Source organism: Camelina sativa, chromosome 7, assembly GCF_030686135.1.
Source record: "Camelina sativa cultivar CO46 ecotype springtype chromosome 7, ASM3068613v1".
NCBI lineage: Eukaryota > Viridiplantae > Streptophyta > Magnoliopsida > Brassicales > Brassicaceae > Camelina > Camelina sativa.
Genome location: NC_141886.1, coordinates 22,530,272 through 22,587,053, shown reverse-complemented (window position 1 = coordinate 22,587,053; position 56,782 = coordinate 22,530,272). Strand labels below are relative to the sequence as shown.

The 56,782-nt window shown below is 35.8% G+C and overlaps 7 protein-coding genes, 1 non-coding gene and 2 pseudogenes across 13 annotated transcripts; 3 read left to right on the top strand and 7 right to left on the bottom strand.

Moving 5' to 3' along the window:
• Positions 1–8,743: 8,743 nt before the first annotated feature.
• Positions 8,744–10,917, bottom strand: LOC104701658 (metalloendoproteinase 2-MMP pseudogene; annotated as a pseudogene). Its single transcript, XR_015562234.1, has 2 exons — positions 10,847–10,917; positions 8,744–10,708 (listed from the first exon to the last, which is right to left on the bottom strand). The product of XR_015562234.1 is annotated as a metalloendoproteinase 2-MMP pseudogene (transcript).
• An 83-nt stretch (positions 10,918–11,000) lies between these two features.
• Positions 11,001–13,867, bottom strand: LOC104701657 (uncharacterized). The gene is made up of 7 exons (XM_010417391.3): positions 13,048–13,867; positions 12,726–12,866; positions 12,251–12,616; positions 11,929–12,171; positions 11,751–11,843; positions 11,468–11,668; positions 11,001–11,386 (listed from the first exon to the last, which is right to left on the bottom strand). Exons 1-7 carry the CDS (start codon positions 13,384–13,386, stop codon positions 11,174–11,176), a joined length of 1,596 nt encoding a protein of 531 aa, XP_010415693.2. The 5' UTR covers positions 13,387–13,867; the 3' UTR covers positions 11,001–11,173.
• Positions 13,868–13,892: 25 nt separating this feature from the next.
• LOC104701656 (uncharacterized) lies at positions 13,893–16,929 on the bottom strand. Of its 5 annotated transcripts, none has more exons than XR_015562233.1 (11): positions 16,719–16,887; positions 16,379–16,492; positions 16,153–16,271; positions 16,020–16,069; positions 15,828–15,928; positions 15,645–15,732; positions 15,299–15,423; positions 14,907–15,078; positions 14,724–14,798; positions 14,522–14,635; positions 13,893–14,158 (listed from the first exon to the last, which is right to left on the bottom strand). XR_015562233.1 is itself a non-coding variant. In XM_087459143.1 (11 exons), exons 6-11 carry the CDS (start codon positions 15,666–15,668, stop codon positions 14,066–14,068), a joined length of 579 nt encoding a protein of 192 aa, XP_087315269.1. In that variant the 5' UTR covers positions 15,669–15,732; positions 15,828–15,928; positions 16,020–16,069; positions 16,153–16,271; positions 16,379–16,492; positions 16,600–16,929; the 3' UTR covers positions 13,893–14,065. The 5 variants fall into 5 exon arrangements, 4 of the variants coding, with proteins under 4 accessions (XP_087315269.1, XP_010415689.2, XP_010415690.2 ...); XM_087459143.1 differs by having other exon boundaries at positions 15,299–15,399; positions 16,600–16,929; XM_010417387.3 differs by having other exon boundaries at positions 15,299–15,407; positions 16,719–16,901.
• Positions 16,930–26,818: 9,889 nt separating this feature from the next.
• LOC147941588 (uncharacterized) lies at positions 26,819–27,507 on the bottom strand. The gene is made up of 2 exons (XM_087458580.1): positions 27,258–27,507; positions 26,819–27,141 (listed from the first exon to the last, which is right to left on the bottom strand). The coding sequence occupies exons 1-2, from the start codon at positions 27,505–27,507 to the stop codon at positions 26,819–26,821; spliced, it is 573 nt and encodes a 190-aa protein (XP_087314706.1).
• Positions 27,508–28,460: 953 nt separating this feature from the next.
• On the top strand, positions 28,461–31,254 carry LOC104701655 (formin-like protein 8). Its single transcript, XM_010417386.2, has 2 exons — positions 28,461–29,734; positions 29,812–31,254. The coding sequence occupies exons 1-2, from the start codon at positions 28,704–28,706 to the stop codon at positions 31,103–31,105; spliced, it is 2,325 nt and encodes a 774-aa protein (XP_010415688.2). The 5' UTR covers positions 28,461–28,703; the 3' UTR covers positions 31,106–31,254.
• Positions 31,255–33,627: 2,373 nt separating this feature from the next.
• On the bottom strand, positions 33,628–34,673 carry LOC104704794 (uncharacterized). Its single transcript, XM_010420826.1, has 3 exons — positions 34,357–34,673; positions 34,031–34,251; positions 33,628–33,683 (listed from the first exon to the last, which is right to left on the bottom strand). Exons 1-3 carry the CDS (start codon positions 34,671–34,673, stop codon positions 33,628–33,630), a joined length of 594 nt encoding a protein of 197 aa, XP_010419128.1.
• A 2,800-nt stretch (positions 34,674–37,473) lies between these two features.
• On the bottom strand, positions 37,474–38,165 carry LOC104704793 (uncharacterized; annotated as a pseudogene).
• A 2,103-nt stretch (positions 38,166–40,268) lies between these two features.
• Positions 40,269–41,198, top strand: LOC104704792 (uncharacterized). Its single transcript, XM_087457951.1, has 2 exons — positions 40,269–40,700; positions 40,779–41,198. The coding sequence occupies exons 1-2, from the start codon at positions 40,302–40,304 to the stop codon at positions 41,196–41,198; spliced, it is 819 nt and encodes a 272-aa protein (XP_087314077.1). The 5' UTR covers positions 40,269–40,301.
• A 2,696-nt stretch (positions 41,199–43,894) lies between these two features.
• On the top strand, positions 43,895–44,830 carry LOC104704791 (uncharacterized). The gene has a single exon (XM_087458579.1). It carries the CDS (start codon positions 43,895–43,897, stop codon positions 44,828–44,830), a length of 936 nt encoding a protein of 311 aa, XP_087314705.1.
• A 6,858-nt stretch (positions 44,831–51,688) lies between these two features.
• LOC147941587 (small nucleolar RNA R71) lies at positions 51,689–51,795 on the bottom strand. The gene has a single exon (XR_015562949.1). It is a non-coding gene; the product is annotated as a small nucleolar RNA R71 (small nucleolar RNA).
• Between the last annotated feature and the right edge of the window lie 4,987 nt (positions 51,796–56,782).

The following is a 56,782-nucleotide window of genomic DNA, read 5'->3' as shown; positions in this document are numbered from 1 at the left end:
ATATCAAAATCAAAAACAGATAAAATAGCTTGCCATCTTGCAAATATTTGTTTAGAAACTAAGTTTTTAACATCCTTTTGTAAAATCTATTTGGCCGATTTGCAATCGACACGTAGTAAAAACTTTTTGTTTATTAAATCATCTTGAAATTTAGAAATACAGTTTACTATAGCTAAAACTTCCTTTTTAACTATAGAGTAATTCTTTTGTGGTCCAAGCCAAACTCCCGAGTGGAAACGGACTATAGACTCTTGGGTAGACTCTGGCATTTTCTGTTTAAGGATTCCCCCGTAACCTATTTCTGATGCATCTGTCTCTACTATCATGAATGCATTAGGGTGTGGGATGACTAGACATGGTAGTGTTATAACCTTTTTCTTGATATCCTGGACTAGACTAGTATGCAGACTTGACCATGGTATGGGGTTCTTTTGTAATCTTTGAAACAATGGTTGTATAGTTTTTCGTAGATTAGGTAGAAAATCAGATATGTAGTTTAAGCAGCCTAAAAATCTTTGTAATTGTGATTTCTCTTTTATTTCATCTGGAAATTTATTTGCAAATTCTATAGATCTAGATATAGGTGTTATAGTACCTTGATATATGTTATGGCCTAAAAATCGTATTTTTGTTTGAAATATATGCATTTTTTTTGCGGATACTACTAGTCCATGTTTTTTAATAATGTTCAAAAAGGTGTAGACATCATAGAACACTGCTGTTATCAGATATATAATAGCTTTATCAGAGCGCTGACTTTGGACTCAAATATTTCCGCGCTCATCAACCACCTGACGTCTTTCCTTGGTGAAGGTAACATCTAAACCCTCGTCACACAACTAATTGATGCTAATCAGATTGGCTTAGACCATCGACAAGGTAGACAGATTCCATAGTGGGCTGGTCTTTACCCCGAGATGCACCTTTGCCTCTGATTTTACCTACAACTTGAACTACCATAGTTCTTCAATACAACAGTCTGTTGACCATCAACAGTGTGCACAACATAACAGGTCATGTCACGCTTCTTGATGTTTACTCGCCTGTATCTTTGAACATTTTGTGACACTCCTTCAGATGCGTGAGTGGTATAGTACAATCCAGACACTTGAAACAGGCAGCTTTGTGGAGGCTCTGACTTGTATAATAACAGCGACATGTTCTTTTGTTCAGATCTCTGACACTCCACATTCTTGTCTCAACTTCTGATCTTGTCTTTTCTTTCATCGATTTGAGGTGTAAACCATTGTTAATTGTTGTACTTGAAGATCCACTATAACAATACAGATCATTCTTCTTAATGAAGAATTGATTGCCTCTTCTTCCAACATTGTGGAACTTCTTCTGGCTTAATAGTTGACTTACACGATTCTTAAATATGTAGCAATCAACCTTAATATGACCAATCACACCACAATACCAACAACGACGCAATTTCCCTCTCAGGTTGTTCACAACAATCATATGTTTAGTCTTCTGCAGGTTGAACTCAGACGCTCGTTTGACAACACCACCTATGTTTTGCAGCACTATTGACCCATTCACTGCACTTGTGTCACCACTTGAGTTTCTTCCATGGTTCTTCATACCACAATTTGAAATCATAGTACCCTTGTGAGTGACCAGCCGCTTGTCCAGATCTTTTGCTCCTTTACTCAGCCTCTTGTTATTCTTTAGCTGATCCTCAAGACATTGTCTCAACAGAGACGTAATAAATTTCTCTTCAGACAACAATTTCTCAAGAGAGAAGACTCTATAGAGCAGCTCTTTCTTCTCAGACACCAGATCATAATTCTCCTTCTTCTGCACAATCAGATCCTTAGACAGAACGATGACTTGTTTCTCAATGGATAAGCCAGCCACATCATCCTTAGGCTTCAAAACAGACTTCTGATTCTCATCATCTTCTTTGGCTGAATCAATATCACTCCATATCAAACAAGATTTCGTATGAACACATCCTTGACAGTTGTAACACTTCAACACGCTTCTTCTTTCAAGTCTAGAACATTATGATTGAAAGTGTCCATAACCTTGATATTCAGAATTCTGAGATTCTTTGTCTCTATCAGATCTGGATGCTGAAGATTGATGCTGACATTGTACACCCTTCAGACTTCTGAACTGCTTCTTAATCATTACTCCCTTATTACCTTGAACAGACGTCTGAGTTTCTACAGTCTTCAGAGTGAATGATTCTTCAGCCTTCTGATCATTCTTTCTCATCTGCAGTTCGTCTGTCTGAACTAATTTCACACACTGATCAACCTTCTGTTCATCAGAACTTAAAGCACCTTTACCATCAGATTTGTGAGAAATATATCCGCGTGATAAGCTTCAGAGAAATTCCTTGACAAACCTCTTATCCTTATATACATTCTTCAGCACTACAACTTCCTGGCAATGGGAGCTTAGTTGAATGTTGAATGACAGGATGGTAATACATCAGATTTTTTCTTCTTCACCCTTCTGGTTTCCTCAAAGAAGGCTTCCAAAATATCCCAAGCTTCTTTCGCCGACATACACTCTTGTACCATCGCGAACAGATCCATCGGTAAGCAGCTGAAAATTATAGATAACGCTTCAGCGTTCTGTTTTCCCTTTAACTTCTCCTCAGCCGTTCATAGCTTACAGGGTTTTATTACAGTTTCTCCTCTCATGTTCATAAGTGTTGGAAGTGACCATCCATCTTCAACAGCGAACCAGACTTCCATATCACGACTCTGAATCATCTGTCTGATTTGTGCTTTCCAATCATCATAATGCTCAGCATCAAGCATTAGCGGATTGTTCTCATCAACGAACTGTTGTGGATTCTCCATACCTCGTCTCAAGATCTCATCTGTTGAAAAGATAAACAATTCTTTTATCAGGCGTCCGCTCTGCTACCAATTGAAAGGGTATAGAGATGCACAACACATTGATTTACACTTGGAACGCGCCAAGCTAACGCTTTTCTCTCCAATCTTATTAACAAAATTTATCTCTTACAATGATACAATTTTGTCTCGGCTCTTACTCAACCTATTCTACCCAATAGGATTGATCCCGACAAAGAATGAATCTGAGACTCTCTCTTTTCTATCTAACACAACACCTTGTGTAGATCTAAGAGAGTAAAACCAACCATCTCTCTTTTCTATCTAAACTCTCACCAGTATAGATCTAAGAGAAAGAAAAATAATTCTTTGTGCACTTAATCACCTCCCTGATTAACGTCACAGAGAACTGGGAACACACCTTCTAAGCCTTATCTTTGTGGCTTCGAAGTTTACAACTGTATCAATATTCTAGAGTGCTCAAATTGGCTCGTGGCCTACTCCTAGAATATATATAGGCGACTTGAGAAACCATTCAAGGCAAATCTCCAAGTATCAAGGGATAAGGAACCTGTTTGCTGATTGCTTATCCTTTCCTTATTTGTTGCAGAGAATATTCTTCATATCTCCAAGTAAAAGGAAACGGTTTGCTGCTCAAGCTTATCCTTTCCTTATTTGTCGCAGAGAATATTCTTTATATCTCCAAGTAAAATCTCGTCTATATCTTCAATGCCAAGTCAACAACCTTCCTTGACACATCATCACACCCACTCATGTCTTGCCACGTCAGCTCACGCATCCATGTCAACAACTCAGACGTATGTGATCTGATGCAGCTTCTCGATTGGTATAACTCTCTGTTCGGCACAACGACTTGTTCCTCACAGATAGTTGTTCCAGAATCTGCACTTGCAACCCTAACATGGAGTATCAGCATATGTTATGGAGAGCTCACAGAGGAGCTAATGTCCAACGTTTTGGTCAGCTACGCTTCTGGATTGCCAAAGTTGATGGGATCTACTTACAGAAGAAAAGCAATGGACCGCAAATACGCATGTATGATTGGTATAAAGTATAATATGTTTTCTGCAAAACTAACTACATATATGAAAATAAGTTTTTAATATATATTTTTCTTTTATGAGGTAAGTTATCATTTGACTTTGGTGTTGGAATATAAATAATGTAAATAATATATAGTTCGTTTAATATCTATGTATTTTGTGATAATGTAAATAATATATGGTTCTCTTTTGTATACAAGTTTTTTCAAGAATTTTTTAAATTGTTAGTCTTTGATACAAAAAAAAACACAGCGTACTCTGATAAATGTGTCGTTTAATTTTTTTGACGCGTTTCTGACTAACTTTTAACAAATTCTGAGAGACGAAGCCATCGAAAATGTTTAACTGGTCGGATATTTATAAATATTTTATTAAAAATTAATTGGTCGAGTTTTTTGTCAGAAACTGATAAGAAGTTTTCTGGAAAAACCATCGAAAATGTGTTAACTAAACATGTGTCCTACATAGATACATTCTGACTAATTTCCAATGAAGGTGTTGGTTGGCAATTAGTTAGAATTACGTCGATAAAATATAGTTGTTATCCGTGAGATATATTTGGACGAATTACTGACAAAATGGGTAGGATGAATTATTGATCACATTTGATTGCTTTACTGACAAAATGGGTAGGATGAATTATTGAAGTTGATAATTCATTGATTAGTAAAAGGGTTAATGTCATGGAAATGAGTCAGTCTTTGCTTAGCATTCTTTAATTTTTACATTATCGATCGATTGTTAAAATTAATTTTTAATACAGTGAGCTAATTAAAAAGGACAAGAAAGATAATTGCTTCCTTATCATATGACGCAACCCTCATTACTATGCATCCATCTTTCCTGGTTCGTAAAATGGAATTTCACCATATGTTATGGAGAGCATACAAAGGAGCCTCAGTTCGACAATGTGATGAACTGCATTTATGCATTTATGGGTACTGCAACAGTTGATGGGATATACTTAAACAAAATTGACGAACCTCAAAAACGCATGTATGATTGGTTTAAAAAATAATGTGTTTTTCGATATATATTTTTCTCTTACGAGGTAAGTCATCATTCTCCAAAAAAAAAAAATGTAGTAAAATATGGGTTTGTTAGTATAATAGTATCTATATATGTATTATGTGTTGATCTTTTAAATTACATCATATTATCCTTTTATTTTGTATAGAAGTTGTTTCCAATTGTTATTCTTTTAGCCTTTTCTTTTCTTATATCAAGAATTAGTTCATGTAACGTAAAAAGAAATGGTAAACCAATAAAATTTTTGAAATACAATTAAAGTTTAGGAAATGAAAGAAAATAATTTACCAAAGTATGGTGGTAGAGGAAATCATGAAGGTTTATGCGGTGTATGGTTTGGATTTGGAGGATTAATTGATGTGTTAGGGAAGCTTTTATATTGTCGTACTCGGGGGAGAATATTGTGGTGCGACTTGTGGAATATAGGTCGTGGTGTTTGGTGTGGCCATCCATCATCTTTCATTTTTCCATTAGACAAAACAAAACGTTCCAATATTACTTTTTGTTAATTTTTTTTTTGGTCGTAATGCGGGATTTAGAATTAATCACCAAAGTCTATAAATTGTATAGGGAAAAATGTCAATTAAATCATGAACTTACACAAAAACGCCAATTAAACCTTGAACTTTCCCTAAGGCCATTTAAATCATCAAATTGCGTTGCCAAATCTAATTAAACATCACATTTTATTTTAAACGCCGAAATATACATCGCGTAAAATTGGGTGACGGAGTAAATAAACTCCGTTTAACGCCCGTTCACGTCTGTATTAGGATAAATAAAAAACTCGAAAACCCTAAATTATATCGATTACTAACCCTAAATCCCCAAATTAAAATCATTTTCATGAAACCCTGTTTTCGATTCGATGCCGAAAGTAAAAAACAAGGGCGTGATTTCGTTTGTTGGAGAAAGAGTTGAAGATCCACCGCGAGACGAATCAAATAGTGTAATTATGTATGAAGCTGCAGAGGTTGAGGTAATCGGAGGAGTTGGAGCTGTAGAGGTTGAGGTTAGAGAAGGATTTGGTGCTTCGGAGGCTGATGTCGAAGGAGTCGGAGCTGTAGAGGTTGAGGTAATCAAAGGATTTGGAGCTTCGGAGGCTGAGTTCGAAGGAGTTGGAGCTGTAGAGGTTGATGTCGGAGAAGGATTTGGTCTCAAGAAGTTGTATCAGAGGCTGTTGTTGCCGGAGATAATGGTCAAGCTAAAAAACGGCGTCGCAAACGGAAAAATAGAAGCGGTGAAGAGGAGGCTATTGAGCCTGAAGTGGAGCATGAAGTGGAGCACGACAGTGAAGATGATTGTGTGGTGTATGATGATGACGACTTCGATGATGTTGATGATGGAGCTGGTGGTGAAGATAACGAAATGCAAGGTGGTGAAGATGACGAAATGCAGGGTATGGAAGAAGATGTTAACGCAAATATTGCAGACGACTTCCCAGAGGCTGTTAGAGGAATAGAAGATGGTTCTGATTCCGACAGCGGTGATGATATATGGGATGATGACAAAATTCCAGATCCTTTTTCATCTGATGACGAAGACGAGGCCCAAGACAAAGAAGATGGAGGTCGTAGAGATTTTGACGATCCATAGGGTTTGTTAGCAATGGAGAAAACGTACAACTCTCCTGAAGAATTCAAGCTTGCATTGTTGATGTATTCATTGAAGACAAGGTACGATATAAAACTCTATAGGTCTCAAGCTTTGATAGTTGGTGCGAAGTGTTGTTACTAATCCAATTACCTAGAGCAGAGCTTTCTTTAGGATTGGTACTATATGCAATGACAACCTCAACAATCTGAGTGAGTCTTTTAATAGAACTATAAGACAGGCAAGGAAGAAGCCTTTATTGGATATGCTAGAGGACATAAGGAGGCAATGCATGGTCAGAAATGCAAAGCGCTTTGTCATAGCTGACCGGATGAAGACACGGTTCACAAAGAGAGCTCATGCGGAGATTGAAAAAATGATAACTGGGGCATCAGCTTGTCAGAGATATATGGCCAGACACAACATTCATGAGGTATATCAGAATGGTGTTGGCTATAGTGTTGATATGAATGAGAGAACTTGTGGTTGCAGGAAGTGGCAAATGGTTGGAATCCCTTGTGTTCATGTTGCATGTGTGATAATAGGAAAAAGAGAAAAGGTGGAGGACTATGTTAATGCTTGTTACACAAGGATAAGGTGGAGAGAGACATACAGAGATGGTATTAGGCCTGTCCAAGGGATGCAATTGTGGCCTAGATTGAATAGGCTGGCTGTATTGCCACCACCATGGAGAAGAGGGAACCCAGGAAGGCCGTCTAACTATGCAAGGAGGAAAGGAAGAAATGAATCTTCATCTTCGTCAGATAAGATGTCACGGGAAAAGAGAGTCATGACATGCTCTAACTGCTTCCAACAAGGCCACAACAAGCATGGCTGCAAAAATCCTATTGTGGTTGCTAGTGTACCAAGGAGACCAAGAGGTCGACCAAGGAAAAACCAAGAACCACAAGCTCAACAAGGATCCCAAGGACCAGCGGTTGGGTCACAAGCTCAACAAGGATCTCAAGGACCAGCGGTTGGGTCACAAGGACAAGATGAGCAAGGACTTGGTCGATTTTCATCATGGTTTGAGTGTTCCTCCTAGATTACCTTTATGAATGAATCGTTACTTTGTTTGGTTTGAGTGTTCATGAGTGCTTTGTTGTTGTGTGGACCAAATGTTTTTCATTAGGTTTGTTTGTTTTTTGTCTTCTTTAGTTCAGTGTGTTGAACGTGGATGGATGTTATGGTTCAGCTAGTTGTGTGGACCAAATGTTTTTCATTATGAATGATTTTTGTTTTCTACCTCCCTTTTTTTTGGGTTTAACTCATAACGAGTACCAAATTTTTTCATTACCAAAGACACAAACGATGATCCAACACCAAAGACAGAACACAAAGACACTAGTAACCAAGAACAAATGTTCCTTTTGAGGTTTTACACATTAGAATTACAATTACCATGACAATTACAGTAACACAAAGGTATACCAAGCACAATAACATCAATTTCCATTTGTTAAGTTCTCTTTTGCTCCACATTGCATCTTCCTTCAGTTCTTCAATCCGAGTCTTTAACCCATCAATTTCTACAGCAACCTCATATATTGCATTGCTTATCTCATTGTTAATTATGGATATTTTTGGTAATGCTTCTACAACCTCTTCGTACACACCTTCTTCCACCCACTTAAACAAATGCTCCTACAGTCGTAAATTGATAAACTATTATCAACAAATCTAGAAAACACAATTTCATAACAAAATTAGTTACTTACATCTCCTCTGGTTGGACAACGAAAGTAAGGTCTTCCTGGGTTTTGCTTTGTACTTGATGTGTAGATGGCAACATCTAAGCCGCAATGACACTTTGCCGGAAAACCATGGCAACCCCGTCCTCTGTTCTCAGAACTTGATTGTCCAAACTTGCAACTCATATCTCAAAATCGTAAAGAAGAAAAGGTGAAGAGAAGGTGAAGAGAAGATGAAATCGATTTAGGGATTGTCCAATTTGAATTTGGGGGTTTAGGGTTAGAGATCGATATAATTTGGGGTTTTCGAGTTTTTTTTTAATTCTAACGGGTGGCTCTAACAGACGTGAACGGGCGTTAAACGGAGTTTATTTACTCCGTCACCCAATTTTACGCGATGTATATTTCGGCGTTTAAAATAAAATGTGATGTTTAATTAGATTTGGCAACGCAATTTGATGATTTAAATGGCCTTAGGGAAAGTTCAGGGTTTAATTGGCGTTTTTGTGTAAGTTCATGATTTAATTGACATTTTTCCCAAATTATATAACAGGAAGTCAAACATATTGATATATGATATAAAGCAATTTTATATACAAGAAGTATATGTGAAAAGAAAAACTGTAAAAATGAACCAATGACTGAGTATATGTGTATATATCCCCATCCTTAAAAAAAATAATAATAAGATGTGAGACTAATAAAAAAAATCCAAGTAAAAAAATATATATATATATATCTAAGGTAACCACAAGATCAGTCCGATGGTTGATAACAAGATACTGAAAATTGTCGATCTCAATGAACCATTGATTCGCCAAGCAGCACCGAAGAAGGAACCAGTGTCTCGTTGGCGAGTGGTTGTAGACGGTGGTGACGTGCCGTTGAAGTTAGGGTTCGCACCGTATAAGTACTGGATTCCTTCCACGTCATCATTGGTTAAGTCAACCTTACGTCTCCCCGTCGTAATCGTCGGATACATGATGGATTCCTCAACCGAGGAATGTCCTAAACCGAGAAGATGACCGATCTCGTGAACCGCCACGGATTCAAGATCAACCGCGGCCGTGACCGAGAGGAAACTGTCTAGGTCTCCGGAGACCACCCAGTTCTCGTCTGCGTCGAGGTGGAACTTCCCACTTGGAGGAGAGAAAGCGTGAGCTAAGGTTCCTAACACGCCGTCGAAAGGCTCCCCGTCTCCGTGATCTCCGGTGTAGAACCCGATCGTGATGTCGGACGTCGAGAAAGATTCAGAGCGCGTGAAATTCAAAGCTGTCACGTCGGACCAACGGCCAAACGCGCGTGCGAAAACGCCTTTGACCTCTTCGGTCAACGGGTTTCTCGGGTCAAACGCGTAGGTCAAGTCGCGACGGTCTTTCGGCCACCGTGGCTCGCCTGGAAACAACGTGTAGCGTTTAACCGCATGCAAACGCGAGCGGGAGAAATTGACCTCGAAGGTCTTTCTTCTCCCACTATGCATCAACGAGGTACCATTCACCACATCAGGATTACCACAACGCGGGATCACGATGTGTTTGATGGTGAACGCGTCGAGCTCACCTGTAACGTTAAGCCTAAAATTCCTCTGGTACAATTCGACGGCGGCTTTGAGAATATCATCAAAATCATCGGTGAAATTCCCTGAAAACGTTTCAGGGATGTAACCAAAACGCTGGAAGTATTTCTTGATACGGTAGAGACCATCAACGTTTTGGCCGTGGTGACAACCGGTGAAATTGGAGAAAGCGTCCCAAAAAACGCGTGTGGTGTTACGTAGAGACGGTGGTATTGTGGTGGAGTTGTTGGGGAAGAACCAGGCGTTGGCAGGAGAAACGATCAAGAAAAGCGATAAAAACCCGAAAACGCAAAACCTCATGGTGGTTTTCGGATTATAGGTAGCCACCCAAAAAAGAAAAAAAAGAAGCAAAAGAAACAAATGAGAGGGGTAATATTTAGGATTTTAGGAGAGAATTTAGAAAGAGAGAGAGAGAGAGATTGAAAGCTAAAAACAGGTAAAGCCGTTTGAAGATGGTTTTTTAAATATAAGAAGATATATAAATGAGGTCAAGCTTACTGCGTTTGCGTTTTGTGTTGGCGGGTGAGAGGTCGTTGGGAATCGTTTGCGTGTCTGCCAATTTTTTTCTAGATTATATAATTTTTTTAATAAGAATAGAAATGGTGAATGATTCCAATAGAAACATCTATTGGTCTTAGTCACGTTCACACTTGGCATAGGTCATCAAGAGTAGAAGAAGAAGACTCTTGTGCAACAGAAAGACTTCGGCCTGGTTTAATATTTACTTAATCGATGCTAGTAAAACCGGTTTGAGGGAACTGAAGGTGGCGGAGTCAAATAAAGACGTTCAACTAAGTTTAGTTTTTGTTTAGTTTCAAGTGGGAGTTGGTTTGGTCGGAAAAAAGTCATCAGCGAATGTTCGACTTCCACGTTTTTAACGACGTCATATGTTATTAGTTGATAGCTTCCTGGTTTACGTCACCTAAATTTGATGTCCTGTTACAATATTTTACTGTCGTCAAAGTTGCAAACATCTGATTTATCAGGCTTTCGTATCATACCGTTTGTACTAATTATCCATAATATCATAGGTAAAAAGGTAAGGTTGGTCCTTTTTAATACTTTGTTTCTTACTTGTTGATTTGTATTCAAACCTATAGCATCTTGTATTCGTTTCTGCCATATACGACTGTCTTCTTTGATAGCTACTCACAAAACAGAGGTCGACAAATTCAGACAATTTTGCCAGCAAAGAGATAAAAAGAGCATTAAGCAGACAACATTTTGATTTGATAAGAGCATCATCATATTCATATCAGATATTCACAAAACGATTGTAGTACTTAAAACGTGGTTTACTTTCCCTCTAACTAAAAGGGTAAAACTTAGATAATAAACCAAAAGATGACAAACACAAACAGACAGAGAGAGAGAGAGAGACATACATGTCGATTAATTTTGCTAACACTTAGAAGGCCTCTCATAATTAGGAGGTAAAGAAGGGCAATTCTCGTTCATGTTGGGATATGGGTCAATGGTGTTATAACCAGGTAACTCCATTCTGTATTCACCCAGAATCTGACAGAACTCAAGCTTCCCTTCCTCTGTGTTGCACCAACTCGGTAGCCGAGTCTGGTTATTTTCATATAACTTCAGAGTGTACGCATCTCGGATCTGAAAACGAGAGAAGGAAACGCTCTAAGAGTAATGTTAAATGGAATAAAAGGTGAAGACTTGATATTGAAAGAAACTCACGGTGAACTCAGTGACTTGAATGTGATCAGCAAGAGGGTCGAAAACACCAGCAGCTTTGTACATTGCAAGGATGAAAGCTACGCACGTAGTTGATTTCCCGTCGCTATAAACCCACTCATCCTGTTCAGGGATGGTGAGTAACTCATCAAATGACATTCCACGCCTCGCTGTTTCTTCAAGAATCCCATACAAATCCAGATCCTGTACAACAGAAAACTTATTAGCTATCCTGTATGTCCTATTCAGAAGAGTAGTAGAAACATGTTTTTGTATAGATGTATACCTCAGTACCGAGTCGTTTATTCAGTGCCTCGTTCCACATATTTGCAGCATATGCGGGTTGTACACGAGTCCACATAGACATGACAGAAATAACCTGAAAGTCCAAAGTCACTTGTTTATTACCATGATGATGATAATGATGATAGATCTTTTAAGAATATCAGAGATAAAAAAAGTACCAAGTGAGCATCAAGGGGAGGTGGGTAGTTATCGGCCAGAGTATCGATCCAGCTGAATATCATGTTGTGATATCCATACGGTTTGCCTAACATGCTCCGGGCATATTCCCACACAGCAGTATTGTTGAACTTTGCTCGGATATCAGGATGTAGAGGAAGCAAAGCAACTTGAGGATTTGAATTATCCTTCAAAGTCAGTTCCCACCATTCATCCCAAGGAATCACAACAATGATTTCTTCACCCTATCAGAGAAAAAAAGAGAGTAAATATCTCCAAAAACCTCAAAATGTTTAGGAAAAATTTCTCCAAATGTAGTCTAACCTTTTCATTCTCATGTCCGGATTCACCAACCCAAAGATTCCCCAAATCATCCTTCAAACAAACAGCAGTATGACCAGCAAAAGCACCAGTCACCCATTTCTCTAACGTCTCAAAACCACCCCATCTACCTCGAATCTTTGACAGGGCCAAGAAATCGCCAGAATGCACATCTTCAGGATTAATCGTTGACCGCCAAGGTTGAGGCCGTTTCTCAAACGTAGCACCCATATGTTTCGTCAAGAACGCCAAATTAGCATTCTGTCCCCAAGCAGTATTGGAGAAAAGAGGCAACACATCAATCAAAGAAAGCAACGTCCCGAGCATCCCTGATGGCATTAGAAACACTGAAACTCCATGCTCCTTCACCTACTCATTCGAATATACACTTAAATATAAATCACCACAAAACAAACAAACAAACACCACACACAGCTTCTTAAGAGCTATAAAAGAAGTAAACTAAACAAAAACTAACATATTCTAACTCAGCTTTCTCTTCCCATGAATCGAAGTTCAAAGTATGATCTCTAGCAGAGAAATAGTAGTCCCAAGTGATCCTGTATGGCGTTGCAAAGACATATAGGTCCATACATGTCAAGCTATGTGCCTTAGATGTCTGCAACAAAAGAGTTCCCAAATATCATCAAAACAACTAGACAACGTCCTCCCAGTTTTGTTACCAAAAAAGGCAAAAACTTTATGAAATTTGAGGATTGAAGCTAAATCATAGCACTTGGGAGCAAAAACAAGAACAAATTGAATAAGATTCAAAGCCTAAGAAAGTGAAATTAACCAACTTTGAGATGGAGAACGCCACCGCCGAGTCCAGGGACGTCACGATCACTACCGGTGATATCGAGGCGAGCTTCGTTGCCATTAAAGCAAGCACCTTTCCACTCAAGAGACGCGTTATTAGGAGTAACGGACCCGATAAAAACAGGCAACAAATCCACAGCGTTGTGGAAACTGTTCAAAACGGGCCACGAGACTTGACGAGGTAGCATCGGAAGAACATCGTTAACGCTGAAAGGAACCTTCAGGGATTGACCCAGGTCAACGCAAAAACCAAACCCTAGAAGAAGGCATAAGAGAAAGAAGAGGGTACGAGTCTGATGTGATGATGGGTTCTGAGACATCCGATCGTATCTCGCTAAATTTTGAGACTTTTGTTTCCAAGATTTTTGGGGGATTTGGGGGAAGAGGGTTTCTTGTTGTCAAGGTTGAAGATGATCCATTAGGGTGTTTGAGTTTTCTTTTTTTTCTTTTTTCTTTTTCTCTCTCTCTGCTGTGTTTTGGGATTTTTGGAAATTGGACTTTGGGGGAGATAAAAATATTAGCTTGGTTTTTGATGTGGAAGAAATAGACTTTTAACACTGTGGCGAGACTTTTGTTAGAAACAAGTTTTGGTTTGAAGATTCTTTGCTTTGGTTTCATCTTCCACGTAGACACGACTTGGCATCTGAATTGTGAATTCTCCATAACCAGATTTACAAACACTCAATCAGGTTCGGTACTTTGTAAAGTTTGTATAATGACCAATGCTTTTCAACTTTACCTTTTTCATTATTTCAATTGACATGTGACACATCTAGAAAAAATAATTGGGAATTTTTTTTACTAAATATACTATTGGATATTTGGATGGGATAAAAAATGTTCACCTAAGAATTAAAAGACTACAATGATTGTATGCAATGCACTTTGATGGTCCTATCCACATAGATAACTACAACAACCAAAACAAAATGATGTGACATGGTACTACATTTATTGAATAGATAATGTTTGGTCAAATGCATTAATTTTGTAGAGTTTTTACATTGCGAAGATGAAGCAGTTTGAGTAGCAAGGGATCAACAGAGGACTCTCCTCCACTGCCATCGGCTGTCTAAATGGATTCAACTCAATCTGCATTTCAAGGATACATCATTATTCCATACATATCAACATGGTTCTGAAGAATTACACAAGAAATAAGTATATATTTTCTAAGCAGAAAACATCATTTTCCAACAAAGGTTTGATTGGAGAACTCGACATGAGTGTGTGTGTCTATGTGTGTGGCCCCAGAGATGATTTGTCAGATAATGAAAAAGTGATGTTTCTGTCTCCTCCAACTTCATTATATAGTATATGTGTCGACTCTCTATTCTACTTATACAGTTTTGATGAGACATAAGCCTGACCATATGCAGGAGGAAACCACACAACAAAAAAGACATAGATTTGAAAAAAGTTGGATAGGATAATAAACCTATAAGCTAGACTTACAGGTAATGATAGAGGTTGTCCTGTGATTGTTTTAATGCAACAAGCCGCCAAATGACAAGCTTCTTCACAGTAATCAGTGAATACAGCTGGGACTTTTATCTCCTTTATCAGTTCCTGAAATTTACTCACATGAATGAATAACAAATATAAAAAATGACGTTCCTGCGGAAGATTGAAGATCATCAGCTACTGAAAAACGTACAATAGTTGGCAACCAACTTGGATATGCAGCGACACCAGCGTTTGGAGCAATCACTATGTGAGGAGGAGGTGAATCCTGCCCAGACAAGAAGGTCAATCAATCCAAGGTCCAATAAAATGGATATGACATTTGAGAACACTATTGTAGGTTACTGTTTTCCCCTAGACTAGTAGAAATGCATACCTTTGTTATGTCACTGTAACGATCATGGTAAAATCCTCTATGGAGCTGTAACGACACAGCTGAAGACAAGGCAGATTCTTTACCGGGATTGGGAATTTCGCTTGAATACTTACATTCGCATTCTTCTTCCATGCAACGGGAGTATCTGCTAAGCGAGACCATCTCTCCATCCCTGTTCACCAAGAGAGCAAAAAGAAAACGATTCATCATATTTATGCCAATACATACAAAGAAAATCAGCTACAATATTGCCGTTGAACAAGCTTAAAGAACTCTAATGAAAAGTGGTAAAAAGCAAAACATATCTTGTGATGTAATTTACTTTGCCTAAGCTAAAAATATAACGAGTGCTATACAAAACAATTAAACAGATTGTGGACGACAGGACTCACATTCGTTGTGGAACGTCAGGTCCAACAAGCTCTATGCGTATGCGAAAACCAGGGAAGAGAGCTAGCAGCTCAGCGAAGACACCAAGTTGGCCAAGCTCTTTCTGAGGCCCTTCAGAAGCTCAAAACTATCAGCAAACCATGAATCAGAATTTATACCATATTTGCTATAATGCATCTTTTGAAATATGTATATGATTTCCATATGCCAAGAATAAGGTACTAACTACACTAGAATTAAGGAAATGGAGGTGATTAGCAAAAAAACTGCAACAAAGAGACACAAGACGGCAACCTCAAAGAGAATACAGTTCCAAAAAAGGCAGAAGAGTTACAGAGTGAAACATACCAAGATAATGTATACGAAGTTCATAACTTATTTGGGGAGTCAAATTTCCCATCCCAATGGCTTGAAGTGCATGATATATCGTAAGTGGCTGAAGTATAAGCAAGCTCTATTAGTCAATAGTTTGAAAACCTCAAGCATTCTAGTGATACTAGCAATCACATCAATCATTACAAGAAACGTTACCCAGTGGAGAAGTAGAGCTACAGGAGAATCTAGAGGTATCTTTCTCCACTCGAAATAGTCCGTCCAACTACAAAGCTGTTTTGTAACTTGACATAAAGGGCCTGTGTGATCCCAAATCATAATTTTACAATTATATAAATAAAATAAAATCTTTCAGTAAAACCATAAACATAGAATTTAAGTGAAGCATACCACGACATGGACACGAAGAGCTCGGCAGATGCCAACCTTCATTATTAAAACTGTAAGAACAAGATAGTAATCAGCTCAATTTACAAATGGTTTAAAACCAAAAACGTAATGAGAAAACATAAGCAATCAAAACCTATGATAAGACGAAAAAGAAGCAGAGGCTCCACAGTTACACTCATACATCCACATTCCAACATGATGTAAATCCCTTTTGCTGAGAAACGAGCACCTGCTCTCCTGTTTTCGACTAACCTAAGAAAAAATAAACGAAAACAAAAAAACAGAAACTTTGAGCTAAAATGTTCATACCAAAAAGGCATTAGATTCCTCAATATCATCCATAAGTTATCATCATAAACCTGAACCGTAGCTTCTTCTGTAAATGTGAATGGGAAATCATTCAACAGATCAACACGACACATTTGCTCTTCTAATCTCTCACACTCTTCCTTGTGATAGCTCCAATGTGAAGTCTACAACCAAATCAAAGATCCACAAAACTTAACAATGAACCTATTGATCAAAGGATTGAACTTTTATGTAAAAAAATTCGTGCGTTTATTAAGTCTTAACTACAAACCTATTTAACTAGCTTACAAGAGAACGATCAAATCACCACTTCTTTGTTTCTCCAGAACCGATTAGGTCGATGAAGAAGAACAAGGCTTAGAGAGAGAGAGTAAGCAGAAGTTACAAAACCTGATGAGAGACGGAGCAATACGCCACAGCACCACACTGGCCACACCTCCGTGTCGGTGGACCAACGCACCGCGTCGCAAAGCCACGCGCGGCACACTCCATTCGCCGCCGGCGACCAAGACAACCGCCGTTTCTTTCCCAGAACGGAAATATGAAAGAATCTCGAGAACACTTTCGACTTAAGGCCCATTTTGTTCTCATCGTAAGGCCCATTTTGTTCTAAACGTAAGGCCCATTATTTAACAGAATCGCCATTTCAATTGCCGCGTGAAGAGAGTTTTTTTGCTTTAACACCGTGTCCTTTTTAAAGCTTAAAATTGATATTAACTTAGGTGTTAGATTGGTTCTCCCGTTATCTCCTGCAAATGCTGCATTTGCGGATGGTAGCGGTTGCTAGCGATTGATGTCAATCACACAAACTGCTTTTAATCGTTCTCAATCGCTCCCAACCGCTCTCAACCATTGAATTCCTGAGAGTGCTTCTTGCAAGCGTTTGCGGTTGCAGACGATTGCGGTTAGAATTTTTTTTTAATAAAAAACAAATCAAAAATACTAAAATGTTTTTTTCTCATGTCTTCAACCTAACCATTGTACCCATTAAAAATGAGTGAAAATGAAGTACAAATACGATTGAGGAGATTAGAAAATAAACAATTACAATAAAATAAGATTCCAATTAACAAAAAACTGGAAAACATGATGTAAAACTATTGGCACATCGCACATAAATTCAAAAAAATCTAAATAAATATAATATTTCATCATAAGTTTAAGAAAATAAGATTATTTGTGAAAATATTAAAACAAATCACTAATGACTCTTTTTAACTCTTTTATAATTAATTTACCTTGGTCTTGTAATTCAATGTGAGGAATTTATTGAGTGTGTGAGATTTAGCAGAGAACATCTATAATCTAAAGCATATGTTTTGTCATTTATCACATTACTTGATAAATTTTGGCTGAAAATCCAAATCCATAAAGTAATAAGTGTTTCAATATGAAGTTTATTTATTTTTTAAATAATTATTTTAGTATTTTTAATGATTTTTAATTATAAATCAAATTTAATAAAGTTTTTGGTGTTTTAAACATTTATATAATTATATATTACATTTATTATGTTTTAACCGCTAATGCAACCGTTAGTCAACCAGTCGTAAAACTCCCGCAAATGCACCCATTTTAAAACGTTAAACCCGTCATTCAAAACGCTTAATAACGCTTGAAATCGCAGCAATCTCCCGCAGCTGCAACCGCAAATGCTGCGTTTGAACCAGTTAAGCCCTTAATAATAATATAATAATTATGAATATTTAAACATATTAAAAAAAATTAATATTGCATAATAGATAAATAACGGGAAAGTTTTGAATCGATATTACTAAAAAGTTAAAATATCATTAATTTAATACTTTAATACATGTTAAATTTTCATTTTTATTATATTTTAATAACATCAATATAAAACATATCAAATCAAACTAATTTAATTAAGATTATGTTAAACAAAAATTGTTCTGCGATATATCGCCATTATACTGCGGTTCAAATCCTAGTAATTAGTATATAAAGACAGTAATATGCTTAGATTCAAAAGATTGATACAATATATATATATATATATATATATATATATATATATATATATATCATACAAAATCCTATTATTTAATTTTATTGTGGGTTTATTCCTAAAAACCGAAATATATCTTAACATTTTGGAGTACATTTTTGTGTCATCCTCTCTTATCTTTGTATCCAAACAAGTCCCAACTAAATTCTCTACAATCCTTACAACCAAACACAATCATTTCCTAATATGCTAATATTAATTTCCTAAAATCTATTAACCTAATTTAAATCAATATGTTAGATTAAAATATAATTCTCCTTTCACTTTTATTTAATCTTATAATTAATTATTTAAATTACTATTTAATTCATAATGTTAATAAAATTTTAGATTTTTTTTAAGCATATGATGTGATTTGAATTTTTATAAACAAATATATATTTTAAAAATTGTTTAGGATTTTGTAACCAAAAAAATATATTCTAATATAGATTATTTTATATTTGAGTTATTTTAATATATAATGAATATTTACACTTAATTCCTATATTAGTTGAAACGAGAAACTATATTGAAGATATGGTATAATATTCGGGTTATAACAAAAGCCAATAAAATCCATAATAATTATCAATATACAAGCATATTTGTTAACATGGATAAAGACACAGATACGCATTCATAACGATTTCAATCACAAAATCCGATTTTGGTAAGATATTTTTAAATAAAGAAAAGAATTAAGCGGTTTTAGTACTAAACATTAATCATGAAATCCTAATTTAGTAAAGATTTCTCCCATTTCTTAGCTAAAGATCGAGAAAATATAGGAAACATAAAATTTGCTAAACTAACATTCCTTATCTAAATATGTTAGGCTTGCTCACCAATTTTCTCTCGATTTGCAATCATACCTAACTGGCATCATCAAAGATCTCTATAAAAAAACTATCAATAGAAGGTAGAAAAATCATCTGAGCAAACACAATTTACTTATAGCAATCCATAATAAACTTTAAGATTTCAGTGGCTGCCTCAAATGCTTACCTAAGAGATTGGTGTTAGTGCAAGTGATTGGTGTTAGCCGATGAAAAAGCAGATCTCTGTCAACACTTTATTTCTGTTTTCTCATGTATACATATATCATTATATGTTTATGTATCAATTAACTACTAATAGCACTTCTTGCTTTCTTAAAAACTTAGGGGTTTTTAGGTTTTTTTTTATAATTATTTATTCTCAACAAAGAGACAAGATTGGAAAACCAACAACTAATGTGGTGTTTAAAGATGTCTTTCAGAATCTGGAGAACAAAGATGTTGAATAAACATATTTCTACTTAAAACTTTTCTTTCTCTTCGTATATTGAGTTTGTACAGAAAAGTAGAAGTAAGAGAATGTTAGACGATTTCTTAATTAACTATGTCTTTGTCAACCAAACTTCGTCTTATTTAACTCTTTCATCCATTTTATGTTAATAATAAAGTTAGATTATTGAACTTTTACAAAAACTAATATCGTGATTTTTTTTTGGACAAAACGTTACAAAATCGATTGAGATATCTATTTCAATATCAACCTCTTATTCACATAAATCGAAGAGATAAAAATTTAAAAATCAATCTATTTTACATCCAGAACAATATCTTGATTTTACCTCTAGAAGTAAAATCAATTTGTGATTCCGATTGTTCCACGGTGTACTCGGCTCTCTTTGTTTGGACAAATGAAGAGTTTTCAATTATAATACTCTATATTATCATATTTTTTATATTGTTAATTCTCTTGCATTAAGTTTCTCTCCTTCCCTTTTTAAAAATAAAAATAAAAATACTTTTAATAAACAACTATTTTCACACTTCATGGTAACTTCGTGTTATAAGGATATACAAAAAATCTCTTCAAATTAAAACATTACCTAACATTAAAATATAGTCCTTCACATACTATTATTTTCAAATTACTAACAATTACTTCAAAATTATGAAAAAAACATATTTATCTGCCGAACTCAAACAAAATTATACACTACAGCTAAACAATTATAATTAACAATTTATTTAAATACCGCTATATCTTTTAATTATACCAGATATAATAGTTTTATAATTTTCGAAAACTTAAAATATTATAAACATTCAAACTTACAAAAATGTGTAAAATATCATCTGGGTGATATAATGGAATGGATTTGGATCAATATTCATATAGTTTTAAATAATTTAATATGGTACTACCACACGAGTAAATAATTTTGTTTGATGATATTTTACGTAAGACTCACATATATTTAATAAAATATACTGTTAATTATTACAAAACACCAATATATATATATATATATATACAATAACAATGTAATATTTATATTAAACCCCAATCTACTTCAAATACAAAATTATAAAAATTAGATATAATAATAAAATGAAAAACATAAAAATTGTCCCGTGGTGTACCACGGGGTAAATCCTAGTTAGAATGATAATATAGTAAACACAAGAAAGACAAAATAACTATAAAAAAAAAAGAAAAAAAAATCAACTTCTTAGATAATTAATTTTTAAAATGATGAAAAACGCTCATTTTTTAAGCCATGTAAATCGATGTCCTTGCGGTATAAAATTTTTGTTCAAATAAATACCATCAGTTCTAGCAATCCATGTGCGTGTTTGACCACATCGTTTGCTAGCAGCACCTCTGTATGCTCTCCATATGCTCTGATGATACTCCATTTTTGGACCTTGCTTCAAGTGACAAGCCCATACTATTCTTTTGGAATGTACCTCTTCAAATTCAAATGTGAATGACTAGTTGAATTTCGCATCGCGTGGACCCATTTTTTTGTTTTGGTTGGATGTGCAGTCGACTTTGAGAATGCTACCACGACCGAGTTCGTTTCGTAGTTTTAAAGTGTTTAGGGCGCAGCCAGAGCCTCCACATCGTTGCAGCTGACTATTAGAATTACTACACACAAAAAGTTCTCACCTTTAAAAGCTCATATCCTTGCAGGAGAAAAGATATGATTATTGGATAAGTCGTATATGGTTCTCCGCATGATCCAAGTAAGTTTCTAATTTCTTGAGAAATTATATGAAAAACAATTCCTCATGAATTTCGGGTTTGAGAGTTGAGAGATGGTGTAGGCCTCGTTCTATTCGATGTCTTCTTCATCCTGTTTCATATAACGACAAGTGACATTAGTTTCATATTTTAATAAACAATGCATAAAAATAATGAGAATTAAGCTTGGACACTTTGGGATCAAAGTGATACACTAAATTTGGGATCGAGTTTTTTTTTTTTGTGTGTTTGAATAATTCAAGTGGTATATTAGATCTTGAGTAGAGGTTTGTATTTATAGAACTAATGGAGTCAGTTTGGTGAAATGGTATAATTCTAGAATGTGCTTATTTACGATGAGATATGGTAAATATATTTTAAACATAAATTCTTAATTTTCAAATCCGTGTTAGTTGCTAAAGTTTAGAAGATGCCAATAATTAGTTAATACAATTTTAAAAGTTACTATAATTTAGCTATAATATATTTAAAACTTACTGAAATGTGTAGATTCGAAATATATCATCGGCGTTAAATTTGCATAATTATTTATTTGTTTGGCAATCTAAAATATTTTGAACTACATGTTAGGTAATAAATCCATTGATTCGAGTTTTTGATTATTTTTTTTTCAAAAATTGAATGAAGAAATAAGTTTTCTGTTTACTCGCTCCACTTTTTATGGTTTACAGATTTGATTATAAGCTTATTTCCTAATCTAACGTGCACATATTCGTATTTATTATTTGAATTTGCTTACAGGTTTGGCAAATACAAACTGTTTGGATACTCATGCATGATATCCAAGATCCGAATGATGTAATCCCCAAACATTTAGGGTCCGCGTGTTTTGACCTCTTTAGTTTACCACTTTGCCCTCTCTATATTTATTTATATTGAGATTTTTTTTGGGTCCAATTTATATTGAGATTACGCTCTAAATTATATTTCCTTATATGTTAACTTAGGGAAGACTCCATCTCACGTAGGTTTTACTTACACTGAACCTCTTTCTAAAATGGAGTTTCTCAAAAACTAACATACAGTATTAACTTTGTATTGTTGAAAAATAAGGTATTTTATTATAACTTTTTGTATTGTCGAAAATCTTCTAAGAATATTTTTTTTTTAAATTGTTTAAAAAATTTGTTGTTTACAAAATTAAGGGCAAAACAAGAGTTAACATTATATAAAAGAATAATTGAAAAATTATAATCAAGAAATGTATGTGTATCAATATAGACCCAAAAGAAAATTGTCCTTTATTTTCAATATCTCCAAAAAAGTTTTACTTTGCTAAAAAAACTATGCGCCAACAGATTACGTGAGTTTGCATAAAAGATAGTACTAATAGAATTCTGATCAATTTACTAATGATTATGATTACTTATTATATATGAAGACCATTAGTGTTGTTGACGCAATTGCTATATACTACCATTAGTATAGTAGTATATATATAGTAGCAAATAGCAATATATTTTATTAGTTGAGAAATTAGAATGGTAGAGTTGACTTGTTGAGTTTTTTTCCATTGTATTCCTACTTTTCTTAGACGAGTATGTTACCGCGTTCAACATTTAAAGTTAGACGGCCGGCCATAGCTTAATACTATAAGATTCTTTTGAAAGTTACCAGACCTTTTTGTTTTACAAGTTTATAGTTATAATTGTAAAACAGGATATAGAATTGTAAAATGTTTTCCGTTGTCTTATTCATTCATCATCTCCACGCTAAATTTTACCAAAACATACACACAAAATATACATCAAATATATATTCAAATATTCTCTAACATCCCCCTCCCCTTAAGTTGGAGCGTACGGATTGTAAACGCCCAACTTGATCACCATTGATTGAAACTCATTCTGGCCCAACGACTTAGTGAAAATATCTGCTAACTGAGCTGTAGTATGCACCTTCTTGGTTCTTATTGTCCCATTCATGATCGCATCTCTCACGCAATGACAGTCAACTTCCACATGCTTGGTGCGTTCATGAAAGACGGGGTTCGCAGCGATATGTAGTGCGGCCTGATTATCGCAGTGTAATGCTATAGGCTCCGTTTGATTCACTCCAAAATATTTCAGCAATGCTTTCAACCACTGCAGTTCACATACCGTTAGAGCCATGGACCGATACTCGGACTCAGCAAAAGATCGAGACGTGACATTCTGTTTTTTCGTTTTCCATGACACCGGAGAATCTCCAAGAGTAATAAACCAACCACCAACTGATTTACAAGACACAGGACACCCAGCATAATCAGCATCACACCAACCAACTAATTTTAAAGTGGAACTAGACTTCAACAAAATACCTTGTCCTGGGGTGCCTTTCAAATACTGAACCACTCGAAACGCACTCAGCCAATGATCATTGCGAGGTGCATTCATAAATTGTGACAACACATTCACGGCATACGCCAAATCAGGTCGTGTTGCTAACAAGTAGAGCAACCGACCCACCAACCGTCTATACTTTTCAAGATCAGCCATAAGTGGTTCTTTAGAAAGACCAAGCTTATGTTGTTGCTCTAAAGGGGTAATAACAAGCTGTGCTCCCAACAAACCTGCCTCATTGATGATATCAAGAGTGTATTTTCTTTGACATAAGAAAATACCTTCTTTGCTTCTAGCAACTTCGATGCCTAAAAAATATCTCAAAGGACCCAGATCTTTCATGTGAAAGCATTCACCCAAATAACCTTTGAACTTGCTAATCTCGGCCGAATCATTTCCACCAATGATCAAATCATCGACATACACAAGAATATATATCTCCGAACTTCCTCGACACAGATGAAACATAGAATAATCTGCTCGAGACTGACAAAAACCATACTCGAGAAGAGCTCCACGCAGCTTTACCAACACCGTGGTGATTGTTTCAAGCCGTAAATCGATTTCTTCAGCTTACACACCATGTTCTTGCCCCCTGTTCGAAATCCCGGTGGCAATGTCATATACACCTCTTCGTCTAGATCTACATGCAGGAAGGCATTATGCACATCCATCTTGTTCTTTGCCGCAACGATCTCCAAAAAAATTCGAACAGTTGACATCTTGATAACAGGTGCAAAGGTCTCAGTGTAACCGACCCCTTCCTTTTGTCTATTTCCAAGTGCCACTTATCGAGCTTTGAACCTCTCAATTGTACCATCAGACTTGTATTTGATTTTGAACACCCATTTACAACCGATAGTCTTCTTGCCTGGAGGAAGCTCTGTCAGATCAAACGTGTTGTTAACTTCCATTGCATCAACTTCACTGGTCATGGGAACATGCCAATGCTTATCCACTACCGCTTCTCGAAACGTTGTCGGTTCCGTATTCTCACTAACCATGGCGTGGAAGGCAAGAAACGGAGCAGAAATTTTTTTGGCATCGAGATAGTCGGACAATGGGTACAAACTGTTGTCATCGGACTCAACCTGAATGATAGTGTTCATCACATAGTCTCGAAACTTACTAGGCAGTTTTGTTTATCGCAATCCAGGCCCGAGTCGTTCCACCGGTTCAAGATTTTCTGATTCACTTTCTGCACTTTATTCATCATCGAGAATATCAACCGTCTCCTCTTCTTGTTCTTCTCAATTTTCCTCTGTTTCAGTATTAAGATGATCCTCCTCTGTTTCAGTATTAGGATGACCCTCCTCTGTTTCAGCCTGGTCAATCGTACTTTCTTGTTCAACATGATTATTTCGCAACACCAAAGATTCTTCTAAGACTCGTTCGACATCTTCTTCTTCATCCCAGCCAAAATCTGAAATGTCATCTTCTTCTCTCATGCGAACCGTTGTCTCACAGCTCATCGGAAAAGTATTCTCAACAAAGACCACATCTCTTGATACAAACATCTCTTCGGTCTCCAAATCAAACATATTCCATCCCTTTTTCCCAAAAGGATAGCCCAAGAAGACGCATCTTCTACTCCGAGCCTCGAATTTGTCTCCTCCACGACGTTGTTTGTGTGCAAAAGCTAAACAACCAAAGACCTTTAAGTTCTCGTATGTTGGAGCTATGTTATAGATAAGCTCATACGGAGTTTTCCCTTTCAGCAACCGTGACGGAGTGCGATTTATCAGGTACGCAGCGGTCAATACACTCTCTCCCCAAAAATTGGCCGACAGCAAGGACTGAAACAACAACGCACGAGCCACGTTGAGGATATGACGATGTTTTCTTTCTTCTCTCCCATTTTGTTGTGGTGTGCCAACACAAGATGTTTGGTGTATGATTCCCATTCTTTGGAACTCAGACGCAAGACACATAAACTCCGTACCATTGTCACTTCTCACAACCTTGATATCCTTGTTAAATTGTCTTGACACTAGTGCCACAAAATTCATCAAAGTTTCTTTGACCTGTGACTTCTCTCGCAACAAATATACCCAAACTCCTCTCAAGAAGTCATCCACAATGGTCAAAAAAAAATGAGAGTTGCACAAAGTTGGACGTCGATATGGTCCCCATAAATCAACGTGTATCATATCAAAAACTCCATCACTTTTATTATCACTTGTATGAAAAACTTCACGGCAATGTTTAGCCTTACTACAAGTATCACAAACTGAAAAATCCTTATTCTTAGGACCAACAACTGGAAGTAAATCAAAAACACCATTAGAAGGATGCCCAAGCCTTTGATGCCAAAGATCTTCAGCTCCGACTTTATTCAAATGAAAAACTTGAAACTCTTGCAAACGACGGATAAAGTAAAGACCATCCTTAAGTTCTCCTGCTCCAGCCACACTCCTCGTTATACGGTCCTGAATCACACACCCCTTATTAGCAATCTGCATAACCACATCGAGATCCGCAACTAGTTGTGACACAGATATCAAATTGCATTTCAGCTCTGGCACAAACAACACATTTTTCAGCTCAAAATCATCATTAAATCTCACTGTTCCCTTTTCTTTTGCGAAACTATTCTTTCCATTTGGCAACCCTATGGTACACGGCAAAATATACTTTTGATCCAACAACAAATCACTAAACCCTGTCATGTGATTTGTAGCTCCTGTATCTAATACCCAATCGAATAAGAGAGACTTACCACTGAGACGAGGTGTGTTTCCCTTACTGCTCTCAAGGAGTTTCACGAGTGTTCCCCATTGCTCGTTTGTTAGGCCTGTGTAGCTACTCCTCTCTGCTTCCATACTTGTCTCAGCTCCATCTTGTGCCACCATAATGTTTGCACGAGCCATGCCTCCATGTCCTCTCCCTATTCCTTGACGTCCACCACCTCTCGCAAATCCTCCATTGCCTTGAGGTCGCTCAGTCCACCACTCCGGATATCCGATCACTTGAAAACAAGTATCGGGTGTATGTCCAGTTTTCTTACATACCAAACACACCATCTTTCCTTTTTCTTCCTTACCAGTCAAGGAACTTCCTCCTCGAACTGCGAACGCCATTTGAGTATTCTTTTGTTCCCTTCCTCTCATGACTGTGTTGACTCACTCCACTGACTTCACCTTCGAGTACACCTGGTTCATGTTCGGAAGCGGATCTGTGCTGATGATCGATGTCCTCACTCCTCCATATAAAGTCGTGTCAAGTCCAAGAAGGAATTGATGAATTCGATCATCCTCTCTTTTCTTCTCCAGTTCGACATTAATGTTGCAAGTACATCTTCCACACTTGCAAGATATCACCTTGTCGTAATTAGCCAAGTCTTCCCACAACATCTGCAGCTTCCCAAAGTATTCAATCACGCTTAGATTTCCTTGGCGACAATGAGCAAGTTCCGCCTCAATCTCCTGAATTCTTGGTCCATTCCCTTCAGAAAATCGATATTTTATCTCTGTCCAAAGTTCCTTCGGATCTTCCTTGTTTGCCAGTGTTCTTCTCACTTTTGGATCGATCGTGTTGAGGATCCAAAGTGCCACCATTGACTTTGCCGATTGCCAATCTTCATATCTGCTTCATCTTCATCTAGTTTTGATATGGTTCCATCAACAAAACCATACTTCTTCTTGACTCGCAATGCAGTCTGCACTGCCTGAGCCCATTCATCGAAGTTATCTCCGTTGAATTGAACTTGCGCTATGATCGCGCCAGGATTCTCCGTTGGTGCCAATTGGAACGCTGAGACAACCGCCTTCGAACCCTCTGTTTTCATGATCGTCTTTGCCTCTTCTGACATCTTTCAAATATTCAAATTCTCTTGCCAATTGGTTCTGATACCATGTAAAACAGAGTATAGAATTGTAGAATGTTTTCTGTTGTCTTATTCATTCGTCGTCTCTCAAATATATACACATACAAAAAGATCTAGTTACCAAACTAAGGAGATTGCATCTTATCAATACTGACTTATTCTCCACGCTAAATCTTACCAAAACGTAAACACAAAATATACATCAAATATGTACTCAAATATTCTCTAACAATAATGTTCCATACATTTTGATTATGATTAACATTTTAGCATTACCATAAATTTTATTCATATTTTGTGTAGCAATGGTGATGATCCACTATCATTTGATTTCATTCCCTATTCCTTTGACCGACTGAGATTACGTTGTTAATTATACACGTATAATTTTTATTATCCGTTGAGTTTTTAAGGAATCTTATTAATTCGTTCGGTATTCGATATTTGTTGGTTCGTAGAATTGAATTTCCCGATATATATATATATATATATATATATATATATATATTTTCCGATATTTGTCATTGTTATGATTAACGTTTCCAAGTTCCAAAACATTGCAACTAAACTTTTTGCCGATATCATAAAATGTGAATTCATTTAATTGCCATAGAACTTTGCACTCTTCTTCCAAGTTAATCACTGAAACCGTATCTTAAAATGGGAATGTGTTTTTGACTTCCAAGGCTTCAAAATATTTCTAGAAAGCACAAAAAAAATATAGCAATACGCCAATACCACTACTTTTTGGACAGAGTCAACGATAACATCAACCGCACCAGCTCCATTAATAAGTCCATCTTCACGAAAACGAGTATAACTAAATTACCTAAAACGCCCTTTTATTTTCACGTATTGTTGAATAAGTCAATCCCATTAACAAGGGTATTTTAGTCATATTTGTAAATAGAACCGACCCGGGAAGAAGTAGAAGAAGAAGAACAGATCAACTAATCTCTGCTTCAACTAAACATTATTACCAAAACCTCCAAATTCCCAAATATATTAAAACACCTACCAAATTACGAATTTATATACTTTTTTAATTTACTTAAACTAACCTTCCGTTTTAAGTTCCTGAGATCTTTGGGGAGTGATTTAAAAATAAATAAATAAATAAACAAAAACGTTACTTAAATGTGTTTCCTTATTGATCTCTCTGTAAATGAGCTAAATCGTTAATGGCTGCCATGTTCATCAAGAAACCATGGCCTTTTCCTCTTCATCTAACCCTAATTTTCTTCTTCTTCTTCCTCCTCATCGTCCCTTCCTTTTCTCAATTCGATTCTCCTCAAAATATCGAAACTTTCTTCCCAATTCCATCACTCTCCCCTGTTTCACCACCGCGTATATCACCGTCGTCAAACTCATCTCCGCCGTCGAATAATAACTCCTCATCTTCCGATAGAAGCACGATCATAAAAGCTGTCCTCATAACAGCAGCAAGCACCGTACTTGTAGCAGGAGTTTTCTTCTTCTGCCTCCAGAGAGGCGTCGTCGCCAGACGGAGAAGGAGAGACAGAGTCGGACCAGTAAGCGTCGAGAACAATCTACCTCCGTATCCTCGGACAACCGCAGCGTTGGCGACGACGACGAGTACGACTTTGGCTAGAGAAGGGTTCACGCGGTTTGGTGGTGTGAAAGGTTTGATACTCGATGAGAACGGTCTTGATGTGTTGTATTGGAGAAAGCTACAGAGTCAGAGAGAGAGAAGTGAAAGTTTCAAGAAACAGATCATCACCGGAGGAGAAGAAGAAGAAGACGAGAAAGAGGTCATCTATTACAAGAACAAGAAGAAAACAGAGCCCGTCACTGAGGTTCCTCTCCTTAGAGGAAGATCATCAACTTCTCACAGTGTAATCCATAACCAAGATCATCAGCCGCCGCTTCCACCGCCAATTCCGGTAAAACAGAGTGGACCAGCTCCACCGCCTCCACCACCGCCAATTCCGGTGAAACAGAGTGCACCAGTACCACCACCACCTCCTCCGATGAAGAAGGGTTCTTCGCCATCTCCACCGCCACCTCCGCCGGTGAAAAAGGTCGGAGCTTTATCATCATCAGCTTCGAGACCACCACCTGCGCCGGTTAAAGGATCAAGCGGAGGAGAGGGTTCGAAACAGGTAAAGCTGAAGCCTTTACATTGGGATAAAGTAAACCCTGATTCTGATCATTCAATGGTTTGGGACAAAATCGATCGTGGCTCATTCAGGTATGTATACACACTTACACAAATCTGTTCAATCAATTGAAAAAAAACCCTAATTTTTTTGGTTTTGTACTTCTCAGTTTCGACGGCGATTTAATGGAAGCTCTGTTCGGATACGTTGCCGTGGGGAAGAAATCACCAGAACACGGCGATGATAAAAACTCTAAATCATCATCACAAATCTTCATACTTGATCCGAGGAAGTCTCAAAACACAGTGATTGTACTCAAATCGTTAGGTATGACACGTGAAGAGCTTGTTGAAGCACTCATGGAAGGAAACGATTTCGTGCCTGACACGCTTGAGAGGTTAGCTAGAATAGCTCCGACCAAAGAAGAACAATCAGCGATTCTTGAATTCGACGGCGACACGACAAAGCTTGCAGATGCTGAATCGTTCCTGTTTCATCTTCTTAAATCAGTGCCAACCGCGTTTACGAGACTAAACGCGTTTCTCTTCAGAGCTAATTACTATCCTGAGATGGCTCACCATGGTAAGTGTCTACAGACTTTGGATTTAGCTTGTAAAGAGCTAAGATCTCGTGGCTTGTTCGTGAAGCTTTTGGAGGCGATACTTAAAGCTGGTAACAGAATGAACGCGGGAACCGCGAGAGGAAACGCACAAGCGTTTAATCTAACCGCGCTTTTGAAACTTTCGGATGTTAAAAGCGTTGATGGAAAGACTACTCTGCTTAACTTTGTGGTTGAGGAAGTGGTTAGATCAGAAGGGAAACGTTGCGTTTTGAATAGAAGAAGCCATAGTTTAACACGAAGCGGTAGTAGTAACAGCAATGGTGGTAACAACAGTGCTCAGGTTATGTCTAAAGAAGAGCAAGAGAAAGAGTACTTGAAGCTTGGTTTACCAGTTGTTGGAGGGTTGAGCTCTGAGTTTTCAAACGTGAAGAAAGCTGCTAGTGTAGACTACGACACCGTCGTTGCAACTTGCTCGGCGCTTGCGGTTAGAGCGAAAGATGCGAGAACGGTGATTGGAGAATGTGAAGAAGATGGAGGAGAAGGAGGGAGGTTTGTGAAGAAGATGATGACTTTTCTTGTGACAGTAGAGGACGAAGTGAAAAAGGCGAAACACGAAGAGAGGAAAGTGATGGAGCTAGTGAAGCGTACAACGGATTATTACCAAGCAGGAGCTATTACAAAAGGGAAGAGTCCTCTTCATCTGTTTGTTATTGTTAGAGAGTTTCTTGCCATGGTTGATAAAGCATGCTTAGAGATTATGAGGAACATGCAGAGGAGGAAGATTGAGAGTTCAGTATCGCCTACTTCACAGCGGAATGCGGTGAAGTTCCCTGTTTTGCCTTTGAATTTCATGTCGGACAGAGCTAGGAGTGATTCGGGTGGGTCGGATTCTGATATGTGAGTGTCTAGATTTGTTAATTTGTAAATAGTAGGATCATTTTGAGTATTGATTGTCACTGAAAGGTATTGAATTGTTGATAGATTTGAGACAGTCCAAGGCATTGGACTTGAGTATAGTTTGTTCCATATAAGTAAACAATTTTTCTTGAAGTTCTTTTTACATATATGTTTATGAACTGTTTGATGACTGTAAATGTGAAAGTGAGCATTATAATATTACACACTAGTAAATAGTCTGAACTTAATTAGCTAGCTTTATTGAATTTAGCTAGTTCTAAGGTTTTCTCATTTGGAGTGTTCATGTTGGAGATTACTTGTGAAAGAAGACCCGTTGAGCCACGAGGATCACCGAGTGAGATGGTTTTGACTGATTGGGTACTAGACTGTTGGGACAATGGAGATATAGTGCAGGTAGTTGATGAGAGGCTAGGGCACAGGTGTGTTGAGGAACAAGTAACTTTGGTTTTGAAACTGGGATTGCTTTGCTCACATCCAGTGGCATCCCAAGCATGTGCATGTCAAGCGTGAACCAATTACTAAACGGTGTATACTCTCCTTCATAACTTGCTAGATCTTGTAAATGCTCGCATAATCGATGGAGGATTTGATGCATTAGGTGAATCAACCGAGTCTAGTGGACGTGACGGAATCGTTTCTCTCTAGTGGACGTTAACTAATGATCAATTTTATATTGTAGAGTTGAGATCGTAGAAAGAGAATGAAATGGTTGTTCCTATGTTTCCATTAGTAGTAACTAGTAAGTAGTAACAATCGAATCATCTATACTATTAAAGCAAGAATACTCCTAAATTCAAAATGGACCATGACTTTTTGTTTTGGTAGGTTTTTCATTAAAAATGATTAGAGAATCACTTAATTTAATTTAATTAACCTATAGTTTCGATTTTGACAAATAACCAATATACCCTCGGTCGATCAATCAAAATTTTGTGGGTCGGGATGCGGATCCAAAATTACCCGAGAACAGAAGGAAAAAAATCCGCGGATCTGTTTGTACACTAGATTAATCATTTTCGGATCCTAAATATTATTTGATTCAAGAATAGTTATTTTCGTTACCAAACAGAGGTGTAATCCCTATAAATAAGGATTAACTACTTTCATACTTAATCCCTATAATTATTACGAATATTAATAATAATAAAAAATCTTTAATACTTATCGATTGTGATTTTGTTGCTTCCAAAATAATCAATAGATTAATTACGAAATTGTATATATATGTAAACTTATTTGATTTGCTTTTATATTGTGAGATATTTACGGAAACAACAAATCAACTTAATACAATTAAATAAAAACAAATCATCATTTAGTTTAGATTTTTCAGTATTTCCTTAACGAAATTGTAGTAATTAATTATGATTAGTATAGATGGAAATAATAAAAAAACGCAGAAATTATATATAAGTAAAGTTGTAAACAAATTTACAGAAAAGGTGTGTATATCCCATATCGACTAAATATTTTGGAATATGGTTCATAATCATTATAAATATATGACTAATATGTTTTGAGCATAAATGAGCAGGAAACTTGATTTATCAGGTATCCAAATTTAACAGTTTAATTTAGTTCTATATTTGAGCATATTTAAACTTTTAAAAAGTAAAGATATTATAATATATTTACGTTTTTAAAAAAGTTTAAGATATTATAAATATTTAAATTTTTATAGAATGTTTAAATTAATATAAACATTTGAATTTCGTTGAAAGTTTAAAATATTATTATATATTTTAAGTCTATAAAATATTTAAGTAATATTAATATTTTTACTATTACAAATTTTAAAATATATAAAAAGTTTGTGTTAAACCCGTTAAAAAAGGTATTTTTCTCAAACTATAAATTAAATTGGTGTTTCTACAAAACTGATGAGATTTGATATATCAAATATTAACTTCTAAATAATGACTTAAATATACCTAATCTCACTATAAACACAATTGTTTCCTAACCATTGAATATCTCAGACTAAAATTTAACAAGTAACTTCTCCTCTTTTGACGACAAACCAAAATAAAGAAAAACTCATTCTCTTACAAAACTATTATCCAATATTGCGGTGTGTCTATCCTCTTACAAAACTACTATCCGATATTGCAGAGTGTCTATTCTCTTACAAAACTACTATCCAATATTGTGGTGTGTCTATTTTCGTGAAAAGCTACTATCTACAAACTACTTACTCTATTAGGATTTCCTATTTACTGTATAACCCCAAATATACAAATAAACACTATATAAACAAAGAAAATAAGTCAAAATAAAAAATTACATTACAAAAATACAAATTACAAAAAAAGTAACTAACAAAAATATATAATCCTGTGCTACAGCACGAGGTATCACCTAGTATTATATTAAATCTCGGATATCAAATAAACAAATTTATTTTTGTTTTAGAACATATCCACAACTAGTTTCATCGAAAAGGTTTTCACCATACAAAAGCAAAAGTAAATCGAATCTTAAAGACTTCACAAGAATATAACTCAATCAAAAATTAGTGCAAGTAGGGTTGTTCCAAAACTTAGTGGCCTTGGTTTCAGAACCTGGCTCGAACCGCAACGTGGTTTCATCACACACATAGCTCACAAATTATGTATGTATAAATTAAACAAGGTTGCGTCTTTGTTTCTGTTAATAGTGACAATCGAAACATCTTATATTAAATCTAGGAAATTGAATAAGCAAATTACTGTATAATGGTAGATAATCAAGTTATAAAACAAATTAAATATTTGTCAATTAACTTAAATAACTCTTTTCAGATAACCTAAAAAGTTGGTGAAGAAAAAGGAAAATCAAATCCATGCACGTAAAACCAACAAAAAATCTAGTCAAACATTAGTGCAGATAGGGATGTCGTTCCCAAACTTAGTGGCCTTGGTTTCAGAACCTGGCTCGAACCTTAACGTGATTTCATTACACACATAGCTTATAACTCCCCTCTTCCCTTTTCTACAATCCGTAAAAAACAACTTCGACCCAAACTTCACTTCCCTCTCATCTTTGATATCTTTGATAATATTTTCGCCAATCAAACCGCCGATATCTTCTTCAGAGATAGCTGCTGAAACCCTAAGTTGTTGAGGCGAGCCGGATTTGAGATCTTTGTACCTATATTACATGGAAGCGATTTCAATCAGGATAGTTCTTTAACAATTTTAAATAATACTAGATGATTGAGTTACAAATAGAATAAAAAGATATACTAGATATAACCTTTGTCCGGACGAGGTAACAAGAGTAATATTCTTGTAAAACAATGAAGCTTGAATGTCTCCTTGAAGACATATATAGTCATGGGGAAGGGTTCTAGGGACCCTTATCAACAAATCCCAATTTGCAGTGAGACGAATTTGTGTAATATTACGCACCGTAAAATCCATTGAAGCTATTTCTATATTCGGCACAGAACTTTCAAAGGTCACTGCAATATAAATTATTAAACTAATGAAACCAGCCACAAAACTAAAGAAGCAGACTACTCCGATCATGTCGTAGCAGCTGCCTCGTGAATTTGTTTCTGTGTCTCCCATTGTTCAACAATTGATTTAAATATCGAGAGAGGGTTAAGGTGGGAAGGTTTTTATATGTACTTGGATTATACCGGGCTAGAGGGTTACGATGGATTATATTAGATTTATTTACTATTTTGATATGAAGAAGATATATACTGTTTGTTATTTTGTAGATCTAAAAACAACTACACACATATTTATTAAATTTAAAAATAGTCAAATGATAAACTGATCTCTTAAACTTAATATTTGACTTTACAAAAGAAGATCTCTTTAACTTAACGTTTTAGTTTGTTTTAATTTTAGAAGCAATTTATTCACCTGACTACATATTTAACATAAATATGCAATAAAATTTTAACGGCATATACTTTTTATCATTTAGCTAATGTATCACCATATATTTTTAATATTTTGAATATAATTGGTTGCATGTTATTTTCCCTAATAACTTTTGTAAATCGTTTCTTAAATTCAATGTTTATATACTGAGTTGTATTTTAGTGGTTCTGTGTAATTTCTTTATATATATATATATATATATATACTAGAAGTAGACTCGAGATAACTTTATATAATTTTAACATATATTAGATTTATTAAAATATTTAAATTATTATATTTTGTGTTTCGATAAATTATCTTATGTTTGTTAATTATTTTGTTTTTAAATAAGTATTCTAAGTCACTTAAAATGAATGACGATTGATTAGTTAAGCGTTAAACTGAAATTTTTTGTGAATATGAAAGATTATTTTAAAATATTTAGTCTGTATCTCATAATATATAAAGCTCTTCATGTTTTGATGTATAATCAAGACGTACAAACATTTTTTACGTTAGAAAAAGAACATTGATTACGTATAAAATAAAATGCGGGTGAGCATGAACATTATGTTTTAGTTTGTCCGCTTTTAACATAATCTACAAAATATCAATATCTTCTAAAACCAGACATTTCCAAGAAGGGCGAGATAGTAGTTTGAATTTTTCGAATAACCTCTTCTTGACCCGAAACTCATGCTCTTCCTTCATTCTCTGTGTAATTAATTTCATTAATTAGATACTAAAGGTTGCATAAATAATTTTGATATTTATATATTATCAACATACTTTACACATGCTTAAAAGTTTTATTATTATAATTTGAATGTTTTAGCAATAATATATTTTAATCTTAATGAATTATACAAATGACTTCAAATGCATTTGTGTTCTAGAAGTAGATTTTTTTTTTTTGACAACAAGTAGAATTCTTTCTGTTTCTTGATGAATTGCATTTGGAAAAGAAAGTTCTCTGTTAGATATTTCTATATTTTTATCACGTACTTTATATTTATTGAACATACTAAATGCAAACTGAATTTTAGTTTAGAATTGAGTCAAAAAAGGTTATTAATATATATTGATATATTATTATATCAAATAAAAATTGCTTTTTTTTTTGTGTTATACTTTTCTGTTTTTTTTAAAATATATATATATATATATATATATATATATATATATATATATATGTTGTATTATACTCAAAATGACCAATGAAAAAGAGTAAAAACATATCATCGTATTATCGAGTTACTTTTTAAAGTGTTAACTGCATAACCTAAGAGACATAAAATAATTGTTCACCACATAATCCTTTTTTTTTCTTCTATGTTTTTATTTCTAAAATCATGTGATGGATGAAAGAAGAGATAACTCAAATCTTCCTACTTCTCCAAGACATTGTTCTTCTCTCTTTTTCCCTCCCTCTCTCTCTAGAATGCAATTGGGATTAGCTTAGGGGTGATTTTTGGATCTTTCGACTTGATAAACACGTGGTAGAAGTGAGTCTTGTTAAATGCGTATTGATGAAAGTGTCACATATGGTCAAATCCCATTGCCTTGCTCTGCTTGCGGGTAAGCACTATCATCACATCATCAACAATAGATCATGGCTAGGAAAAATAATGGAGCATATGAGAGAAAAAATAAGTGCATACATAATATAACCTAAAATATAATGTAGTGAAAAGAAATTAGATGTTAATTATATTTTAAGAAAATAAAAACTGAATTTGGAAGAATTACATGTCTTTGGAAACCCATATCATGAGATATATATCACCTAGACGTCCAAATCTTCCTGGACCCTAAACTATCGCAAAACCTTTTTCATCAGAAGTCATAACCTATAAATAAAATAAAGGACCATGGAAATGGTTATCAGAAAGAAAGGTAATAAATACATACAAACACAGTTGTAACGTTAAAGAACAAATTTAAAATATTAGTATTTGAAATAGTTAATATTTGTTTAAACTCATTTTCATGGGTAATACATAAAAACACACTTGTATAAAATATAGCATGGGTAATAAGTAGCATAAATATTGTGACTTAGATATAAAATCTATTAGGGTTTATGAATTATGATCTAAAACTAAAATTTTTATATTAAAAATTTATCATATGGATCAAAAGAAAAACAAATTACAAAATTGATATACAAAATAGGCATTCAAAACAACATTTACCAACATTTACAAGTGAGAATGTGTTATGTGCCTAAGACTTTCAAAATTTACATGTGCATAACCATATTTTACATGTTCACTTCTATATATGCTCCAAAATTTCGACTCAACTTATTTATTTCAAAACCTAGTTTCATCTAAGAGATCAAATAAAAATATATTATATTAAATCTAAGAGATCAAATAAAAATAATAATTTTGTTTTAGAACATCCACCACTAGTTTCATCGAAAAGGTTTTCACCAAAAGAAAAACAAACAAAGTAAATCGAATCTTTACAGAATTAAAATATAACTAAATTAAAAATTAGAGCAGATAGGGTTCTTCCCAAACTTAGTGGCGTTGGTCTCAGAACCTGGCTTGAACCGTAACGTAATTTCATCACACACATAGCTCAAAACTTCTGTCGTCCCTTTCTACAATCCGTAAGAAAGAACTGCGACCCAAACTTCACTTCCCTCTTCTTTTTGATATCTTTGGTAATGTTTTTTCCAATCAAACCGCCCACATCTTCTTCAGAGATAGAAGCCGAAACCTTAAGTAGTTGAGCTGATCCGTATTTGAGATCGTTGTACCTATATTACATGCAAGCGATTTCAATCAGAATAGTTCATTAACAATTTTAAACAATAGTACTAGAGAATTGAGCTACAAATTGAATAAAAAATTATTATATAACCTTTGTGCGGACGAGGTAACAAGAGTAATATTCTTGTAAAACAGCGAAGCTTGAATGTCTCCTTGAAGACATATATAGAGATCAGGAAGGTTACTAGGGACCCTTATCAATAAATCCCAATTTGCACTGAGACGAGTTTTTGTAATATTACGCAGTGTGAAATCCATAGAAGCTATTTCTATATTCGGCACAGGGTAATCAGGAGTTTCTTGGTTCACTGCATAAAAGATAGAACCCATAAAAGCTATGAAACAGGCGACAGAAATAAGGAAGCAGGCTAATTCGATCATGTCGTCGTAGGAGCCACGTGAATTTTTTTTCTGTGTCTCCCATTGTGCAATGATTGATTAAAAAGAGATGGTTAATATGGAGAAGGTTTTTATATATGTATTTTAGTAGTGATATATATAGAGTCAATAATGATACGAACAAAAAAAAAACATGGAGATAATAATGAATGAGCTACACAATATTCAGTACAATCCTAAGTAGAATTTGGATATAAACTACTAATATAAAAATAAAATAAAATAATAAATATGAATTCTTTTTTAACAGAAAAAATAAAGAGATATATTTTAATAACTAGAATGTTGGTACTCGCCGCTTTGGTGATTGAATCATAGACCGAAGCGAAGCCAGAAGATCAGATATAGAGATGGATACTGCTAAAAAGAGAGACTTCGGAGATATTTTTGGTTAAGTTTAAATTCAATATGATTAAACACAATATATAATGGTTGAATAACTTTGTAATTAAAAATACTTAGTTGTTCAAACTTAGTAGTAAATTCTTTGATGTCCGTTGGAAGTTTTTGACAGATATATTTTCTCAAACGTTCTAGAACCAACGGACTCTGTTTGCCGAAAATCCATCGGTTTTAGCCTTTTCAGATGGATTTTTGACGGTTTATGTGTCAATTATAGAATTTGCATGTTTTCTCGTAGTAATTAGTTTAAAAACTTATAACTTAAGAACAAAGGATCCACTACAAGAATATAAGACGATAACTGACGGAATTACTGACGGTACTAATCCGTCGATAATTACCGACGTTTTACCGACGAATATCTGACAGAAGATTAGTTTGTCGGTTGTTCGTCGGAAAATTACTGACGGATAACATCCGTCGGTAATCCGTTAGTTTTTCTGACGAATTACCGATGGATATATAATTTTTATCGGTGATTTTTGATCTGTCGGTAATCTGTCAGAAAAAATCGACGGAAAACTGACGCATATAAACTTTTCGTCGGATTGTGTCAAAATTTGGTATGTATTTTTTGAATCCGTCGGTAATTCGTTAGAAATATCCGACGGATAACTGACGGTTTATATGTGGATAGTGTAAAATCTTCCTAACTTAGCTTCTTAATGCATTTTTTTTATAAGCAATGTATAAAAGATGAGTTTTCAATGCCTAACTACTCTTTTTTTAAACAACATTCTTGAAAATTTGTGTGTTTTATAGAAAAATAGGTTGTTTACTTAAAGTACTTATGGTGTGGTATTACATATAATGGGTAAGTATTTGCCATTTGTCTTTGAAATTTTTTTTTTTCTAATTTAATCATATAGATGTTTATTTTCACAAATAATTTCATGGTTAGTATATAATACATATTATATGCATATTTGTGAGCAAAAATTATGAAATTAAGAGATTTAATCTTAAATCCGTCGGTAATCTGTCGGTAATCCGTCACTGATAGGATGATTTTCTTTGGCCAAAGTCCATTTCTCGTTCTCCCACACGTCTCCTCATTCCCATCACAAAGAACTAGTAGTATGTTCCTCTCCTCTGCTCCTATACAATACCAAGAAACGAGTCGCTCTCTCTCCTCTTCTTTTTTCTCTTCCAAAGAATAGAATAGTATGCTAACGTCTCTCTCTAAATATATACTCTGACCAAACCTTACAACAATACCCACAAAACGTCTCTCTCTCTATTTCTCTGGTGTACTCGATATCTCTTTCTCTCCCCTTAATGGTTACGCATAAACGAAACTGAACTTTAGTTGTGATGGTAACTAAACTGAATTTTAGTTGTGTAGTAACTGATTATTAAGAGATTTTAAGTGATTGTAGTTGCCTTTAAAGTGTTGTTTGCTTGGTTATTGTGATGGTGATTGCGATGGTCTATGTTAGTTGTTTAGTTGTGATAGTGTAGACTATAGTTGTAAAATGAGTTCAATGCTTTAACGAAACCAAACTTTTTTTGGTTTTTATTATTTAAAACACTAAATCTCCTTTATTTACTTCTGATTTGACTGAAATAGGTAATGGTTATTTAGAATTAAAATTCTCTAACAACACAAAACTTTGAATTAAATGATCTTCTTAACTTCTCTATATTATCCAATCTCATTTCCTTCTTTCTTACCAATCTCTAAGAACTTTCCAATAATCTCTCTTCCTCACCTTCTTCCGTTTTAAATCTGCTTGCTATGGAATCAAATAATACTCCTAATAGTCAGTCTCAATCCTACTTTAGTCTTCTAAACTTCCCATACGACAGCTTTGCTCCCAATGTAAACATTGATTCCTCTCAAATCCCTTCTTTTAGTTCACAAACTAGTTCACAGTCGAGTCAACCTCCTAGTCAAACAGAAGAGACAGCAGAACAGCGTACGGAGAGAAGGATATGGTCCGCACAAGATGACTTAGTCCTAATAAGTGCCTGGTTAAACACATCGAAGGATGCAATTGTTGGGAATGATCAACTGTATGGGTCCTTTTGGAAGCGCATTGGTGAATATTATGCAACAAGTGATCATGTCCTTGGTGGTGGTGAACCAAGGCTCCCTGATCATTGTAGACAACGATGGCAAAAAATCATCAGGGAAGTTAGTAAGTTCTGTGGAGCATACACAGAGGCAAAGGGTGAGAAAGCTAGTGGCATGAATGATGTGGATATTCTGCAGAATGCTCACCAACTATACACTAAGCTGCACAAGAGGAAGTTTGGTTTGGAGTATGCTTGGAATGTGCTTCGCTATGAACAGAAATGGATTAATTTAGAGCCTATGAACCCCAATCCAAAGACAACCAGCTCTAATAAAAGAAAAGCCGATGATGCTGCACCATCTTCAGGGTCTGTTGTGGGTGAGCACGAGAGCAGGCCTGCTGGAATAAAGGCAATGAAAAAATCAAGGAACAAAGGTAAAGAGAAGGCTGCACCATCGACAGAGTTTAGTCACATGTGGGATATCAAAAAGAAGGATTTAGAGGGCATGAAAGAACTTCAAAAGATGTCCATTCTTGACACTCTCATTGCCAAGGAAGAAACGCTAGATGAAGATGAAAAAGCTCTAAAGAAAAAGCTAATGGCTGAACTGTTTTAGCTCTAGTTTATGTTTGTTTTAAACCTAGTTTATGTTGTTTTAAGTATGTTTGTCTTATGTTTGTCTTATGTTTGTCTTATGTTTGTTCTAAGTATGTTTGTCTTTTGTTTTAACTCTAGTATATGGTTTTAATGAATCGGCTTATGTTTATGTTTCACATGTTTTTGTAATGACTCGGCTTATGTTTAATTAATCGATGTGTTTTCGTTTTCATGTTGAACCAGTCATGGACTCTTTATACGACTATGGTATAAACAGCCCATTAGACGGTAGTAGCGATTCAGAAGAGGAGGTTGAGACCTGTTACTATCCTCCGGAACCAGCTCCTGCGATTGGATTCACAAGTCTGTCGAGCCGTGAAGCTCAACCACTACCTGCTAATGAGACATAACTGAACCGGCTCAACGACCAAGTGATCCAGCTCAACGACCAAATGATCCAGCTCAAGGTACTTGTGATCCAGCTCAAGGATCAAGTGATCCAGCTCAAGGACCAAGTGATCCAGCTCAAGGACCAAGTGATCCAGCTCAAGTAAATTTGTCTCATTTTCGGTTGTTGTTGTTTGCTTCCGAATGGTGAACCCGTGATCGGATTTTTTGTTTAGGCTTGGTATTTGGATTTTTGTTTAGGCTTGGCATTTGGATTTTTGTTTAGGCTTGATATTTTGATTTCTAGTTTTAAAGTCACCTGTATTTGTTTTCTTTGTTTGGATTTTAGTTACAAAGTCAGAGTCACAAGAATTTTATTTAGTTTGTCCGATTGTTCACATGCACCAAGTTAACACTCACATGCACCAAATTCACATGCACCAAGTTCACAAGAATTAAGTTCACAAGAATTTGTCTCTTCTCTCTTCCATCCGAAATCAAACATACACTCTTGTCCGAAAGTTCTATATATATGAGAAGAGAACAAGATCAAATCAAACATACCAACCCAAATCATACACTCTTCTCTCACCAAAGACATTTTCTTTCTCAACCCTGTTATGGCATCTTCTTCCAACAATTTTCACTACCATTATGATCCCAATAACGATAGTTTAAACCAATACTTTCAAGAGCAATTTAGTAACCAATTTGAAGCTGTTGAAGAGGAAATTCCGGTCGAAAGGAAACCACATGCATATATCGATAGAAAACGAGAAGAAGGACATGAACGTTTGTGGAAGGATTATTTTTCTGATAATCCGACTTACAATGCTCACCACTTCCGGCGACGGTTTCGAATGAACAAGCCGTTGTTCTTGCATATTGTGAATCGTTCAGTGAAGAAGTTCCATATTTTAAACCAAAAAGGGATGCAACCTTCCGGAATAGTCTATCACCCCTACAACAATGTACTGCAGCAATTCGACTTTTAGCATATGGGACTGTGTCGGATTCGGTTGACGAATACATACGTCTTGCTGCATGTACTGCTCGTAAATGTTTGGAACATTTTGTCGTCGGGATAGTTGACTTGTTTGACACTGAATACCTACGCCGACCAACACCAGAGGATCTTCAAAGGCTACTATTTTATGGAGAACAGAGGGGTTTTCCCGGGATGGTTGGAAGCATTGACTGTATTCACTGGAAGTGGAAAAATTGCCCAACCGCTTGGAAAGGAATGTATTCCAGAGGCACCGATAAGCCAACAATTGTTTTGGAGGCAGTAGCTTCACAAGATCTCTGGATATGGTACGCATTTTTTGGAGCTCCAGGTACTTGTAACGATTTAAATGTCCTTGATCAATCACCAGTATTTAATGACATTATTTACGGTCGAGCTCCCGAAGTTACGTACTATGTCAACGAAAATGAGTATAATTTGGCATACTATCTGACGGATGGTATTTACCCCGAATGGGCAACATTTGTTAAATCCATCCCACAACCACAACACCCGAAATATCGATTGTTTGCAGAACGTCAAGAAGGTGCAGGAAAAGACGTTGAGCGTGCATTTGGTGTCCTGCAATCTAGATTCGCCATGATTAAAAATCCATCTCTTTTATGGTCAAAGGGTAAAATTGCATATATTATGAGAGCATGTCTCATACTGCATAATATGATTGTCGAAGATGAACGAGATTCATACACACTCTATGACGAACAAGAATTCCAACAAGAAGATGGAACTGGAACTACTCCGGATCTTACCTTTTCAGTAACTATGTCTTCAAATCTTGAGGGTTTAGGTGATGGCCATACAATAATTCGTGATAAACAAGCACATCGCAAATTAAAGGAGGATTTGATTGAGAATATTTGGAATAAATTTGGACATTAATCTATGTATTAATTAAATAAAATGTTTAGTCTTGTTTAATTAATTAAGTAATATGTTTGTTTGTTTTTTAAAAAAAAATTATTTAAAATGTTTTTTTTTTCATAAAAATTTGGTATTGTATTTTGAATTTTAGTTAAAGTTTTTTGAGTTTGCAATTAAAATGTTATTTTCTAAATTATTATAATTGTAATATGTTTAAGAATATTATATTATTAAATCTTAAGATCTTACACATGTTCTCCCAATAACTAACTTCTTAACAAAAGTTCTTAACTACTGATCTTATATTATTTTTACAATATTTATACTCTAAAAACACGCTAAATTGATCTCCCTATAAACATGTCCTAATAAGTTCTCGTTCTTCTTTTTTTTCCAAACTAGAGATACTAGTTGCTCTTCTTCTTTTTTTGTTTAAAGCCATGAACAATGAGCAAGCGTCTGTGTCATTACCTTTGTTCCACGAGCATCGTATGGTGACTTGGAAGGATTTGCGGAGAGGTGATTGTTGTGAACGCTACGAATTTGTCAGTGATGGCTACTATTGCAAAAGCTGTGATTTTTTCACCCAAAAGAAATGTGCAGAGTCCTCTGAATCTATCGAACATCCGTCTCACTCTAGTCATGCTCTTATTCTTTGTGATACAACTCACTTATGTGACTTGTGTGGAGCGCCTATCCCCAGTCCAGGCTATTGTTGTAGGGATTGTGACTTCAACATACATTTAAGTTGTGCCACACTACCAGGAATTATTGATGTTCCTGGAAAACATCACCACAAACAAACTTTTTCCAAGAAGCTGACTCAGTTTGATTGTTATGCATGTGGAGATATTGGAGAAAAGTTTTCTTACAAATGTCATGAATGTCATTTAACCTTCCATACCGGTTGTGCATGGCAGCCATCATGGGAACACCATTCAGAGGTAAACCACCCTTACCATTCATGGCATCCTCTTAAGCTTCTAACAGGTCAACCACCTGACTATTCTGATGGAAAGTGTCGTCTTTGTGGAAGAGATGTTGATCAATTCTTTTATCATTGTTCTTTTTGTAACTTCACCTTGGATATGCGTTGTGTTTTAAACCCACCACCACAATCTCTTCTAGACTTGAAAGTTCATCATCACCAGCTAACCCTTCTCCCAAGACTTCGTTCTTTTATATGTAATGCTTGTGGGTTGAATGGAGATCGAAGCCCCTACATATGTGTTCAATGCGATTTCATGATCCATCAAGACTGTCTCACCCTTCCGCGCGTCATAAACATTAATCGACATGATCATCGTATTTTTCTCACTTCTGTACTTGGTGTTGTTAATTCTATATGCGGAGTTTGTCGCAAGAAGGTGGACTGAACTTGTGGGGGTTATTCTTGTAAGAAGTGTCCTCAATATGTCGTTCATTCAAAATGCGCTACTAGAAAGGATATCTGGAATGGGAAAGAACTCGAAGAAATACCTGAAGAAACAGAAGATATAGAGCCATACGTTGTAATAGATGACAAGACAATACAACATATCAGCCACAAAGAGCATTACCTAAGACTCAATGGTAAAGGTCTTATGTGGGAGGAAAACAAACTTTGCAATGCATGCACGCATCCCGTCTCTCTCCAATCCTTCTATGGTTGTATGGATTGTGAGTTCATTCTCCATAAGAAGTTTGCTGAATCTCCTAGGAAGAAATGACACATGTAACATAATGAACGACTGACTTTAGTTACAAGCAAAGCTAACTGCTTTTGGTGTAGTGCTTGTCAAAGAATGTCCAATGGTTTAATGTATCAGCATGGTTATAAGAAATTTGATGTCTGTTGCATTTCAGTTTCTGAGCCATTTGTCCATCCAAGTCATCCCCATCATGCCTTATATTACACTAATCCATATGAAAAAGGACTATGCGATGGTTGCAACAAGGAGACATTTGGTGTGCTCAGATGCATTGAAGATGGTTGTGAATTTACCTTGGACTTCAAATGCGCTACTTTACCACTAGTGGTAAAGCATAGAGTCGAGGCTCATCCTCTCTCACTATGATATGGTGAAAAGGCGAGTGGTAAATATTGGTGTGACATTTGTGAAAAAGAAACCAATCCAAAGACATGGTTCTACACGAGTACACATCACCAGGCTAGTTTGCATATAAATTGTGTTCTCGGATACTTTTCACGGGTCATTCCACGGGGCACAGTGGAGCTTTCGTACGTACCATATGAGGTGATGCTCAATAATAGTATGTCTCGTCCATTCTGCAGTTGGTGTAGGTCTCGCTACATTCACCCTATATAATAAAACGGAAATACACAACATTTTTTTTAGACTATATAATTTTAATAAGTTGTTACAAATAGGTTATACATTAATGATAGATTAATTGGTTACAAATAGGTTATACCAAAAACCTTAAAGAGAATATTCTAAAGAATCATATCATCTAACTTACCATATTAATATCCTTTATGAAATATTCATCAAATAAAATCTTTTGATATCTAACTTAACATATTAATTTGTTAATTATCATTATACTTCACCTCTTATTTTATAGATGAGTCTATTTTTGTTAAAAAAAAAGTTATCATATTATTTATTATAATTAAAAAATAGTTTTATTTCTGGATATACCATAAGTTGAATTTTTAAAAACAAATATAAATTGTTCAATCTATAAAATATTCAAGCTTTAGTAATATTATTCTTTAGAAATAATATCTATTGAATTAAAAAAATTACTGAGTAACGGGTCAAAATTTGAATATTTAAATTCAAATTTACAAAATTATGTCTTATAATGACATTCAAGTCATGAAATATAATATACATTGTTGAAATAACTTCACATATATAACCTAATACATCATATTAAAATTTTATTTTAAAATATAAAATATATAAAATTTTGTATAAAATAAAATTTAACCAGTGTTATAACACGGATACTTATCTAGAATCATTAACAATATAAAACTTACAAAATAGGTGTTTTTTTTCAAGACATCATATTTAGCATATGATTTTATTGCATAATGTTTTATCCAAATAAAACTTTTAAAAACAATCACATAAATTATATTTAATATAAAAATTACAATATAAATAAAATGAATTTCAATCCATGCTCTAGCACGGTCTTAACCTAATATAGTATATCATTATTAGAGGTGTATACAATTAATTAGCTAATGGATATCTATCCATTTTATTTAGTTTTTTATTAGTAAATATTTTCCGTTTTGTTTAGTGGGCCAGTGAGTAGATTGAGAAATTGGCGATCAACACATTAAAACATATTGGACCTTAACTGTCCAACAAAAATAGGTGTGCATAGTGTTCAACCCATTAAGAAATGTGGCCTAATATCTCCTATTATTTCTATAGAAAATATATTTAATATTGTACCATTTTTGTTTATATTATTTAAGTAATCAAACTATATATTATTAAATATTACTCATATATAGGTTTTTACACTTTTTATATAAAAAATACATCAATTAACATTAGTCTTAGAACCATTTATTTTTTTTATATATATATATATATATATATATATATATATCAATTAACATTAGTCTTAAAACCATTGACCAGTTTGCAGTTTAGTGGCACTAATAGAGTACTTTTTGTTTATTTAGACAAGATAGTTCTTTTATACTGGTCATATCAAGTTATCCCCTCTTTAATATTTCGGAAGTACATGACTTTTTTTTGTAGACTATATAATAGATATATATATATATATATATATATATATATAATTTTTTGGTTATAAACTTATGACATTCATGATTTAAGTGTATCATAATATACATGTTAGTTTGATTTTTGGTAATTAGAGATAATATGTATTTAGTTAATTATAGTAACATATAAAATCAATTATAGGTAACATTTAAAAGACAAGGAAATCTTTCAACCTAATTAAAACAAACATATGTGATTCTTCTTTCACTTTTATTTGAATTTATATTTAAAATATTATATAATATATTTAGTTAATAAAATTTATGATTTTTTTTCTGCATATGATGTAATTTAAACTTTTTTAAACAGATATAATTTCTCAACTGATGAATAAAAAATTGTATAAAATGTCTCAACCACATTGCCAAAGAAAACTAGGCAAATATTCAAAGTCATACTATAAAAAAAATGACCAAAATGATTCTAAATACGAATAGGCATGAACTTTGATTTATCAGACATTAAAATCATACTATAAACTCATACTTCAAAGTTATACTATTAAAACCAATATAAATTGTTCAATTTATAAAATATTCAAGCGTTAATAATATTATTCTTTTAAAAAATATATATTCAACTAAAATTTTGATTGTATAACGAGTAAAAATTTGAGATTTAAATTCAATTTCATCTATTTATTTTGTTGAATTTTATAATTATATATTATAATAAAATTTTAAAATAATTTAATTTGAAGTATTTAAAAATAGTTTAATTTGATATTTTTAGAATATCATAAATATATGATAGATCAAAATTTAAAAATTATAAACACTCTAATTTGATTTGTTATAGCGCGGGTCAATAATATGTCACTATAATATGAAAAACAAATTCAAGAAATATGATTTCTTGCTAGAACACGGGTTGAAATTTCAAGAAATATGAGTTTGGAATAATGTTGTTTTGTAGAGGCTTTCTTGGTCAAGATGATTTTGACAAACATATGTTACATATTTGGTCCTAAAATTAATATGAGGTATATTGTGGTTTAAGTCATAGAATTAACAATCAAAATACAATATATAATTTTAAAAACTAAACAAATCAAATAAAATTAACAAACAAAAATTAATTTTTTTTAACAAATAACTTAACTTGCAGTGTACCGCGGGTCAAAATCTAAATCTACTAGACTATTTTACAAAATAGATATTATTTCATAAGTCATATTGAGAACATGATTTCATGGCATAATGTTTCATCCTAAAAGAAAAAACTTTTAAAACAAATAAAATAACCACATATATAGTGATTTAAATAAAAATTACAAAATAAACAGAAGAAATTTCAATTCGTGCTCTAGCACACCCGCGGTCGTAAACGAACAAACTCCGTTTGATCCGCAAACTAAACGGGTCGAGTCCGCGTGACCCGCCATTTTTCGGGCATCAAATTACATGCCCATGCCCGATCCGCTAAGCTACATAACGGGCCATGCATGCGGGCTTACGGCCCGATTGACATCTCAAGTTTTGACATATTAAATCATACTTAAAGGTAACGAAATTTGGTAGAGTTATTCCCAAGCCTTTCATTGTCATTCTCCTTTTTACGGAAGTGGATTTGGATTTAAATTCGATGAGTTATTGGCAGTTTCGTGAGACACGTTTTCTGAGACGCGAGTCGAGACCATTGGAGATTGTAACTGATATCGTGGTCTCGTCTGGTTAATGATCGGCACGAGATTTTGTGGGAAACTTTGTGATGTCTAGGGCTAGCTTTTTAATGGAGGGATTTGATAGTTAACGCTTGGTTTTTATTTTAGGATTTCGTCTTTGAGACTGTTCTTTTATGATGTTTCTATCCAGTTTTGTTATAAAGTCGTTTTTGGTTGTGTGGTTTGTTGTAGGACGTTGCTGAACTGTTGCTGATGTTCATATATTTTACCCTGTTTTCCCTTAATATATTCACATCTTTTTCATCCTTTGCTATCCTTTTTGACCATTATTACGAGTTTTAGGATTGTTCTTGCATTAGAGTGTAGTTGCATTGCATTTGCATCTTTTCTTGCATAAACAGGTGATTTTGGAGCCTAAGGAGCATGGAAGCAATTCTGAGGAGAAGTGAAGCAATCATGAGGAGAAAGCAAAGGAGTTAAGGCTGGAGAACCAAGGTCCGGAGTCCCGCTCGACTGCCCACTCGACTAGACACTCGACCGTGTGCTGAGAGAGACTCGACCGAGTGGAAGGAGCACAAGAAAACCCAACTCGACCGGTCACTCGACCGAGCACCGGGTCGAGTTGGCCGAGCCGCCTGGCTATTTTGTCTTTTAGCATTTTTAGGGCTTCCCCTCCTTTTTCCTATTTAAGGACCTTGTACCCTGCAGCCACAAGGGGGCAACTTTTTTAGATATTCTCAAACCTAGTATTTTACCCTTTTTGGGAATTTATGCTTTTTGCACTTTTATTTTCTTAGATCTTGTACCTCTTTTGAAGGAAAAAACACAAGATTCTTCATACTTGTTTGTTTCATAACTTTCAAAGTATCAAGAATTCAAGTTTGGATCCTTCTCCAATATTGTAGATCTCTGTTTTATTTTTCTAATCATGCAAGTTTCGTGTTTTTCTGGGTTTATGACTTTGCTGTTCATCATGTGTGATTGTGAGTAGTTTCCTTAGCTCTTAGGGATGGTTTAGGCTGGATGGATGTTGTGGTTATTTGATTTGGTCAAGGTTGATTGTTGAAGTTCTCTTCTAGGCTAGATGTTCTTAATGATGATCCTACAACTGAGAGGGCAGGGTTTGATCTCAAGCTTCTTATCATCACACCAATGTCAAAGGTGCATAGATAAGGCTAGATCTAGAGGTTATCATTAGGCTTGCTAAGAGATTAGAAGTCTTGTTTGATTCTTGACATATTGCTTAATGCTTGCTTGTATAGATTCTTTACTTTGTGAGAACAAGTCTAGAAATATATTAGCTTGATTGTTTTTGCCATGAGAGTGGATTAAAATGTTCTTAGAGATTATTGTCTAGAGATTAGCTCATGTTGATCAAGTTAGACAACCACAATCTAAGTTCAGCCCATGAATCCATCCCTAAGATCTTCCTTGTCTATTGATTTCCTAGTCTAAATCCTGTTGTTTGATCATTGTTTGATTTACTTTTGTCTTGCTCTGTTTTGTTTGCATTGCTCTGTTTTACGTTTTTGTCCAGCTCGACCCTGCACTCGATCTACACTTGATCGAGTGCTTGCTCGAGTTCATTCCCAGAACTCTTGTTTATGATTTGTGTATGTCCTGTCTCGTTTCTTATTTCATTCTAGTTGCATTTCTGTTGCATTCATTTAGTTTCATGTTCATTACTTTCCTTGCATTAGTTCATTACCTGCATTACTATAGTTTGATCTCTGTTCTAGTTTCATTATTGCCATAATCATTCTGTTCCATTACATTTAGTATCTTGTCCATTCAGCTTTTACATTCTGCATTTTACATTCTGCAATAGGTTGTTAGTGACAAACACCCTCTATAATTGGCTTAACTTAGACAAGTATTGCACACCTTGATTGCTTGCATTCACTCATTTAGGATTGATACCTCTTATACTACAATTGCATAAGGGGAATTGAAACACCCTGCTTTCACCACTGTTCATCATCATCATCACATCATTCATTCACATTCCACATCATCACCCACCATAAAAAGACTCGTTTCAATTTGGCGTCGTTGCCCATTTGAGTGTTTATTTGTGACGTCAATATTAGACTAAGATTAGGTTCTTTCAATCACTTGTTCATTACTAATCTTGAATTTTTCCTATGCTTGTCTGTGTTGCATTTCAGGTACCACTCGACCATCAACTCGAGCTCACACCCGACCGAGTGCTGATCGAGTGAGTGATCGAGCCACGTCCCGAGTATATTTGCACGTCTCCTTTCAGTCAGCTCAACCGTCCACTCGAGCCTGTGCTCGACCGAGTGCCTGTCCGAGTTGCCAATCTGGTTGTTGATGTAAACAAGGTCAAAGGGTAATCACAATCTCCAAGGACTTCTTGACAACATCAACAGGCCACCAAGGGGTTTGAGACATCAGAGAAGAAGAGTTGTACAAGAACAAGAGGATCAAGTAATCATGGAGCAACAAGATAACCATGATCAAAGACCTAGACACATTGGTGCTGGGGATGCACCTAACACACACAACCAAAGAGCTGGTATTGTGCCTCCTGCTGTGGCCAATAATAATTATGAGATGGATTGATCTCTATGATACAAGCCAACAAATTTCATGGGTTGCCAATGGAGGATCCTCTAGATCACCTTGATGAGTTTGACAGGATATGTGGACTCACAAAAATCAATGGAGTGAGTGAAGATGGCTTCAAGTTAAGGCTATTCCCATTTTCCCTTGGAGACAAAGCTCATCTCTGGGAGAAGACTCTTCCTACTGGAGCAATAACCACATGGGATGCTTGCAAGAAAAATTTTCTGGCCAAGTTCTTCTCCAATGCAAGGACTGCTAGGTTGAGGAATGAAATCTCAAGTTTTGCACAGAGAAATATTGAAAGCTTTTGTGAGGCATGGGAGAGATTTAAAGGATTCCAAACTCAGTGTCCCCACCATGCATTCAGCAATGAGTCTTTGCTCAGGACTTTGTACAGAGGAGTTCTACCCAAGATTAGAATGCTACTTGATACAGCCTCCAATGGAAACTTTCTCAACAAGAATGTGGAAGAAGGCTGGGAGTTGGTAGAGAATCTTGCTCAATCAGATGGTAATTATAATGAAGATTATGATAGAACCATAAGGATCACCTCCACTGATCAAGAGGACAAATACAAGAAGGATTTAAAGATGGTCAATGAGAAGCTTGACAAGATTCTCCTAAGCCAATCAAAGACCATTCACTTCATTGGTGAAGAAGAAGCTCCAGTCCAAGAAGGAGATAGAGAGTTTGCTGAGTTGTGCTACATGCAAAACCAGGGAGGATTCAAAGGTTACAACCAAGGAGGATTCAAGAATAACAATCTCTCTTATAGGAGTAACAATGTGGCTAACCCACAAGATCAATTCTACCATCCTCAACAGCTCAACAGCAACAAAACTATATACCCAAGCAGCAACAACAGGTGTTCCAGCCCCAATTGTGTCCTCCACCAGGGTTTCAGACTAACCAAGGCCAGGAACAAGACTTAAGAGCTATGATGCAACAATTGTTGGTTGGGCAAGCCAATGGAAAGCTTGAGGAGGCTAAACAATTTGCTGAGTTGAATCAAAGGTTAACATCACAGTATAATGATCTCAATATGAAGTTTGAAGGTCTGAACTCAAGAGTGAAGTATATGGAGAGCAATATAACATCTACTTCAGCTCCAAAACCCACTCAACTCCCTGGAAAATCTGTTCAAAATCCAAGGGAGTTCACAGCCAAAGCCATTCAAGTTTATGAGGAAACTGTCACTGAGGACAGTGAAGTCCAAGCTGGGGAGGATTCATCATTTGTTGAAGCCCAGAGTGAAGTATTTGCAAAGCAAACTAAATCCGGCAGTAAACTCGACCCACCATTCGAACACACACACGATCGAGTGGGTGATCGAGTGACTGATCGAGCTGAAGTCTCCGAAGCTGATAAGCCCATTAAGTTCATTCCTCCTCCTTACAAGCCTCCACTACCATTCCCAGGGCGTTTCAAGGCACAAAAACTTAAGGAACTAAGGGAGATCATTGAGAAAAAAGAAATGATGGCTTTGCAACAAGAGGAAGTGAAAGCTTTGAAGGAAGAAGTTGTGATTGAGAAAAAGGAAGTGATGGCCATAAAAGAGGTTATCATTGCTTACCAAGAAGAAGAGAGAGGACCTGCCTTGGAACAGTATGATACATATCCTCTCTATAAGGATTTTTTTGCTTGAATTCTCAAAGAAGAAGGCTCATGCTCAGGATGAGAAGGATCTTGAGGACCTTGGAGGGGTTATCATCCCAATTAAACTTGAGGATCCAGGTCCATTCTATCTGCCTTGCTCACTTAGCTATCTTCACTACAACCAGTGTTTATGTGACTTGGGAGCATCTATCAGTGTGATGCCCTACTTTATAGCACAAAAGCTTGGGCACACTGACTTCAAGGCCACCAACCTTCACATATGCCTAGCTGATGGGTCAAACAAGGATGTGGTTGGTAAGCTGGAAAACATTCCAGTCAAGATAGGAAAGGCAAGAATTCATACAGATTTTGTGTTTCTAGAGATAGATAAGGAGTCTGAAGATCCTATCATTCTAGGGAGGCCATTCTTAGCCACTGTTGGAGCTGTTATAGATGTTAAGGAAGGTCTTGTGACCTTGAACATTGCTGAGGGGATAACCATGAAGTTTAAAATCTATAACCCAACCAACCTACCCACGATTGATGATCAACCTTTCACTATCAAGGACAAAGGAGGTCATGAAGTTTTAAGTGAAGTGGCAACTCCAAGGGCTAAGCTCTCTTTACAAGAGGAATCAATGGAAAAGCTCAAGGGTTCAGTTCAAAAGCTGACTGAATTGGTGAAGGATATCCAAGTCAAGCTAAACAAGAGGTCTTTGAGGAAGGCAAGACCAAGGCTCAAAATTAAGAAGAAATATGGTTTGTGTGTTAAGGGTGAAGTGATCAAGAATCAACTTCTCAGTGATCAAGAGGTGCCAAGGAGGATTTCATCACCTCCTTGGTATCTAAACCAAGCCTGAAAAGGCACCAAAAGTCAATCTTAGTGACTTTAAACAAGCTCACTAGGGAGGAAGTCCCTAAGGTATCATTGTACATATGCTTTATTTTCCTTGTAGTTTTGATTTGTTTTCTTTTATGTTTGTGTTGGGCAGGCTTTTCAAAGAAAGTGTAGATGGGTATGGAGAGATTTGGACTTGGGGAAGTAGGCTCGCAAGCCCACTCGACCAGCCCACAAGAGGTACTCGACCGAGCTGACAAGCAACCAAGGCCCACTCGATTCCCATTTCTCTTTAATGATCGAGTGGAGGGAGAAAAAGAAGAAAAATTTTGAAATTTCAAAATTTAGTCAAAGAGCTCGACCACTTGCAGTCGAGTGTGGGGTCGAGTGGCAGCAAAAAGCAGGTCAAAGATTCCCATTTCAAACTTGAATGGTATGGACGCTCCACCCTTGTCTCCTTGTCCCCTTAGCTTCTTTAAATAGGGCTTGATTTGATCATATACCTCTCACACTCTCTCATTTGCTTAAAACAAGTTAAAGTCAAGTTTAAAATCTCTCTCAAAGTTCATCTTTTTGCTCAAGCTTATCTCTTTTAGTTTTTGGGTCACTAACCTATTAACTTTAAGCTTTGAGTCTATTCCTTTCAGTTCTATTCGAAAATGTTTTCAAAAATTACTAGGAAGTCTCAACAAGCGGCTGAAAGCTCCCTGGGGAGGACCCTGAGCGAACTGAGAGTGAAGAAGAGATGAATTTACCTCTTAGGGAGCACATAAGGAGACACAAGGCTAAGGGGAAGAGGCCAGCAGTTGAACAAGAGGAGGTTGAAAGTGAGAGTGAAGAAGAAGATGAAGAAGAAGAGGGAGAAGATGATGGTGAAGCAGAATCTTGTGGTTTGACTAAGAGGCAGCTTTATGAAGCCTTCTTGAGGATGCAGTTCTTGGGGACTAGATACCCTCACAAGGAAACCATGGAAAAGCTAGGCATTTATGAAGATGTAGAATATCTCTTTGAGAAGTGCAGCCTAACCAAGTTTATGGGGCTTTGCATGGAGGGGTATAAAGAAGAATGTTGTGAGTTTCTAGCCACAATCAAGATGCATTGCTATTCAAGGAAGGAAAACGAGTTTGGACCTGGTCATGTTGCTTTCACTATCAAGGGGAAGAAGTATGAGCTTTCATTGAAGAAGATAGCTAACATCTTGGGCTTTGAAGTTGGTAGTGAGAGGAGTATGGAGATACCAAGAGAAGAGCTCTATGCCATTTGGAAAACCATTGGTGACAATGTCACTTACTCATCTTCAAAGACCAAGAGTTCCAAGATAAGGAGCCCAGTCCTAAGGTACTTCCACAAGGCCTTAGCAAACACCTTCTTTGCTAGGAAGGAAACTGGAAACTTGAATGAAGGTGAGCTGAAGATGATTGCTGCCAGCATCATTCTTGAAGCAAGGGATGGAAGCATCATCCTTGGGAACAAAGAAGGCACTGATCTTGCAATGGTGCTCATTGATCACATGATCTACTTGAGAAGTTGGGTAGGCAAGCTACAAAACAAAGGTTCAAGAGGGGCCCTAACCATTGGAGGCATCATTACTCCAGTACTAAAAGCTGCTAAGGTCCCACTTAGAGGAGAGAAGGTCTTGCCAAGATGGATAGATGCAAACTACCTCACCTCCACTCTCATACTGGCTAAGGAGATGCATCAAGGAAATCACATTTTCAACTTTGAGCTTCCAACAATTGGGAAAAGAAAACTTGTCCTACCCAATCAACAGCTCACCACCATACAAGAAGGAGCAAACATTGACTTTTGGCCAGCTGAGGAGCACTTCTTTGATGGGACAGCTCAAGTCAGAGTTGATGAAGCTTGAGATGTACAAATTACTGATGGGGAGGAGCAGTTTTACTTTGAGGATTATGAACCTAACCCAAGAGATAGTAGAGGAGTGAGAGAAACTAGCAAGAGGTTGACACTCCTACAAAAGTGGAACAAATGGCATGGGAAGAAATTTGAGAAGCTAAAGAAGAAGGTGGGCAATATGGCCAAGTCAATCAAGGGTTTAAAGAAGAAGATTGCTGAGTTGAAGAGTGGGAATTCTTCACCAACACCATCTAGCCCTTTGAGGAGGTGTAGCTCAACTAGAGCACTTTCAAGAGCTGAGAACCCTGTGGAACCAGCTAGAGCTTCAATGTACGAGCCAATTCAGAGGAAGAGAAGTGCAAGTAGCCGAGAACAACCATTTGCGAGGCACTCGACCGGTTCACTCGAGCACCCACTCGACCGAGCACCCCAGATGCACTCGACCGAGTCCCAACCCAGAACTTCTCATGGCTTCCCAGTTCCAGTAGCATTTCCAGACTATCCAAGTTACCCACCCATCCCACCTCAGTACTTCATGGATCCAACACTCCTGCAACAGTTCTACCAGCAGCAAGATCAACATTTTGGGACTCGTAGTCAACCTCGACCCCCCCCCCCACTCGACCGTGCACCAGTCGATTTCCATCGTCGAGTTGCCTCCATCTCCCCCTCAAAGTCACCAACCAGACCTCAACTACACTTATGAGAGCATGAATGAGTATGTGGGCAGCTTCTTCCAGAATCCATGAGGTACCACTATCACCTTCCTTGTAAATACCATTGCATTTGATGTTGTGTTTTGTTTTTAGTCTTGAATCCTCTAACAAATTTCTTTCACACAGAGGACTGTATGATTTAAGTTTGGGGGAGGGTTTGAGATAATATTTGATGTTGTGTTTTGTTTTCTTATTTCAAATTTTTAGCATCATCATGTTAGTATTTGCATAGCATCTAAGGCATAGAAAAACCCTAAAAATTTGAATTTTTTTGCAAAAATCTTTATAAAAAGAGTGTTCATGTAGTTTGCATTGCATAATAGCATCTTGTTTAGCATGTTTCA

Coding starts and splice junctions, on each gene's coding strand:
- LOC147941588 (XM_087458580.1), bottom strand. CDS start 27,507: ATGTCAGAAGAGGCAAAGACGATCATGAAAACAGAGGGTTCGAAGGCG. Junction 27,142..27,257: donor GAAGATTGGCAATCGGCAAA/GTCAATGGTGGC, acceptor GATTTTCTGAAG/GGAATGGACCAAGAATTCAG.
- LOC104701655 (XM_010417386.2), top strand. CDS start 28,704: ATGGCTGCCATGTTCATCAAGAAACCATGGCCTTTTCCTCTTCATCTA. Junction 29,735..29,811: donor ATCGATCGTGGCTCATTCAG/GTATGTATACAC, acceptor TGTACTTCTCAG/TTTCGACGGCGATTTAATGG.
- LOC104704791 (XM_087458579.1), top strand. CDS start 43,895: ATGAACAATGAGCAAGCGTCTGTGTCATTACCTTTGTTCCACGAGCAT.
- LOC104704794 (XM_010420826.1), bottom strand. CDS start 34,673: ATGGGAGACACAGAAACAAATTCACGAGGCAGCTGCTACGACATGATC. Junction 34,252..34,356: donor GTTACCTCGTCCGGACAAAG/GTTATATCTAGT, acceptor CATGTAATATAG/GTACAAAGATCTCAAATCCG. Junction 33,684..34,030: donor CACGTTAAGGTTCGAGCCAG/GTTCTGAAACCA, acceptor GGTTCGAGCCAG/GTTCTGAAACCAAGGCCACT.
- LOC104701657 (XM_010417391.3), bottom strand. CDS start 13,386: ATGTCTCAGAACCCATCATCACATCAGACTCGTACCCTCTTCTTTCTC. Junction 11,844..11,928: donor CTCCCCTTGATGCTCACTTG/GTACTTTTTTTA, acceptor TTGGACTTTCAG/GTTATTTCTGTCATGTCTAT. Junction 11,387..11,467: donor TTCAAGTCACTGAGTTCACC/GTGAGTTTCTTT, acceptor TCTCGTTTTCAG/ATCCGAGATGCGTACACTCT.
- LOC104701656 (XM_010417387.3), bottom strand. CDS start 16,820: ATGGAGTGTGCCGCGCGTGGCTTTGCGACGCGGTGCGTTGGTCCACCG. Junction 16,070..16,152: donor TCTTTTTCGTCTTATCATAG/GTTTTGATTGCT, acceptor TTGTTCTTACAG/TTTTAATAATGAAGGTTGGC. Junction 15,929..16,019: donor CTCTTCGTGTCCATGTCGTG/GTATGCTTCACT, acceptor GGGATCACACAG/GCCCTTTATGTCAAGTTACA.
- LOC104704792 (XM_087457951.1), top strand. CDS start 40,302: ATGGAATCAAATAATACTCCTAATAGTCAGTCTCAATCCTACTTTAGT. Junction 40,701..40,778: donor GGCAAAAAATCATCAGGGAA/GTTAGTAAGTTC, acceptor GATATTCTGCAG/AATGCTCACCAACTATACAC.